The sequence below is a fragment of the Cucumis melo genome, chromosome 2 (genome assembly GCF_025177605.1).
Source record: "Cucumis melo cultivar AY chromosome 2, USDA_Cmelo_AY_1.0, whole genome shotgun sequence".
NCBI classification, from domain to species: Eukaryota; Viridiplantae; Streptophyta; class Magnoliopsida; order Cucurbitales; family Cucurbitaceae; genus Cucumis; species Cucumis melo.
Genome location: NC_066858.1, coordinates 22,308,511 through 22,374,086, shown reverse-complemented (window position 1 = coordinate 22,374,086; position 65,576 = coordinate 22,308,511). Strand labels below are relative to the sequence as shown.

The following is a 65,576-nucleotide window of genomic DNA, read 5'->3' as shown; positions in this document are numbered from 1 at the left end:
TCTGTGTGATAGAACTGTTTTGTAACTTAAAAGTTTCCACACTGGTGGTCTGTGTGACATGTGAGTGTCTCAATTCTCAATGCTTAAGTTGTTTGTCAACCTTTTTCGTGTGTGCACTGTAACTAAAACATTGAAAGTACAAATTAAGGTTAAAATAAAAAATAGTCTTGAAATATATGGACCAAAATAGTATTTTAAAATTCAACCGTTTAATCTTGTCTTCTTTTTTTTAAACATTGCAAAAATAATAAATATTAAAATTATTTTTTATATAAATGAGTGACTATTAGAACACATCATGGTTAAATAATAATATCTAAAACCAAATCCTTTTTTACGTAAAAATGTCATTCAAATTTCTTCAAAGCACTCTAGAAAGTTAATATAAACACTAGTCTTACACTTCAAACAATATATCTAACTTCTTAATAAATAGAGTTTAGTTCGATAATAATTCATAGAATTTTCTTTTCATTTGGTGGTTAGAATCTTTATTCTCTTTTTTAACTTGACATATTTACATGAACTAACTAATTTATTAGTTTTTTTTTAAAACACTTTTTGTATGGTTAATATAATATAAAACGAAATAGAAACTACAAGAAAAGCAAAAGGATAAGAAAAGTTAAAATTATATAAAAGTTAGAAGAATGGTTGGCTTTTCGAGACAACAAAAGGATGAGAAGATTTGAGCAACATGTAGTGCTTCTTCTTATTTCAAACCAACATGGAATGGGAATATATATATATATATATATAATATATAGTGCATGATAATGACACATGATCTTCACCCTTTCTTATCGCAAGCCAACAAAATGGGAAATAAACCCTTTTGAACTCATATGGGTATATTATCTAAGTTTAAATATTGTTTTCGTTCTTATGATAATGGTACTTTCAAAATATCTCCCTATTGAACACTAGCATGCTTCCTACTTTAGTTTGTATATTCTTAAGATTTTTAGTTTAAAGTTTATTTTGATCTTTGTACTTAAATCAATATCTAAATGGTCATTTTAAGAAGTATAAGAATACAATCAACATTTTAGAAGTGGAGAAGTAAAATAAACGGAAATCAAATATGTAAAGATGAAAATGGTAATTTAAGTATTACTGATGTATATACCCACTATTGTAGATGGTTTTTCATTTTAATCTATGTTATTTGAAAGGTTTTGATTTTTTCTTTTATCTTTTAGTATATGTTAGCTATAATCTTTTTCATCGATGAATGTTAAAAAAACATTGTCCGAAGCAAATTTGAATATAGTATAATATGTTTTTTTTAGTATATCAATTAGAGATTGGGAGATACAAACTATATAGTTATTAGTACAATCGTAGGACGTTCATTGAACTAACCTCTTTGTTGAATTTTAAAGAATGAATTTAAATTATCTTTTAATACGTGGATTAATTTCTCATTTAAATGTTTAAATTTTTACAAACTTAATAAGTTTATTATCAATAACCAATTTTAACTTTTAAAAAAGAAAAAAAAGACTAATTCAGATATAGTCAAATGAACCAAATTATTAATAAATAAAAAAATATGTATAAATGTTTATAAGGGATAGATAATGATAGACCATTATCATCTATTAATGATATTTTTAACAATTTTGTCATTTAAAACAATTACCGTAAGTTATCACAGAATATAACATTCAAACATATAAAAAAAAAGGATAAAGTTTGAAACTTTTGTAAGCAATGGAATTGAGAACTAAAAAAATCTATTGTATATATATGTTTTTTGCATGATTGAAATTTGAGACATGTCTCGATATACTTTTTTCTGACACTCAAATGTCAAAAAAATAAAACATTCTTTTTTCCTCCTTCAAGTGTTAGAAAACGTCTATGTAATTGTACCATTTGTTTCTTGATCTAGATGATGTTTTTCAATTTGAAAAGAGATCTTTTTTAGATTTAGTATTCTTGATCTCGCTCCTAATTGGTGAAGAGTTTCATGAGTAGCACGATGCTGTTATTTGTTTGATGTTCTTTGTCTAAAAATATTTGTTGAAGATGTAAGATAATGATAATTATTATTGTAATTAAAACTGCAATGACTAAGTTAACTATATAAATTTCTTTTCAAAAACAAATATTTTGTAATTTTGAAATGTGATTGGGAGAAAAAAGAAAGAACAAAATGGAAAGAAATCATTGGGACTTGGTTTGTTTTGTGGGTATTGTTGACTTTGTAATGAATTATATGGATATTTTGTCTATTATTATCATCTTCTAATTCTATGGTGCCAAGTTTAGTGCTCATACCATTTCCTCATTATTAAACAACAAAATGATGGTATGGTCTTACCTTTTTCTTTCCTTTTTGATATGCCTTCTCAATTGGTTGAAGAGAATGTGGTTTCCTTATTTTCTCATACCTCCAAAGTCAAATGAGATTTTAACACGAGAGATTTGAACCACATCTTATACGTGGGGTGAGTTATAATTGGTTTTCATAAAAATATCAAAAATAATAACAATAACACCACATGAATATAATATAAAAAGAATTATTTTCTATTACACTAAATGCATAAAAAACGTTAATTCTCTTTAATATGGATTGTGGTGATAGAATCTGAACTTAAAACTTTTTTATTTTTAATATATGTAGATGTCAGTTGAGTTAAGCTCTTGTTGGCTGTCAATTGTGGTTCAATCATGGTTTAAACTTTTATGGAAACATTATTTCTTTGTTCCTTATGTCTCAAGTCCATTTCTATTTGGTCTTTAAATTTCAAAATGTTACACATTTAGTTCTTAATTAGTTTTGAATTTGATTTCAATAGTCTCAATGTTTTAAAATATTATACTTCTACCCTCGAGATTTGAGCTTTATTTCAATTTCGTTCTTAGGTTTCAAAATTTATACTTATGGATTAATTTTTCATTTAATGCACAATTTTCATCTTTGATGATAGTGTAAATATTCAACTTGATCATATAGTAATTAATTAAGTTTTACTATTTTCATCACCATTAAAAAGAATTAGTCAAAAATAGAAAAATTGACAAAATATTTAAACTTCATAAAAAATCAAGTGTAATAAATTTTATTTTTTTAAAATAAAAATATTTTTTTTCAATAACCAAAAGTGAATATTTAATGAAAAAGTGTAAATATTGAAACTTATGAAACAAACTTAAAATAAAAATATAAATATTTAAGATTTAAAAATTAAATTAAAACAAACTCAATAACTAAGTAAATTGGATAAATAAACCTAAAATCTACCACCAAAAAAGTTATTTTCTCACTCTTATTATATTTAGTGGCAAGGATTTGTATGGTTTTTATTTTTTGAAATATCTGTTTTATTTAATTATTTCATTATAAACATCTCTCTCTTTCCTCCAAGTGGATCTTTGTAAATTAGGGTTTTTCAATGTAATTATCCACATCATTTCTCATTGGGGATGAATCTTTGTTTCATTAAGAAAACCATTGGATAAACCATTCATAAGTTGTATTTGTGACTGTTTATCCACTAGCCTGTAAATTTATGTACGAGACAGCTTACCAAACTTAGGCCAATGTGACAAGTTTTTGAACAAAATTTAAGAGTATTTTTAAATTGATCACTTGTCTAACTATTGAAAATAAGTATTTTAAGCACTTAAAGAATCGATCTTTGAACATGAGCTAATTCACTTTGTATATGTACATGCTATCATTTGCAACAATATTTAGTCCAAAATGGTATTACAATTAAAATCAAGGGATCTCACTATGTTTATAAACTAGAAAAGTCACTCATTTCATAACCAATTAACTTTAAAATGGAACAACGTGTTATCTAATATGATATCAGTGCTTATTACGCCCAAATGGGCATCCAATCTAAAAAAAATTAAGATTTGATACCAAAATATTCAATTCCTTAAGAGACATTGTCTTGAGAGTATACTGAGAATTTGACATTGAAAAAATTAAGCGATTTCACACAATCTATCAAATAGATAGATTACTCCTCACATTGCTCGATTAAGAAATGGAACTAAAAAAGAAAAAGAAGGATGAAAAAGATGAATCACACTATAAGAAATCTATTATCTTTTTTTCATATGATATTGTGTTCGTCCCCACATCTATAATTAAGAAATAAAGAACAAAATGATCAACCTAAATATGACTCAGGTTATTAAAGTGCCACATCCTTGACCAAATAGCAAAGGTTTGATGTTCCACACACATGTGTGGTTCAACTCGTAAGAAAATAGAAAATGCATATCGTACACTATTTCTTCTGTATTTTGATTTGAATGTTGGGCAGGTGAGAAACCTATATGGCACAATAAAAATTCAAATTTGTGGTCGTGTCGTGCCATAGATTAATATAGAAACCACGCTAATCTTCATCCTATCGTTCTATAAAATGTTACACATATTGACTGGGTTTTGAGGCAGCTGATACATCAGAAAACTAAAAACATGTTACATGTTATATAACCCATTGTTTCAGATTCCATAACATTTTAGTTTTCATCAATACTATCAGTTTATAACAGTGTGATGAACACAAAATTTATATAGTTTATTTTAGTATACAGGAAAAATAAAATAACAAGTTCATAATTAATATGTCAAATAAATCTTTACATTGATGTAGATAGTTATAACTATATATTGAGAAAACAGAAGTTTATGAAAATTTAGTGATTGTGTATTCAAACATCTCCACTATTAGAGCTATCCTTGTAGGATATCTATGATCATCATACAAATATATAAGATATACCACTTCAACCTAAATAATTGCAACATGGCAAAAGACGTGGCATTGTCCATTCAACCATATTTTCATTGTTATTCCGTGATTTTTCATACCTATGATCTATCATTTTGGCTCGAATAGTTGTAAGAGAGAAGAAACACGCCTGCTAGTTCATGTGTCTCTGCTATCGGGTCGGGCTAAAATATCTATGATCTATATCACACTCAAAATATATTATTTTGTCTACATTTATGATGATTGACGAATGAGAAAATAGGAATTAAAAAAAATTATAGAAGCAAAATGAGCACGTAAAGATCTCTCCTCATAACTCATTCTCTCTCTGTGTGTATATATATAGTACATATAATTTAAAAAAGTAAATTATCATTGAAAAAATATATACACACAAGAAGGGTTCTTAAGAGCAGTTTTTAAAGAGGCAGAAAACAAAAGGCAAGAGCATTGGGATTGGTTTTTTTATTATTTTTTCACTTGAGAGGAACCGCAAAAACAGAGTTATTGAAATGAATCAATTAATGAAAACAGTTCTTTAGAATCGAACAACTTATCAGAAAAGATCTTCAAAATTTCAAGAAAGACAAACGACTTTTGTACCAAACAAAGCAACTTCTCTTCCATTTACCGTTGAGGTTAGCTAACAAAATGTTTGGTGAGAGTAAAAAATGAAAGAAAAAGTTACCGGCTTTGTCTATCAATTCCAAAAATGTAGATATTGAAGAATGCTTCATTCACTATAATCATACCCTTCATCATCATCGTCCAGCTCCACTTCAGCATCATCACCTCTCCCCATGAGGGTGAGAAAAAGTAGAACTGCTACAAGTTGTGCGCCCACAAAATACTTGCCTCTCCTTTTAAATGTTTTCTCCTCGTTTGTCTTTTCTCTCTTCGGTTTCGGCTTCGGTTTTGAGCCTGATGAATAATGCACCAAAAATATATTGAGAAAATTTATAAGCTTCTCTTAAAGCCATTGGAAGTAATTTCAGACAGTAGTTTCTACCATCTGAAACATGAAGTATGAATAAACTTTCCAATTTTCCAAAGTAAAAATTAAAAGAAATTTCAAGAGGGTAGTTTTTTTTTTGAAACGGAAACTATACTTTTCATTAAAGTAATGAAAATAGACTAAAGTTCAGAATACAAGGAAACAAGTTGTGCAAGGGTGAATTAACTACTGGAAAACATGCACATTAAAGTCATCTCAAGGTGACAACATGATTAAGAGTAGTATGGTTCCCATTCAATAGGTTCTATAAGAGAAGAGTATAGCACTATAGGCTGATGTAGGTTTAGATTAGTGAATCAGAATAATGTGCTCGGTGAGATGTCATTATAAAAAGAGGGAAAAAGGGTATAGAAAATTCTCGCCACAAAAGACGAACAGAGAAGGGTGATGAACATAAGTACAACACCGAATACGTTTAAGGTTAACTTCGATGCACATGTAATCCATAGCAAAGAAGAACAAGAACTACAAAATTGAATAAGAAATGAGAAGTTAAGGACAATATCAGATCATGGTCCCAGTAAACTAATTTCATCAAGATAAAAGCATTTTATTACAACTATAAAAATATAACTAATAGTCAAGACATCTTACTCCAATTATAAGGACCCCTTCTTGGTGTTGATGATGAAGCTCCTGTACTGGAACGTGAGGAAGAAGGTGGTGGTGATGATGATGTACCAACTTCTACCAGCTCTGTCATATATTTCTCAGCATATCGTACAAGATTACTATGCTCTAAAAGTTTACTTCGGAGCACTGAAGTTTCCTAAAAAGCAACAAGGTCGAAAGTGAACTACATTTCAATTGAAGAAAGAAGGAAAGAAGTCTATCATACAAAGATCAAGGTCCAATAAACGATATATTTTAATAAGATAAAAGCAAAGACTGTTGCAGTAAGAAATTATCGTAGTTTTTTTTTCAATGGATAAGACAATTAATTAGTGAAAGACACGATTGAAGAGGAAAGAAAATTTTTGCTACCATAAATATAAGAAATCACTTCATGATTTATATACATATTATACATTGTATAACTTCATAATATGCTCATTTCTCTTAAACTCTAACAATGTTCATTCCTCTTAGTAGCACATACATGTATACACAAGAATACCAATAACTGTATGATAAAATATGTGATCGACATCCATATACAGATGTGAACAAAAATCAAAATCAAGGTACGGATGTAAATTACATGGAAAAAAGCCATGACTAACGAAAAGTAAATTTTCTAACAACGTATATTTTTCATTAGTTAAAAGAGAAACCATTACTGAACAGTTAACACTTGAAAATAATAAGTTTCAAATTACTACAACCAAAGAATAATTTGAAAATAACTCACAGGTAGTACTTGAAGAGTGAATAGTAGATGTCCTAAAACAAGTGCATCTAAACTAGATGGCCTGCAATGTGAAAAAGTGATGCATCATCAAACTATTAGGATGTTTAAAGAAGTATACAATATACAACAAGACTTCTAGAGCCAAAGAGATTCACCTGTTCTCAAATAAAAAGTTTTGCTCTCCTAACCTATTTGACAAGGCTCCATAAGCAAGATTAGCATTTCTATATATCTGTCAGTATCACCCAATAAATTGATTTAATTGACCAATTATTAGGGAAAAGAAGATTGATTATGAATATCAGAGTTACAAAACCTGCTCTTCTCTTCGCTCAGCATTTTCTTTGTTAATCCCAAGTTGAAGCTTCACAGAGTAAAGTTTCTTTAAGAACAAAACTTTTCCAATTGGCCATGGAAGATCAGAATAATACACCTTTGAAGCAGAAGCACCATCAGTTCCCAACCAAAGCTCGTACATTACTGCATCTGCAAGCCATGAGCTAACCATAGATTTCGCAGATACCCATTCCGGAAGCGAGAGAAACTCGGAATCAAGATCAACAATACCATCCTGTCTTAAACACTCAATAACCCCACCCTTTTCGTTATTGTACGCCACATAGTTACCAGTTTCAACATAAGGAATTATATCTGCCAAAAGAAAAGTTCAAAACAGATGGGTATAGTTGTTAATTCAGTGGAAATGGAAAAATAATATAAACCCCCGTCTCAAACAAGTAAGTAGCATAAAGCAACCAGAATCAAAACCCAATGGAAGCAAGTCGAAGCATAAAATTGGGGAGTGCAAGTAAGTAGAAGAATGCAAGAAGTAAGGAATTAAAGGAAAGACATGGGAGATTACCAGACTCAGGGTAGATGAGATTGAAATCCAAATGGAAATGAAGATTGGCCAATCTTAGATAGATGTAAACCGGCAAGCAATCTGGGCATCCAGTGGGCAAATTGAAACACGGCTTCCTCACAACAAGAGTGAACCCTTCTTCTCCTCTCCCACTCATTTGCTCCACAAATTGAGAATGTTTGCAAATTTTGTAAAGTAAGGTTCAGGGCGAAGGGTTTTAGGAGAGGCGATGAAGACGAAGGGGATTCTGTGTTCTCCAGTGAACAAAAGAATAAAAGGAAAAAAGGTTACTTTCTCTCATATTATTATTTATTTTCATTTTTATTTGTTTAAACTTTTTTTTTCTTTGTATAGTTTTATAGAAGTAACAATTTAAACAACCTCTTTGTATTAATCCAAATGAAAATTAACGTCATTTCAATCTAACCTAGGTTTTATCCATCATTTCTTCTTTTTCGGTTGGATGTACATTTGTTTTTAAATAAGGAGACCGATATCAATAAGATTTTTAAGACTATAGAAAAGGAAGTTGAGAAGAATAGTTGAATGAACTAGAAGTGAGCGGCTATAAGCGAGAAGCAAGTGAATTTTTTATCATAAAAAGACAAATTGAAAATGAGATAAAAAACGAGCGAGAACTAAGAAGTAAAATCATAACTTATTATTTGGTCAAACTAATAATTTCACAAGATGTTGATGAAAGTAAAATGTTAGAACTTATTGATTTTAGAATATTGAGCTAATTTTCATTTGATCCCTTAAAGACAGGTGACCGTATATGAATACTTGGTATCATTGAATAATTTTGAATAAACTTATACCATCCCAAACACACAATATATGCTTTTTAGTTAACATAAACTAAAAAAGGGTAAAAAACTAATAAAACCTTTCAAGATAATCAAATATTAAATACTACTTTATTAATATCAATAATTTTATATAAAAAAAAATAATATGAAATAAAATGGCACATTGTTTTGGATTTCATTGTCGCTGATTCAAAAGAATCGAAACCTTTCTTACTTTTAATGGTATATTTAAGGGTGATCATTGATAGGTCGGAGTCAGATTTTTTTTTTACAAAACCAATCCCCAACTGATTATAGTCGATTTAGTAAAGTGTCAAACCAACATCTACCAGTACAGATTGATCGAGAAACCGACCCCTCTCGCTTTCTGACCAACCAACTTCAGTTTGATTGATTGACTCGATTTTTCGGTCTATTATGTTCACACCTAAATATATATCAACGTAAAAGGTTTGAATTTCTACGTGAAAATTTCATCCTTTTTATTTTGACATCCAAATATAAAATTTATGACCTCAGTAACCTAAATTTTCGTTATCTCTAAGGGGGTGTTTGGGGTTAGGGTTTGGGCTGTGGGGTTGGGTTAGCCCAACCCTAACCCCCGTTTGGGCCCAATGTTAAGGAAACCCTAGTTTTAGGGTTTCCTTAACACGATTTCATTTCTCCTTCGAACGCCGATAACGCGTGTTCGTGAATCCGGTTTCCTCCTTCAACGCAATCCGTCTTCGATTCATTCTCAAACCGATTTCATTTCGTCCTTCAGCGCAATCCGTCTTCGATTTTTCGTTGAAATTGATTTCATCTTCTTCTCAACATCAAATTCCTCGATTCGATTCATCCTCAAACCGATTTCATTTCGTCCTTCAGCGCAATCCGTTTTCGATTTTTCGTTGAAATCGATTTCATCTTCTTCTCAACATCAAATTCCTCGATATTTTTTCCTTTTTCTTTGTTTCTGTCATTTCCCGCATGGAAACCACGAACCGTTTCGTCTTCTACCTCATGTCTTCTAGGGTTTCTGTAGATTTTACTAATGTCCGGTCGATTTTTGTTTTCTTCCTTTCATCCTCTAATACACTCGTTCCGAAAGGGTTTCTCCCTCAAGTTTTGTATGGTTTCTGTTCGTAATATTTTGTCCGGTCGATTAGGGTTTTTTCCGTGGAAATCCTTTAATCCATTCGATGGTTTCGTCTTCTCCCTCGATTAAACCATTATGCCCTTGCGTTTTCGCGATGAAACCGGATTTCGTTACGCCGAATCTCTCTCTAAATCTCTCTCATCCGTCTCTCTCACTCCGAAAGGGCTTCTGTGTTCGTTGAAGCCGACGAATTCGTTGGCTCCGAACACGATTTCCTTTTTGGAATCGTGGCTTTTGGCTCCTTGAAACCTTCTTGCCGCCGTGGTGTTCTGTATGCTCTCGGGTCCTTCGATTGGCAATAGGACAGATTCTTCACGTACCCATTGGAGCTTGGTAGGGAGGTTTGGAGTTCTCAATCCACTTTTTTTTAAAGCCGATGATGAGTAATAATTTCTGCTGAATTTTTCTCTATTGTTTACCAATGTCTTATGTGTTCTGTATTGTTACCTATGTCTTATGTGTTGTTCTGTATTGTTACCTATGTCTTCTGTGTTGTTCTGTATTCTTACCTATGTCTTCTGTGTTGTTCTGTATTGTTACCTATGTCTTCTCTGTTGTTCTGTATTGTTACCTATGTCTTCTGTGTTGTTCTGTATTCTTACCTATGTCTTCTGTGTTGTTCTGTATTGTTACCTATGTCTTCTGTGTTGTTCTGTATTGTTTAGCTCTATTGTTGTAATACTCTTACAATTGTTGAGCTCTATTGTTGTAATACTCTTACAATTGTTGTTACCTATGTCTTCTGTATTGTTTTGTCCGGCCATGATGAGTTCAAATTTCTGTAATACTCTTACAATTGTTGTTTTTTGTTTACAATTGTTTTAGTATTACCTCTCTGTGTACAAATGTTTAATTTCAAATTTGTTACATTAATTTTCAATTCTTCTATTGTTTTGTATATGTATTCTTTCTATTATTTTGCCATGTCTTATTGCTTTATTGTTGTCTCTTCCATGTATTTTTAGTCTATGGATTTGACTTCACATTTCCTTACAAAATTAATTTCACTCTTCTATTCTGTTTAGTTGTTCTGTTACAAAATATATTTTAATCTTCTCTGTATTCTTTCTGCCCAGTGTTGTCTCTTCTTCCTTTCTGTCCAGTGTTGTCTCTTCTTCCTTTCTGTCCACTGTTGTCTCTTCCATGTTTTTGTAGGGTATGCTTCTGTTATAGGTTTCGGTATATAGGCTTTGACTATGCTATGCTTTATGTCAGTTGGTCTTTATATTTTTGTTGACCTCCCTCTAAGTCCTATCAACTTGCCCCATCTTTCCCCTATATATTGGCACCTTTCCTCTTTTCATTCACTGCATTCTTCTTCCTCTTTGTATCATCTCTGTGGTTTTAAGTTACATTCTGTAAGTTCTCTTCTTCTTTACTGTTACCATGTGTCTTTTGTACCCTCTATGTGCTTGTAACTTATCTTTTGTATTCATTACCGTTATCTCTTCCATGTCTTTTTAGTCTATGGTTTTTGCTATATGTTTTCTATACATTTCTGTCCTTTATTTATTTTCCTATAACTATGATGGAATTCCATTCATTTTTTTGGAATGGAATCAAAACTCTGAGGCTACTAAATTAAAATCAATCTTGTTTTTACGGTTTCCCGATTCAATCTTCATTTGGAGTTAAATTTTTCGTCCTAAAAAGGTATGTATATTTAATTTTTTTTCATACGTTTTCTATTGTGTTTTAATTAGAAATAATAATCATATTCTTTTCTTATGTAGGACGTTGCGACAAAGGAGTTCGAAATTATTTGAAGAGGTACTCTTGTAATAGCCGTTTGTAGGCTTTGATAATGTATTTTTTTTTTCGTTTATTTCCGGTTTTGTATAATTTTATAATAAACATTTTGTATATAGAACATTCGGGTTAATTTGTTACATAATGTATCCTTTTAATTTTCTGTTTTTTAACAATTTTTTTTTCTATATAGTAATAAAGTTTGTACAAATGTGTTTGAAGCTTTCAAAATTTAGTACACACGTTCCAACGTTTAATCACATTTTTTTTCGTAATTTATTCCAAACCGTTTTAAACATAAATTATAACTTTTATTTTTCTACCAACAAATAATTAAAAAGTGTAATAAAAACTATTGTATATAGAATTCAGAGTTCGTGGCCAAAACTTGTAAGAACTATAAAATGGACATAGTTTGAGAAAATAGAGATAAAAAATATTTTGTATTTTGTTAATTTATATTTGAAGATCAAATGTTGAGATTAGTAATTATGAGGAATATAGAAGTCATAAAAAAATTCCTATACATTCTAAATAATTAGGTTATGTAGCATCTTGTGAAATAATTAGGTTAAAAAAAAATATACATTGAAAATACGTTTTTTCCTAAAAAGAAAAAATAAAATACGTTATGTAGCATATTGTGACGTTAAAGAAAGAAAAAATGTTGGTGATTTTCAAACTTTTTTCCCATTTTCGATTATAATGTTCTTAAGCCTCATTTTAATAAATACCAATTTTTATATTTAATTTCAAAGTAATGAAACTTCAATTTTTTATAAAGTTATTTTATTCTCACACATTTGTATGAAATTGTATTTTAACCACAAAGTTATTAATATGTTTTGACCACATACTTTTTTATTTTATTTTTACCTTATTTATGTTTCGTTCAATTTTGTTTTCCAACAAATTTCATTTCTATTTTTAAAATACTTATTTTACAACTAAAATAGATTGTAAAAATTGTTGAAATAACCTTCTTTATTGTTTGGATTTCAATTGTTCAAATAATCTAATTTTTTTGTTCTATGTTTATAGTTTTACTAAATAGGGATATTACTAAGTTTACATATCTTTTTACAATATATCGATATTGTACTAATTTTAAATAGTACATGTTTTTAGGGAACTTTACATACATTGTAATGGATGAACAAACACTTATTGGAGTTCTAACTGCATTCACGTTGGCCCAACGTCAGATTTTACTAACGTTGGAGCTATTAATGAACAACAATAAGCGTCTCCCACATACACCGCCCGATACACGCCATAGAATTAGGGAGCTTGCTTACTTTCGCATGATACACGAGTCAGATCTTGTGTGTCGGCAAAGCACGCGGATGGATAGGCGAACATTCGCAATTCTATGCCATTTACTTAGAAATGTCGCTGGTCTTTCTTCAACTGAAATTGTCGATGTTGAGGAAATGGTAGCAATGTTCTTGCACGTCCTCGCTCATGACGTGAAGAACCGCGTCATACAACGAGAATTTGTACGCTCCGGTGAGACAGTATCTCGACATTTCAACATCGTATTGTTGGCTGTTCTTCGACTGTACGAGGAGTTGATAAAAAGACCTGTTCCGGTAACAAGTAACTGCAATGATCAACGTTGGAAGTGTTTCGAGGTGGGCATCCTACAAGTTCACTATAATTGACCTTTAGGTACATCGCAGTTAATTCATTGTGTTCCTTTCAACCTGCAGAACTGCCTTGGCGCGTTAGACGGGACGTACATAAAGGTGAGCGTCCCCGCAGGAGATCGGCCTACTTTCAGAACGCGTAAGGGGGAAATTGCCACAAACGTTCTTGGGGTCTGTGACACGAAAGGGGATTTCGTTTATGTCCTCGCCGGTTGGGAAGGATCTGCAGCAGACTCGCGGATCCTACGTGATGCGATTTCACGAGAAAATGGACTACAAGTGCCAAAGGGTATATCATGTTTATAATAAAACACCGTCGCTTCTTACTTACCTATTTAAAGTTCATAAACAAACCATTTAATAACAGGATATTATTATCTGTGCGATGCTGGATATCCAAACGCGGAGGGGTTTCTCGCCCCGTACAGAGGCCAGCGGTACCATTTGCAAGAGTGGCGTGGTGCTGCAAATGCGCCAACAAATGCAAAGGAGTACTTCAACATGAAGCACTCCTCGGCAAGGAATGTTATTGAGCGCGCGTTCGGTGTTCTAAAGGGTCGTTGGGCCATTCTTCGTGGAAAGTCGTATTATCCCCTGCAAGTCCAGTGTCGCACCATTCTAGCATGTGCGTTGCTTCACAATTTGATCAACAGGGAAATGACATATTGCGACGACGTTGAGGACGAGGACGAGGGGGACTCCACGTACGCAACGACCACCGCTTCAGAAGACATTCAGTACATTGAGACAACAAACGAGTGGTCTCAGTGGCGCGACAACCTAGCCGCATCGATGTTCACCGATTGGCAGTTCCGTAACGCTTAGCTAAGACATATTTAGATAACAAGTTTTTTATGACTTCGTCGCAATTCTATCGTCTCTAACATGTACTGTAAAAACTAATATGGGCTGTTGCATATGTATTGTACGCGTGCCATAATTTGTATCATGCCTATTTTACTTTGGAGTTTAATGGTGAAATTACTTATGTACTGCATGTATTTTTTCTAATTTCTGATTCTCAGTATGTCAACCTCAAATCGTGCACCGAGACATGTTTGGACGAGGGAGGAGGAGGGGACTCTTGTCGAATGTTTAATGGAGCTAGTGTCAATGGGGGGCTGGAAATCAGATAATGGTACATTCCGCCCAGGATACCTTGCGCAGTTGGTACGCATGATGGCAGAGAAACTACCTGGATGTCAGGTACGAGCAACAACTGTAATTGATTGTAGGATCAAGACACTTAAGCGAACGTTCCAGGCCATTGCCGAAATGCGGGGCCCAGCGTGCAGTGGCTTTGGGTGGAACGATGAAGAGAAATGCATCGTTGCGGAGAAGGAATTATTCGATAATTGGGTTAGGGTATGGAATATAATTTAAACGTCACACAACGTTCACAATTTACATTTAGTAAACAATTTTTAAATTAGTACTCATACGTCATATTTTTTTTCTGCCCGCAGTCGCATCCTGCAGCGAAAGGACTCCTGAACAAACCATTCCCGTATTACGACGAGCTTACATATGTATTTGGTCGGGATAGGGCGACCGGTCGGTTCGCTGAGACATTCGCGGACGTAGGGTCTAACGAGCCAGGTGGCGGATATGACAGATTTGATATGGGGGATGGAAACGAGGACTTCCCGCCCGTGTACAGCCAGGGAGTTGACATCTCGCAGGACGATGTACGTGCATCCCGACCTTCTCGCGCTTCAGATGGTAGGACCGGATCAAGTGGATCGAAGAGGAAGAGGGGAAGTCAGCGAGACTTCGAGCTTGAAGCGATACATCTGGCGCTCGACCAAACAAACGAGCAACTCAGGGAGATTGCGCAGTGGCCAGCACGCAACCTTGCAAATGACAACCACGTGCGCACGGAATTTTTCCGCATATTGCGTGAGATGCCAGAACTTACGAGTTTGGATAGGGCGTTATTGCAAAGGCATCTTTTGTCTCGTATGGACGACCTCCGGGGTTTCGTACTCATGCCTGAGGATGAAAGGGAGGGCTTCTGTAGAGTCCTCCTACGAGACATAGAGAGATAGTTTCTGTTTGTAGTGACCTGTGTTGCTTATTATTTCGTTACGTTTTTTTCTGTATCATGTATTCGATGGTTTATGCATTTTGTATTGTCAAGAACTTCTTTTGTTCATTCCTAATGTTTATTTTAAATGAAAGAAACGAGTCAGAATTTTCGAAAAGCGTTATAACGGCTATTTATATGTTCAGAAATTAATTTTAATTTGGCCAACTGTATATATTAATTTAATAACATTACACATACAACAAATAAAATAGGAGAATAATACGGATTCGAGGATTTCGTAAAAAAATATGCAATAATTTTTTTATGATATTTACAATTGAATTTAAAAATATTATACAACATAAAAAATTAATTAACCCACCCCATTTAACAATTTTCCCAAATAAAATTTATCACAAAATCCACATAAACCTACCCACTTAACCCTTCCCCTAAACACATTTTATCATAAAATTCCCATAAAACTACCCACCTAACCCTTCCCCCAAACACATTTTATCATAAAATCCCCATTAAACTACCCACCTAACCCTTCCCCCAAACACATCTTATCATAAAATCCCCATTAATCCTCCCCACCTAACCCTTCCCCCAAACACATTTTATCATAAAATCCCCATTAACTCTTCCCACCTAACCCTTCCCCCAAACAAGGGTTATGATAAAACTAGGTTTAACTTAACACTAGTTTTATCTTAACACTAACCCTTCCCTAAATCAACCCTTCCCCCAAACGCACCCTAACATTCTACGCCTTGTTGTTGGAGAAGCTTACCTTTTAAAATATATTCAATCAAAAATTAAAAATATTTAATAATCTAAACATATATCATAGTTTGAATAATGTACTTGAAATTGAATTACAAAAAGACACATTGTTGGCAAACGACAAAAATCTCTATTATCAATTCTTCACTATTTTACATTTTCAATAACAAAAAAAAACTGCTCATTAGAATATTACTTCTAAACATTAGTTGTTACAAAATATGATTCAGTTAATTGGAATCATAACGTTGTTTGAAGATTGGACCCATTACATTAGTTTCTTCCTCAATGTCGAACATAAAGAAAATCTTGAACACATATACTACATATAAATAACAATCAGATTAAATACCAAAGATCAATATGACGAATAAAAATCACTAACTTAAAGCAAAAAATGGAGGGCCGAAGCATAATCAAAACTGACTCTTCACCGTAAATAGATTCTGAAGTTGAGGAACAAAGCATCTTTACTTTTGCATCGAGATCATCACATGGTTGTTCCTGTCCTTCGGCAAGCTTGACGACAGCTAAAAATGGAGTTTAGCAAAATATGAAAACCTTTTTCTCTGATGTTGTCATCTTTTTTGCTGGCACAGTTCCAACTATTCTCTCCAGCTAACATAAAATAGATAACAAGTTAGTATAGAAGAGCGAGTTGTGAACCTTAGCATTAGCACAATTGGTTAATGCATCGATGAACGGCAATTTGAAGCCATTGTGCAATATCTTATCCAATCTACAATTAGAAACACAAAACACTGACAACTTATGCAAATTCCATTAGAGTACAAACTCGCAAAAAACAAAAACAAAAACAAACCATGCACAAGAGTTGGGAACTCATACGAAGTTGTAAGTTCTCTATGTATGTTTTAACTAGACATGGATTTAGACTTTCTTTTTACTCGTTTATACAAAGGAATACTAGAAGATTACTAAGAGGCATTTTGGCCCCAACCAGCTTTGGGTTTCCCAGTATGATAGTTGAAGTTTCCAATTATTTTAACTCACACATAACTACAGTTAAACCATTTGAAAACTCTCATAGTCTGTAATTTTGTCACCTTCCTCTCTTCTAATTTGTAACTTAGACTAGTCTACACTCCAAACATAAACTATTGTAACCACCAACTATCGGTTTATTCTTATGTGAAATTTGGAACTAATAAAATAAAAGAAACAGGGGTCTCATTGCAATTATCAGCATATTAGCATAATGTATATAGCACATCAAGATGACAAGGCAACTTAAACAGAAACAGAAACATCTTTTATTTGTAAAAGAGTTCTTAACATAAACCTCAAACAAGTTCTAATACAACAGCAGAGCAACACGTACCCGGAGCTGATCAAAAGGAGAAAATAGAACTCTACACGTCATATTCTGGGATTCTTCAAGCATATTTACAATCTGAAGAATTGGTTGGGAATGTCACAATGAACTCAAAGATATGGTGGAACATAATATTAGTAAATAAGTTCAGTAGACTATTATCGTGTTTACCTCAGGGTAAAACTCTTTCCTCTCAGGAGGGGAATACATTATTAAGTTTTGTATGCCACGGATCTACCAAGAGGAAAATAGCATGGTTAATGATAACAATTTGTATTACCAAGGACCACACCACAAGTAATGGAAACTACTAAAATTAATAACTAATGTAACAAATTAAATCAGGTAAAAGATAAAACACAAAATTTTCCATATACTTCGGTGTTTATTGAGCAAAAGTAAACAGAACTAAAACTATGTTCTCTTTCGATACCATTTAACTATGAGATTTTGGGACAATTTTTAATGAATTTAGTTTCTATTGAACCTTCCCAAGAGATTATTTGAACTGCTTAAAGCAACCTCTATGTCGGCTTCCCTTTAAACCTAAAGTTTAATGAGCTTAGAGTTCAGTTATTGTGGGCTAACAGTTGTGATTAGAAAGTTTTAATTCAAATGGAGGGATTTAGAGGATGTATGGAGATAATTTTAAGTAATTCTTAATGTAATTTTTAAAGAATGTTAATTCTATACTAATTATAATTCTATAGGATCACAGCCAACAAGAGGAACCTTGTTCATCCCAGTGGTTTAGAGTGGCTATATATCTCATCTCCTAGTCTTTCTTTTCTTCTCTTTTCTCTTTTTAGACAGTTGGTCTTTCTTATATATTCTTTCATTCTGGTAAATGGAAGTTAGTTCTTATCGAAATACATAAAATGGATACACATGAATAATTCTCAGTGGCAGATAACAAATATACACTAATGCAGTAGAATTTGAGATGTTGAGAAATGTACACAGCCTTAAAAGATAACCTTATATCTGTGATAAAAATGAGCTCTCTCTGTGTATAACATGATCTTCCGCTTCCCCTCAAAAAACCAATTTCGTGCTCGTGAGATATCACTTTGCTTTGTATACCTAAAGAATAAAAAGATCGTTATGCATGACAAAACTAGCAATTATTGATGTAGCAAACAGTAAAATTTAATTTTTAAAAAATTATGCAACAGTTTAGAAGTAAAACGTTGGTTTCTTACTCCCCAAGGAGACAGAATGAAGCGTTCTGTGCCTTCAAAAAGTTTCGAACTCGGACAAACTCAAAGTAAGAACTAATGAATAGCATGACTCCACCCTGAAGTGCCAAATTCCACGGGTAAGATAAAGCAAAAAAAATATATACATATAAGGCTTCGACAATCTCACAAGTAGACTTATCTTCCAACGACTAACATCTAAGATACCATCATTATTAGTAAAACATTGTTACCTGACTAGACTCATTTATCTTTGGAAACACCTGAAGAAGAAACCCTTTAAATAATTAGATTAGTTTTCAATATTAAAGATATTTAATCTCGTTTCTGCTAACTTTCTCCCAAAAATACAAGAAACTAACCTTCTTGGAAAAGTACTCAAGACGAGCATCATCAACATCAGCTAAAGAGTCTGAATCAAATCTCTCGTAAACCTGAAACAAATGCATACACACAAGAAAAGTACTTGAGATGAACTTCATGAACATCAACTTTCATGATCTTTAGGTACATATTAAAATTTTAAACAACTTTTAAGGTACTTTTGTTGGAAGCCACTCGGTATTACTTCTAAAATTCTATTAAAAAATATATTTCACTTGAAAATTAACATCAGAAAAGATAACATCTTAATCAAAACAACTGCTGCTAGAGGGACAATGAAAAGAGAAGTTATAACGAAGTAGACAAACCTGACGGACTCGGAGCACAACTTTTGGAAGAATGCCTTTGTATTCACATAACAACTTCACCTACCAAATGTGACATTGAACATTGAGGATATATGGTAAAAAGAGAGGAATCCATTCAAACTCAAAGAGAATCGGTAAAACAAAAGATTTCTTGGCTCGCCTGAAAAAATTAGTGCCCTCTCCAGCTAGCTAATTTTAATAGAAAGTAATAGGTAAAAGAAAAGGGCCAATTTCATAGTGATTCTCTGAAGCCAAGCAAGTTACAAGACAGAAAAGAAAGTGAGAAAGCATAGATAACTGTGACATGATAGAAAGGCGATTTTCGTATACTGTTTCTATTATTATGTCTTTGTACAATTTTCAAGTCTAATCTAATGCCTAAAGGATGCCTGGTTATTTTTATGATTCATTTTCCAAACTATTTAAGAAAATATTTATATTCAATGTGAAGGAGAAAGTTAAAATAAAATGAAAATGAAAAAATGCGTACAAGAACAACAGGTCAAACAGGAAACTGGCATGCTTAACCAATGTACAGAGATTCATAAAGTAGGAAGGAAAGAAATTCTAAAGAAAAGAAAAAAGAAAATAAAAACTGGGTCCACGAATAACAAGGCAAATGACACCTAGGTAATGGGATAACATGCATTTACTAACATGCACAAGCATCAAATTTTCAGCAAAATTTCAAAATGCAATTCAAATTTGGCATTGAAAAGAGCATTTGACTCCACAATTTTATTTGTATTATTATTGTAACACTCCAAAAACTATCCAGTATCCATGAAATCAAATAAGAATTAAGACAAGAAAATCAATTAGAGAGAGAAACGAAGTTCCTGTGATACAATAATTTAATAAAGAAAAAGGATGCACCTTTCCTTCGAAGTTGTTGCAGTAGCGATTGAAGAATCCATTTATATCTGGCAAAAAAGTGTATGGAAAGAGTTAAATACTTCATCACAATCACAAAGAGTATGAGTATGATAAAAGAATCAATGCTGTATGAATACTCCATTCATCAAATCTGAACATCAGAAAATTTTTAATTTCCCTTAGAATAAACCAATAATTCATAAAAAGGGAAATTTTAAAACACCATGTCGGGATAATTTAACAAATAGATGTGGTACTGTAATGCAATTGTATTTGCAGATACCATTATCAAATACATTAATTTTTGTTTCATAAATTCCTTTTCATTCCTTACTTATTTCTGTTACTATTTTTTTGTTTACCTATCATCTTTTGTCAAATATGTAATTGATAATTCTAATATATTTCCTACACATGTGAATTAATTGATGCACAACAGTTAAAACTAAACAAAATGAGATTTTTTACTACCATATAAATAAATAGGGTAATTTTGTATGCGTTTTTATTATGTGGGCGACCACTTCCCTGCTCACAATTGTCCATGAAGTAAACAAAAAAATTCTTATTACTAATAGGCGAGTAATCACCATGATTCACACAAAATATTGTTGTTGATGACTCTAAAGTTGTCTTTCACAAAAGACATCCTTATGGATGAACATGAGTCACTCTATGTTTGCAATGACATTGCAACAGAAATTACACCTAGTATGGTTTAAAGAGAATTGTTTATAAGTGGTTCAACAATTTACATGGGAGAACCCTCTTGCTCAAGTGATATCTAATCAAAGTGTTAGACCCCGTAGAAGGAAGAAATAGATTTTTTTTAAATAAAAAACACGTGGGATATAAGTAGGTCGGTGGGGGCAAAGTCAGTATAAGTAGTGTTTTTCTTTTGGGCGGGAAAGTCATGAATTTTGTTGTGTAAGAACATGTTTTTCTGAAATCTTCTTGAGAGAGAGAGGATCAGAAATAGATTATACAGAGAATTGAGATTTCCTCAATTCTTACATTCCACAGAAATTGATTCAATAAAGAAGCATATTCATCTTTTGAATTAGAGTTCCAACATTTGGTAGCAGAGCAAAGATCCGTAGGGCAGAAGAAATATGGTTCAAACTCGGATTGAAGAACGGTTGGAATTTATCGACCAAGAAATTGCCGGAATGAAGAAGGAACTGAGTAAAGTGCCGGCGATAGAAGTAAGTTTGAACGAAATTGCAAAGAGCATCGACTTGATGCGACTTCAATCGGAAAAGCAACAACAGTTGCTATTTACGATAATGGAGACGAGTTCGAGAGAGTGGTTGGCGATGAGTGAAGTGACTGAATCCGTCGCGAAAGAGACTGAGAAAGCTAAGGGAAAGGAAAACGAAGCGACTTCAAGTAAAATGGCAGAATTGGACCGAAATTTCGGATTTGACCGAACGAGCAAAAAACGGATTCCGACGATGGTTTTCACGACCGAAACAAGTTCAAAAAGATTGAGATGCCGGTGTTCACTGGGGAGGATCTGGATTCTTGGTTATTTCGAGCCGAAAGGTATTTTCAAATTCATAAACTATCTAAGTCTGAAAAAATGCTAGTGTCCACATTCAGTTTCGATGGTCCGGCGTTAAACTGGTATAGATCTCAGGAGGAGAGAGATAAATTCACCAGTTGGTCTAATATGAAAGCGAGATTATTAGTACGTTTCGTTCTAACAAGGATGAAACAATTTGCGGGCAGTTTTTAAGAATTAAACAAGAAAGTACAGTAGAAGAATATATAAATCTGTTTGATAAAATGGTAGCACCATTATTTGATTTGCCTGAGAGAGTAGTTGAAGATACTTTTATGAATGGCCTCTTACCATGGGTAAGGGCTGAGGTAGTTTTTTGTAGACCGAAAGGGTTAGCGGAGATGATGGAAGTAGCGCAGATGGTAGAAAACAGAGAGATTGTAAGAATTGAAGCCAAATTGAGTGGGTACTCAGGAGGGAAGTTGACTGGGCAGGTTAATGGAAATGGAAAAGCTGTTTCCGGTAATGTAGCAGGGGAGAATAAAGGAAACACTTCATTTCCGATTCGCACTATTACTTTGAGGAGTTCCGGCCCAAATGAAAATCGAAGAGGAGGATCATATAAAAGGTAGCCTGATGCTGAGTTTCAGGCCAGAAAAGAGAAAGGTCTTTGTTTCCGATGCAATGAGAAATATTCTACAGACCACAAATGTAAAATGAAAGAGCAACGTTAATTGAGGATGTTTGTGGTGACAGAAGATAAAGAAGAATATGAAATTGTAGAAGAAGAAGAAAAAGAAGAAAAAAAGGAGTTGAACCGCATAGAAATCAATGAGGATATCACTACTGTTGTTGAATTATCAATCAACTCAGTAGTTGGATTAAATGATCCCAGGACTATGAAAGTGAGGGGTAAATTGTTGGGAGAAGATGTGATCATATTGATCGACTGTGGAGCGACGCACAACTTTGTGTCGGAAAAGTTAGTGAAGAAGCTTATCTTACCCATCAAAGAAACCTCACATTATGGGGTGATTTTAGGATCTGGGGCTGCAATACAAGGCAAGGGAATCTGTGAAAAATTGGAGGTGCAGTTGAACAATTGGAAGATAATAGAGGATTTCCTGCCCCTAGATCTTGGTGGTGTTGATGTAATTTTGGGTATGCAATGGCTCTTTTCTCTAGGAGTGACTACGGTAGACTGGAAGAATTTGTCATTGACTTTCTCTGTTGATGGAAAATCAGTGAATATTAAACTGAGGTTGTCAACAGAGGAGTGGAGACTTACTTACGGTGCTTTTGTAATGAGAAACCTAAGGAGTGGGTAAAGTGGCTGCCATGGGCGGAATATTGGTATAATACCACTTTCCAACAGTCTATCGGCATGACTCCATTTCAGATTGTTTATGGACGATCAGAAATAAAAAACACGTGGGATATAAGTAGGTCGGTGGGGGGAAAGTCAGTATAAGTAGGGTTTTTCTTTTGGGCGGGAAAGTCATGAATTTTGTTGTGTAAGAACATGTTTTTCTGAAATCTTCTTGAGAGAGAGAGGATCAGAAATAGATTGTACAGAGAATTGAGATTTCCTCAATTCTTACATTCTACAGAAATTGATTCAATAAAGAAGCATATTCATCTTTTGAATTAGAGTTCCAACACAAAGATCCCACTTTTGCAATTTTGTTAGGCCATATTGGTCTGCATTGGCCAAAATCAATCCCCTTTTTACAAATATATTAAAGGAATTGAGTTTTGGACCCAACAAGAGAATTCTCTCACTCACAAAGCATTAAATCCGGTTAGAAATTTGCTTAAGACCCCAAAATTATTGAGAGATTCAAGAAACTGAGCTACATGGATTAGATTGTATAGAAACATGTAGACATGTTACCTGGGTTTGAGTGGAAACCCAAAATTACTGACTGCCTATAGAACCTCGCATGTCCATCAAGATACCTACAACATAAAAGAGATTTTTATACATTTAGATGATGGGCTAAAGTTTTAAACCATGTATAACTAATTAAATCAGGTTGAGTATAATAATGTGATGGGTGGACGGAAAACCTGGAACCCTACCCAAGGAATCTTAAAACTACATGGATGGAATTTATTGGTAAATTAACATGCAGTCCTTTTGAGATGGTAAAGTATATTGTTTTGAAATAGTTTCTAGTTTAAGGCTCCCTAGTGAATCCAAAAGCTTGACCTGATGGGTAATAATAAATTTAATTATATCAATACTTTAATGTTCGCACACTTGTGGGTTTGGACATTTGTAGAAGGCTCAACAAGTAAAAATTAATCTTAGAAGGAGAGAAAGTGACACTACAAGTGCTCAAGCACAAGACCTACTTTGGTACCATATTAAATTACAAATGAACTGAAAAGGTTAAGCAGTAAGTTAACTATGCCACTGTCTAACACTAGACACTATAATAGACCAAGCAAAAATGAAAATTACAGTATTTTTTTAAATTTTCAAAGCAACTCTCAAAGTTATAAATGACAATTGGAATGAAATGTAAACTGTGGAAAACAACTTTACAAAAATGGTAAAAAAAATAGAAAAAAAGATAATATCGGAAAATAGAGACGAAGAAAGAACACAAGGTCTACGTAGAAACTCTAGTACAAGTAGATGTTTCTTATTATTTTTTTTATGATAATAAAGGTACAGAGGGAAAATATTTATAGGCAACACAAGTCTAATTAAAATAATAAAAAATTAGGATAAACTAAATCTCAACTACCCTCGGACTTTCAGCATGACCCAAGCCCACTATTTCTAACAAATAAAAATGTCATTGACTGGAGTATAGTTTTCCCTAAGACAAGGGAATATATATCTGAACAAAGATAATCTGGAACATACCACTGCCTTATCCGCATCACATCAGTTCCATGCTGCTTCGACGGTATCTTGTTCATGTGTTCAATAACAGTATTCACATGGGACCAGTTCTAGTATCATTAGAGAGAGCTCCAGGTTACCAAGTAGCATAAAACCTATATACAAAGTCTCTAATTTTGTACAAAAGCAAAATACCTGCATTGCTATAATATCTGCATGATCAATGATTAGAACCTGTTCATATGAACCATAATCTTCGTATAAGGACAAATACAATACAAAAGAAGCTACACAATAACACGGAAATAATACCTCAATGGAAGAAAGATAATCGACATCTTTCTCCTTGTTATTCTCTATTTCCCCAAGTTTCTGACATAAAATGTTTTCATTGCACATTGAGTCAAAACATGCAAATATACCAAACAACAATAAGTATCTATCAGAAATTAAGTCTAGTGCTATGATAAAAATAAAAACAAGAAATGCATATCATATCCATGCAAAAAAAAAAAAAAAAAAGGAATATCTGTACAAACAAACAAAAAGAAAATAGAACCTTGAGAAACAAAAAACAAAACCAATTTCTTGATTACAAACTAATTTTTTAAAAAAATTATTGAATACCGAACAGGTCAATAGCATCATTACAGTGGAAAGTCAAATTTCAGCAGGCACAAAACCACATTAAATCTACAAAACCACCCATGGAACCCAAAACTGTTTCCAGCTAAAATTCGTACAACAGTCATCCAAGTTGCAATGGCAAGATAAAGGATCACTAACCCCTCGACCTATTATCATACAACTTAGACTAGACAGTAATTATGTGCCTATGTAATATGGTCCCCAGAAATTCGAAGAATTAAGGAAAGGAACTTACTAAGCTACAGGAAAATGCCTTGGCAGCTAAAATCAGAATAGTTTTAAAATTGATGCAAGATTAAGAAGAACGTGGTTAATTGACTAATGGGTTAATATTCTCGCTAAATTCCCCTTTTACCCCTACTTGTAATAAAACCCTATAAATAGGTTATTTCCCTCTTGTATGAAACAATAATTAACAATGAAAAGATCCCATTGATTAATAAAACATGCACAAGATTGATTCTTGGAATATTACTCGTTGGGAATACTTAGGTTGCATCAAAAATGAAAAGATCCCATCCCGCCATAAGTAAATTATGCATTTACAACTTTATAGAAGATGCCAAAATATATTCAACCACACCTTAAGTAAATGTATCAACCAATAATACTAAATGGCTCATTGACTTCTACATTATTGACAAGAGCATAATTGGTGTGGTCCATTTTCACTGAAAATATTTGAAACTCAGCAGAATCTTGTATTATGAGCCAGAATATCATTATCGAAAACATTTGAAAAATTCTTAATACTACAAATAATCAAAGTATGAGAATATCGCCTCACAAGTCACATGTAGTGAAAATAGAAAGTCTTCTCAAAGTTGACAAAGATAAGAACTCACTGTTATCAGACCAAGGGGAGAAGCAACAATGATGTCAGATGAATAGAAATCACTGAACAACTTAATGCTCTTCCTACAAAAAAAAATAATAATAATAGTAAAGGTACAAATAAGTTGGAAAAAAAAGTTACTTCGATTGGATGAAAAAAAAGTATCAAAAAACAAATTTACTTAAATTTTAAAAATAATAATAATAACAACAAAAACCAAAGGAGCAATTCAAAAACAAAAAACACAGAACTTACAAATAGTATAAAAAAAAGGAAGAAGAAGAAGAATGATGTTTAAAGCATATCAATGCTGCGGACATTTGCTTTTTGTGGAAAAGCATGTCTCTCCAAAAAATGTATTTGCATTATGTGGAAAAGAAAACTAGGAATTACTTTTTTGGCAAAAAGAAAAAAAACTATACCTCAGCCACAAGCAAAAAAATAAAAATAGATAAACATACAATCAATTGTTTAGAAAAGATCGTAAAAACCAATTGCACTTTCAGAACAGATGTAAAATAAACAATTCATGAAACTACCATATTAGACAATCGTCAGACTTCTCTGCCGGAAAAAAAAAGAATTTAAAAAGAACTATAATGCACCTGGTGAACTTGATACCGATCATAAAGAGATCCTCATTATTCCCACCAAAGAGTGCTTGAAAGTCAGAAGGTTTTGAAGATTTTTGAGAGCTGGAACTCTGGTCATTAAGAGATAATTCACCCGTATCATCATTCTTCCCATCATCTCCATTTCCAAAATCTTTGAATAGACGGTCAAGATACTCCACAGTAACCTAAAAATCAAAGGCAAAATGTCAAAAACTTAAAAATGGTGCTACGTTTCTTAGCTATGGTTGAATTAATTGTTTCCTCAGCTTTGGGTTGTTTTTACATTGCTAGACATGCAGTGCTATGGGTGTTGCTGATTTATTCTGACTAGTAAAATTGTATGAGCTCATAAACCCTGTAAACTAACCAGATTCATTTAAACCTCACCAAAATGTGTTCATACAAGTGTACATGAAAGAGAACAACCCATTTGGGATCAAAGATGAATGGAATGAAGAGATACTGCAAAAGACGTATATTTGAGCTCCCAGCACCCCCGACAATATGACTCAAATGATATAAACAGTTTTCTTCACATTTTTTAATGATTATAGACAACTAATACAGCAATCTTGGCACAGATGATAGATTGAATCTGGACAATGCAAGTAGATACCTTCAAAATCAGTAACATATAGTGATCTAGAAATTAACCTACCACATATGTCCTACAAAATTTACCCTAATGAACCAACTGAGATCATGAGCATGGAATGTAGTAGCAATGTGTTATGCACAGAAAGCTACTTCTTCAATAATCACAAACATAATCCTTCCATTAAATGAATTGTATACCTTGTTTGCCGATGGGGTAAGATGCACAAGCCTTTTAATTACACGAAGCGCAATGCTTGCAAGGGGCAATAAAATCAGAACCTGAAGCAAATCATAGCAACAAAGAATTTAACCCTTTTTTCATTTTGACAAAGCAAACGAACTCTTGAGTTAATTACAAGCCAAAGCACAAGTCACCCCAAAAAATGTTCAGCGAACATGGCCCTTGATATAATTACGATAAATGTAATTTGAAAGTTAACAAATATAAAATATTGAACAATATAAAAATTGGAACGAAAATATATAAAACTGTCTCTGAGTCCTAACAAAAAGAAGTTCGTAAGATAAGGAGGCCAAATGCAATTAGTTGTAGTGACATTCAAAGCCTTTTCAATATAGTGAATAAAAAGAATATGAAAAGGGCTACTGTTACAACCTTTGGACGAGTAAATCCATGATCAAGAAATTTCTCTCCACTAAGAATCTCAGCACAGTCTTGATGCTTGGCTACTTTAGAATCATTCTTCGTTATGAGGTCTCTAGTTTTGAAAACGTGATTCAACTGCAAAACATTTTTTTCCTGTACTTATTCACCAGAACAAATAAATATTCTAAACAAAGTTCCATAGGAAGAGCGATAGAGGCATGCACGCACAGAATGCATAATATATGAATCCATGATACTTGAGTCTTCTTCAAGACCTTTTAAATAAAAAGGTTTCTTGTTGCAGTACAGTATATCCCGGTAGCTGTTGCCTGAAAGAAAACTAGAAGGATAAGTAACAATAATCTCCGTTCTAACCTATGCTTACAAATAGATTCATGGGAAAAAAGGAACTAAAAAATGTTAATGAAATATTCATTTCTTATCCCATAAAAAGAACATTTCGACAGGGGAGGGCCTGAAAGCCTGCGATGGTATGTGGCAATATATCTAAAACCATGTGAAGGCATGACCATATATGTACAACACCCAAAAAAATAAAAATAAAAAGACTCACAAAGGGAAAAGAAAAATCTTTGTCTCGATGAATGGAAGTCAGTGCCACCAGATGACTTGTACGTATCCAACCAGTGCTCATATAACCTTAGCTTAAGATCGTAACTACTAGGTTTCACGTCCAGTTCCTGAAACATAAAGATTAAAAATATTGAACAATCAGATGAACTTGAGAATTTAACTTTACAATACGATGGAAGATGAGATCCCAAAAATAACTCTATAGATATTAAAATACCTTTAGAAAGCACTCTCCGGTACCTGACCACTTGCAGTTTGGCATTCCTACTGCAGGAACCGCCCATGTATACTTCCATTTCATTTTAAGGAAATTCTCAACCTCCCCTTCAGATAACTTGCGCTCCATGTGTTTGTTAAAGGAACTGCATAAATGGCATAAAAAGAATCATATGACTATGATCTCTACGGCTACAGAGTTTCCTTAATTTATTTTACAAAGAAACATTTTTTTAGCAAGAAACAAGACTTTTCACAAGAAAACAATTATAATAATAATAAGGGATTGAAAGTCTACAACCACGCTCTTCCACTCCAAACAACGTCGTTTCAGTTATTGTACCAACCTCTCCTATCAAAAACACTCAAAGAAAATTATCCATGTTCAGTCACCAATTAGTTGAGTTGGGAAAATTTGTCACTCTTATAAAATTGATTTGGGTCAAACATGAACAACTTGGAATTGCTAATTAACAAAATATTGCATTCAACTGATAAAGTTTTGGAGTTTGTATTTCCTATTTCTTTCAGGAAACAGAAAATATATTCACATAGCAAAATCCGGAAGATGAGCTATCCGTCCCCCAAAAAGCCATAGACTACAAAATGAAAATACATCTCCACCTGCTTGACTTTTCCCATCACAAAATTTAATGAACATTTGATTTAGAACTTTCAAATATTAAAATTAAAATAAATAGTTCATGTATTAAATTATATACATCAAAATAGGCAAATAAGCTCACAAAGTGTTAGTGGTTTAATATCTTTCAAGTGCTTTCTAAAATAAACAACCAAACCAACTCCATTCTATAGAGACCCTAATCTAACTAGAGTCATTGAGATCCAAAACACAACCTAGCCCAATCAATGAACACCCTGAATTATTATATAACAAAAACAAGCTACTGTAATCACTGACTTCGTGGTTCCAATTTAAGAAAGAGAATATTGGGTATTTGAAGAGACTTCTATTACATGAGATTAGATTTCAAAATAAGGATATCATTCATGCGAAGCACCAAAAATTATGGACTAACCTAGTTATATCAGATGTAGAAGGGCCACTGTGAGAACGAAATTCAAGTTCATTCTCCTGATCAGTGTCAGAGCTGTCAGCATCATCTTCAGTTTCATCATTTAACACTGGCTCATACATACTGTTTCCCAAAGATGGACTTCTACGGGACTCATCATCAGTCACTACAATATTGAGAATTCGTGAGAATGAAACTAAAAACAACAATTTAATATGGGATGAATCAAAAAGATATAGAAAATAAAGTCAGGTTATGTAAGTTCTATACAGAAAAGATTTGCTCAAATCCTATACAAAAAAAGAACAGTGAGAACAAATTTTAAAAAATAAATATAAATAAAGAAAAGGGGAAAAAAGACTTTTTTCAACATTAAATTTCTTTTATTTTTCATGAAACAATTTTCTAAGAAGAAAAAAATACTACAAAACTAGACTGTACAAAAGCAGAGGAAGAAGCTCCGACTACTGAGAATTTCATGCGTTCTTACACATAAAAGTAGATCTTGTCAGGGTCATATTTTCAATTCTAAATATTCTTAAGCCTCATGCATTCTTCAATGAAATTTCGAATGACATTCAAATAGCAAAAGACTAAAGCATAATACTTAAACTTTTCAAAACAAATTGTATGTAAACCCTAATTCAATATATTGGTTTCACAACTTTTTTTTTATATCCGTAAGTGTCCAAGTCAATAGATATGCAATTCGACTAATCTCACAGGATAACCTGTCTAACCCTACAACATTTGAGTGCCAAGAAAACTCTTAGGAAATAAATTCCTAGGTAGATGGCTATCAAGATTGAACTCATGACCTTTTATCCAGTCATTGAGACTTGTTCCTTTTTCACTACTAGGACAATCCATGATGGTTGCTTCAAAGTGAATTTTAACTTAAGGTCAATTCAACAAGACAAAACCTCAACTTTTCAAAAAGGACCAAAAAAAACTGGTAGAAACATTGAGAAGTGTTTTCCTAGTCGGTAATTTTGGATAATGGCAGCGTTTTGAAAGTTTAACAGACTAAAGGGGCTCCTAGCAAAGAACATAATACAGGTAGGTTGATGAAAAGATAGAGGTCACAACATAGTTTTCCCCGTATTGTTTTTTTTTATTTGGAGGTAGAAAAACAGTGAAAATAATCATATTTTGATATTGCCATTTGGTAGGTCCAAAAGGTACATGAATTGGAACCATCAAGGTTATATAAAACAGCATTACTGCTAAATATAGTCTAACAATCTTAGCCATGAAAGCATATACATGTAACAAAAAGAAAAATTAAAAACCAATAATGAAACATGCCATTAGTGTCTTGAGGAACAAAGGATTATTCTGGTTACAATATCTAAAACCAAGCCAAATTATTAAAAATCAAACATCAAAAAGAATACTGAAACACAAATAGAACCATGAGATGCCAACATAACTCTTACCTTCTTCTTCTTCCTCCTCCTCCTCCACCTCCTCCTCCAATGCACTAGAAGATTCAGAACAGTCATCCTCGTCATCCTCTGTATCACTTTTTCCTTCTCCTTGTCTTTGTCTAGGGAAAAACATGGACAAGGCAATACGTACAAGGGTAAATCCAAAAGGCAACTATAACTTAAGTGAATTAGCTACTTGCAGAAAGAAAAAATAAAAGAATATTTTTTTTAGTTAAGATTTCACAAGATAATAAGTACAGAAGGAAATATTGTGTTGCCCAACTTGTATATTTAGTAAACATGTCACTCATGGTAATTTACAGACATAATATATTCTCCAATACATGCAATTTCCCAGTAAATAAATGAAATAGTGGCTAATTTGTGGAACCCGCACACAGCTTCTTGAAACATATGGCCTAGAAGAAACATGAAGGACAGAGAGACAGAGGAACAGGCTGACTTTCTGGATGCACTTGAGTCAGTTACTCTTAATGGATTCTCTGAAGTGAGGAGTTGGAAACTGGAAAATTCGGGGATTTTTACCTCAAGATCTCTCACAGCTTCTTTTCGAACTACAGGTATTATTGACTGTAAGGTCTTCTACCTATCCGTTTGGAAAGGCTACTACTCAAAAAATGTTAGGTTTTTTATTTGGGAATTGGGCCATTCTTGTTCAAATAGATTTGACAGGCCTTTTTTTAATTAATGATAAGAAACATTTGTTGTTGATGTATTAAATTTATAAAAGAAGGGCAAGAAGCCCAAATCAACGGAGTTACAAAAAACTTCACCAATTGGTCAAAAGCGATGATAAACTATAGGAGCTATAGAAAAATATAAATTCACCAAGTCATAGCAAGAAAGATAACACTGCCAAAAAAACCTATCAAAAGTGCTTCCTTTGTCATTGAAGGATGGTTATTCTGTCCCATCCAAACCCTCCGATAAAAGGGTCTAATAAGGTGCATCCACATAGTTCTCTGGCCACCAGTGAATGGTCGGACTGTTGGCGTTCTCCTTGAATCTCCATTTCTCCCAGTTGCTGCATTCTTCGTACAAGGATGAAAAATCACAAGATCGCCTTTTTATTTCGTGAAAGCAGGCCACTATTTTGTGAGATTTTATTATTGATGCATTTGGTTGGAATCTGGTTTTCTCCGTGGACTTTCAAGCATGCCAAGAAGATTCTTTGGTTGAATTTTGTTTGGTAATTCTTTTGGTCCATTTGGTTGGAACTCGGAATGCAGTTCTCACATTTGCAATGACAAGGAACAAAATCATTACTCCTTTCTCACATCCATTATTTTCTTAGCACTTAATTGATGTAATTTGGTTTCCCCTTTCTGTGATTATAATCTTATTAATCTTATGACCTAATGAAAAAACTTCTGCAATACATTGGATAGGATCTCTCATCTTTTTGAATACTTCATCACAACAATGAAATCTCATGTTTATTTCTTCTCTTGATAGCCTCAATTCTAGTTTTTCTCATGCAAGATTGGTTATTGGTCCAACTCTTACTTGAGGCTCTCTCTAAATGGAAAGCATCGTTACAGAAACATGGACAGTTCAATAATAACGATGCTTATTCATGGCATGTATCCCCAACAAACGGTAACACTGTTGATTTAAATGATAAAGGTATCAAACACACTTTGGACAAAATAAAGCTTGTAAATACTCTCCATGTTTTTGTTTCATATAAGAAACTCCAGAAAGATTCATTAAAAAGGGGAAAAATATCCAAAGGGTCGAGGGTAGAGGGAACCTCTGCCTAGGAAACTACTTGATAACCATCTTCCAATCAGATGATAGGTTATTTACAAATGGATATAGAATGCAAGGAAATCCACCAAGAAGTCACATTTTATACAAAGTGACATAATCAGACTTTAAATATTCTTGAAAATTGAAAAGAAAACCACATTCAACAGCATTCAGACTTTTTTTAATAATAATACATAATCAAAATCCAATTAAAAAATACTACCTTTTCATACATGAAGCAGCAACATCCTTATTACACGATTGTAATTGCATTAACAAATTTTCATAGTTTGATTGCTCTGTGAAAACTTCGAGTTCCTCGGCCTCACAGACTTCTACAGAGAAATAGTCATTTCATAACTGTATTTCTTCATGAACCAGGCCAAGCAATCAAGCCATAGTCCCAAAAAAAAGAAGAAAGAGAGTGAAAAATCAAGAATCCTCACCTCGTTTACGAACTAATTGCTTCACCATTAGAATTTTGTTGAATATTTTCTAATGAAAAATTGAAAAGATGTCCAGCTTCCTATTCAAGTCACGTTCGAATGTTATCTTGAGACACATAAACAGAAATGTGGTCAATATAAGAGAAGATGACTAGTGTGGTCAAGTCGTGGGGTTATATTAAGTTTTCTCCCTCTTATTGTGTTCTCTTTGTTGCTTTCTTTGTGATTTCAATTTTAGACACATAAGTGCTGAATCTGCTGAGTGGGAATTTTTTCTATAGCCCTTCAGCCTTGTGGGGTGGTTATCTCATTTCCCCTTTTCTATCTCTTTCTCTCATTCAATATATTATTTATTTTGTATCAGAGGAAAAAAAAAGAAAAAAAGCAAAGCACATAGCTTCATAAAATAAAGTTTCACGCTCTAAAAGAGAGGATGTGATATATTGCTTAAGAAGAAAAAAGACTGTATCTTGCAAACATCACATCACCGTCAATCTGACGCATCGTGTCTAATTAATCAACTCTTTTTCAATACGAACAAGTAACAAGATATATCATGTTATGATTTAATTGACAGTATAGGCATTATGGATTCTATATGATCACAATCCAAAGTTCAAATACATGATTGAAGCGTCTTAAAGTTTATATAATAAACAGAGCTTCTTTTTTTTTTTTTTTTTTTGTTTTGAAGGATACCAGCTGATTAATAATAGAGACAAATGCTCAAAATACAAGAGAGTTATACAAAGAGCATTAAACAAGGAGAAAACTCAGAATCAGGCGCACCCGAACTTCTGTGTTTAGGGATCATTTTGAGTAAATGCAGAGAAGCCTTTAGGAGGAGGGAATTTCAGCTCTCTCATTGGTGCTGATTTATTGATTACTGTTCTTTCTTCTTTTCCAAGTTTTCCTTTTTTAGCTCTATTTTCATCTTTTCTGATAACTTATTTTTTGTTTTGGCAGTTGGAAACCTTTTGTAAGAGATCAGAAGTCTTTATTTGCTAATTATCAATATATTAGAGCATCCTTTAGCTCTATTTCATTTGGTTCTTGATGGGTTTTCTGGGTCGGGAACCTAGCATACTCATTATTTAACCTTCAGTCTATGATCAACGTTCAACAATTGGTGAAACCTGTTCTACTATCCACAAACCCAATTTCAAACTCTTAACCTAGAGAGGGATACCAAGTAGTTCTAGCAAAAATATTGATTTGAAAAATAAATAAGATGGTTCAATGCCCTATGTCCCCTGGGAACACAGAACCCAAAAAATAGATCGATAATCTATCACCAAAGACTTTCAAACACTCCTCAATAAAAACTCTATAGTACTCGTACAAATACAACAGGGCAACAATAATCCGAACCTACATGCAGCAAAGAGATGGCTGTTACAAACAACTTTTCTCACTGACTTAAATGGGTGCATGAAATACAAAGCATAGAGACAGATCTTATTTCAACCAGAAAAAATATATACTACATACTCATTGTATTGTCTTCTCCCAACCAAAGTGTAAATGTAAATATGATTGAAGTTGTTCACTCAATCAAAATAACTCCTACAAGCTAGGAATTAAAAGAGAACTGAATGACTGGTTCTCTAATAACTAAATAATAAAGGAGAAGCTGGAAAATCCATGGTGTCACAGAAACAAGGCAATTTGAGTCGAGATCAAATAGATAAAGAGATTATCAAAACCCTAATTGATAGACATATACAACAAACACAAGTCCAAATGTAAAATTCAAACACAAACCAAGTCCCAGTTTGCCACAAGGCTGTTTATTTTGATTTTGATTTTTCTTTTTTCTTTTCGCTGTTGCCATTAGACTATTTTATTTAAAATTTCAAAAAAGAAAAAAAACCAAAAACAAACAAGCAACTCCTCCATCGTATCAATAGGAAAGTCGAAGTTTAGGTCTTTCTTGAGCTGAAAGAAGTAACGGAGAAGGGGAGAATACCAGTAACAAGAAGAGGTGGAAAGCAATGCAAGCTCAGTAGGAGGGAGGCTGCGGCCGCACCGGCGGAAGAAATACGACAGCGGTGGAGGCAGCGACGGCAGCAGCGGTACTGAGCTGTGGAGAGGAGGGACGAGCAAGGCGTGAAGAATAAGTGGCGCGTGGGGCACGTGAGAGTTAGAGGAAGATGAAAGATTTTTAGGGTTTTTCGTTCTTTTTCTTTAGACAGGGTTTTTGACATTTTACTCTTTGTTGGTCTTTATTTATTTTATTTTATTAACGTAGGAGTGGATTTGTTAAAAAAATAAAAAATAAAACCAGAGGAATCGATTAAAGAAATCAGAATTTTTTTTAAATAATATAATTTGTAAAAAAATAGAGTGGTTCCAAAAGAATTGTCGAAAATAGAGTATTGAAGTTGTGTACCCGATTACACTACTTCGCTAAATCGTGGATCGGGTACACGACTTCGATACGCAGTCTGTGTACCAACAATAACGTCGAGTGTCAATTTTGTTGCATAGCGATGAAGTCGTGTGCATGCACACTTGTACTTAAGGCTAGAAAGTCGTATAGCAGGTACACGAATTTTCTCTATAAAAATCCTAATTTCTTTTCCTTGTGTCTCAGTCCCACAGCCATCCTTCATTTGATTTTCTCTTCCTCTCCCTTAGCGGAGAGCTACCTTCTCTTCTCTACTTCCCTTTTATTTTCCCAAATCTCTTCTCCATTTTCATTCTTCTTCTACTCCATTTTCTTAAGGAAAAAAAATCTGTCTCCATTCTTCTTCCACTTCTATTGGTATTTACTTAGATATATTTAACTTTATTTAATTATTATTATTTTGTTGTTATTTTTTTATTAAATTTCTCTTAATTTTTGTTGTGGTTTTCCCAAATCTCCCATTTTTACTTCAAGAACTATATTTACTAAATCGTAGATTGGGTTAATTTGTTATTTAGTTTTATTATTTTTTGAAAATTTTATTTAAATTTAGTTATATTGTTTAAATTTAGATATAATAATTATATTTATATTGTATTTAGGTTTGTTTGTTTGTTTAATTAATTAAAAATATTTGAATAATAGTAATATTATTTGAATTTATATATAATATAGGTTGGTTGGTTGATGAAGAAGAAACTGTCATCATAAACATAGAGTAAGTCATGCATAACATCAACATCAACAATCATCATCAACATAACTTAGTCAGAACTAATTGTCATCATAAACATAGACTAGTCATGACTACCAATCATCATAAATCATAAACACATTATGCATATTAGCTACTTTAATGCATAATAGAAAAAGTTACATGTAAGCTCATACTTCAATTCGAAGGTCAAGTAGGAGAATCACTTACCTGGAGATTAGCTTAATCCAAAAATAATCCTGACAGCAAGGTCAAATTTCCTAAGAGAAAGTCCTAAACAGTAAGGGTAAATAACGAGGTTCAATAACTAAAATTAATAGTTGCTTAAGGATCAATTAATTCAACTTACCCAAAGTTGAGGTTGAATCCAATTTACCCTTAGTTGGGAAAAATTCCACTGCTTCCAATTGATCTAACAAGTCCTTTAAGAAAATAAATAATTTAATTAACGAGGTTCAATAACTAAAATTAATTAATTCAACTTAGCCAAAGTTGAGGTTGAATCCAATTTACCCTTAGTTGGGAAAAATTCCACAGCTTAAACTTCCAACAAGTCCTTTAAGAAAATAATTCAATTTAATCTAAAATTAAATTATTTAGGGTACAACTAAATCTTTCTTGGGCATTATCCAAAACCAAAATCAAACTTACCAAAATAGATGAAAAAGGCCAATAATAAGCTTGGCGGCTCAAAATGGCTAGGCGACTCGGCTTGAAAGACATAAATCGACTCGACGCAGCTCGGTTGAGGCTAGAAGAGAAGGGACGACTCGGGTTCGTGGCTGTAGACGGCTCGAGTGAAGGTGCGGCTCAGGTTCGTGGCAATCTTCGATGCGGGCTGGATGGAGCTCGACGATGGTGCACCCGACGACAGACGAAGACGGCTCGACTACATGACGATTGTCGACTGATGATGGCTCGTTGATGACACTACTGCACAATGAACGACGACGCGGCACAAAAACGGTTGGCTGTGATGGAAGAGACGAGGCAGGCGATGGTGTTTCGCAGTGGCTATCGAACGAAGACGACCAGCGAGTCGAGCGGCAAGGAACACGATGAGCGAATGGAAAAGAAGTGGCGGCACCAGCAGATTGAGTGATGGTTAGGGTTTTCTCTTTAGGGTTTGTGAAGAAGATGATGAATAGTGTCACGTTTTCCAAAAAGCCTATTTAATGAAATAATAATAATATAAAAATTATTATCATTTTATCTTCTCTTTCATTATTCCTTTTTAAAATAGAATCTCCCACCTTCTCATTTAAACCCATCAAATCTCCTCTTAAACTCCAATATTCTTTCTCTTTCCAATCACATCACTTTATCTTTCTAAAGTAATAACTCAATCTCTAATAATTATATTATTTTCATAATACAATTATTTTCGCTTTAAATTCAAATAGTTATATATTCCTACATAATTATCCAAAATTCTACGAATACAAATCTTCAAACATAAATCTCTTAAAACAACCAATTCAAACCTAAATTCCAAAATTCAATTAATTAGATATTTTCCCAAAGTATTTAATTAATTCTAATTTTTATAAAGCAAGGATTTCCACGATTAAATCATATAATACCCAAAAATAATTTCAATAATTGCCAAAATTTAACTTAGGATAATTAAACTTAAAATTACTTACTTTGGAACGTTACATTAATTATTAATATATTTGGTTAAATATTCATTTGATTATGCAAAGTCAAGAGGCAACTAAATTCATTAGTTTGTTTAACTTTAAATATTTATTTATTTTTGTTTAATTTTTTAATTTCCATTTTATTCTAATCACATTGTTTTCTTTATTCCTCTATTTTTATTTTAATAATATAAATTATCTTGTATTTCTTTTCAACGACATAAAATAAATTTTCGAATACGTTCAAATATTTCTAATATTTTTTAAATCAACGAAATAGAATAATCTTATAATTATATATAATTTTGTTCAAAATTAGGGCACACATATGAAACGGTTATTATAGACAATTTAAATAAATATAAATATGATTGGAAGAAAATTTACGATGGAGGTTGACGTTTTATAAAATAATAATAATAATAAACCAACAAAATTAATTATCCCCTATGATCTAACGAAACATGATCGATCATCTTAAACAAGAAGGTCCATTTTGAAAGATAAAAGTTTGGTTTCTTTTTCTCCATCCTAAAGTCACCTATGACTCTCATACTTTGACTTCTCTCATTTTAATCGTAATGGTAATAGAAACTGTATTATTCTTTGCCATTGGTTGGTTGCAACCATTATCAAACTTTTTAGAAACTACAAATGTACATTTCGGTTTATGCTTTGAAAACTGCTTTAACAGCAACACCTTCACTCATAATCTTTTTTTATTCAATATGAAAATTAAGTTCAAGAGTAAAGATAACTCGTTTTTAAGATTTGATCACTCTAGTAAGTAGTTTGGTTAATATGCTACTCGATCAATAATTCTAGCTAAAATTTAAACATATATAACACATATATACAAACAACGTTACTTGTAGCTTTTAGGTATTTAAAATACTTCGTTTTTCTTAAAATATCGTAAAAAACCAACCTCCTTTTTCTTAAAAAAAAAAAAAACGTTTTCGCCTTCAAAACATAAGATGAATCCAACAACATGACAATTAAAAGAATAAAATAATTTTGAAAAAACTACTTGTGAAGTACCATAGCTCAAAGAATAATTCACATCTTGGTAAATGTTAGAATGTCTTAAATTCATCACGTGGTTTTACAAACAACCCAGTATGGTCAGAGTTGTGCTATTAGAATATGTGTGCACTTGTAATTATTTACGATTTTGATCATAGGGTTATATATATATATGTAAACCTACTACAAATTTGGGTTTTAACGACACAAATTTTGCGTCATAAAGACTTTCAACGACACAATTTTCGCATCATTGAAGCCACTGTCAAGAAAGGCTATTTAACGATACTTTGGAAAACGAGTCATTAAATATTCTTAGATGACACCAAAATTGTCATTAATACCTTTATCTTAACGCAATAAATATGCACCGCTATCTATAACTCGACATCAATATATTGTCATCAATACCTTTACATTGAAAAAAATCATGTGTCACCGTTATCTATACGTTGACACTAATATATTGTCATTAATACTCTTACATTGATGCTTTAAATATGTTACCGTTATTTATTACTCGACACGAGTATATTATCATTAATAACCTTATATTGACGCTTTAAATGTGTCACCATTATCTATACCTTGACACAAATATATATATTGTCATTAATACCCTTACATTGACACTTTAAATGTGTCACTGTAATCTATCACTCGACAAGAATATATTGTCATTAATACTGTTACATTGATAATTTAAATGTGTCATCGTTATCTCTCACTCGACATGTATATATTGTCATTAATATTCTTATAAGAACGCTTTAAGTGTGTCACCTTTCAATATAACTCGACACTAATATATTGTCATTGTAAATGTTTTGTTAAACTAAATTCTTGTTAAGAAATGTGCTTTGACAACACTTATTCTATTTTGTTTAATAAAGACTTATATGTCGACACATGCTTGGTGTCGTTATTCTTCATTTTCGCAACACATATTTTTCTGCCATATATTTTTTCTTTCAAAAATATTAAATACTAAATTTCAACATTACCTACATATGTTTGGAAAGATATATATTTATATTGATAATAAAAAATATAAATTACATTATCGGTAAAAATTTTACAATAATCCAAAAGATAAATTAACTGTAATATTACATGTATGTGTGACCTAATCTAAGCAAACTGACGCATAAATGTGAACTTGATTGATACCATGGTCTATAGATTCTTCAACCACCTGCAAATTTGAAGAAAATGAACCTTAACCAACATTCATTACGGAAAATGCATAAAAATAAGCATAAACATTAAGTACATGCTAAACAGAAATCACCTTCTTAATAAGCAGACTAGCAGACTAGTAAACTTTTCAAAATAAGCGCCCAAAGTTCATACAACCAAGGTTTCTAATAAACGACCCATAAAGAACGCAAAAGATAAAGAAAAAACAAACTACATAAGCATAAGCACAGTATATAAATGTTGCAAATGTAAGTTTCGATTCAATCTTTACAGACCAAGCAATGTTCTAGTTTGCATCAAGTTGAGACTTAACATAAACTTACCCTTAGCCTTCCCCCCTCCTCTAAAGCCATTACAAAATAACATGATTTCTATAACATGTCTAAGCGGATCGAACAAAATAGCATTTCAATGACTACCATAACTGCAGGATAGTCAATGCAACAAAGTATCAAGTTTCTAAGTACATGTCAACACGACTCCTAAAACATATGTCTAAGCGGATCACACAAAATAGCTTTTCAATGGCTACCATTGCAGGATAGTCAAAGAAAGATTCCTAAGTACATGTTAACATGATTCTTAAAACAAAATAGCTTTATAAAGCACACTTACCTCTTTCTTTTACTAAATTCTTACCCCCATATCTTGATTACCCTCCACAAAGGCTTATCCATTCTTGCAAGTTCGGAAGCCCTAACAATGAAAAGTAAACTATGTAAGTTATACAATTATTGTTCCATATGTAACATATTAACTCATTATTTGATGTCTAATGAAGTTCATGATAAATTAAGTTAACATCATTCTTAAAGTTATTCCAAGAACAAAAGTTGCAACCAATGTTACGAGAAAACAACAAACAATGTAACAAATAATAAACACTTTAAAAATTTATATCAGAAGGTGACTCCAAAAATCCAAATAATATATAAAACGTAGTTGCAAAATAAGTAAGTTTCAAAACTTTCTTACCATGAGGATTGATAAGTGTTGCTATCAAAGATCTCTTATAGTTCCTCTTCTATCAAATTCAACCCAAAAAATTGAGTAGACAATATATTAATCCAAATTATCCTTGTTTTTCCCTGGGAACCATAGCACAAGAAAACATCATCATTGACAGACAACACATAAGCAAATCTTTAATGGCTTAAATTGAGAAATCCTAGTTTTGTAACCTTATCCTCTTATAATTTTTAATTTAGTCTATCACTATTCGTAAATATTAAAATTAAGATGATAATGAAACTTATATAGCATGATACTTCATAGATTAGTAGAAGTTTGAAAAAGCAAAAAAAGTTATCTAAGTGAGAAAATATGAAATTTTTTTACTAATTGGAAAATGTAATATACTAGTTGCACGCCAAGAACCAAGAAAAAGGGTAAAGAACTCACTAATTTAACTTGCAAAAAAAAAAAAAAAGATTTACCCTTACTTTTTGCCATAGCTTGACGACAAGTTAGGATGTCGGACCCAAGGGATGGTTGCTAATAAAAATATTCTTTAAACCCAAGCTTGAAAGGAAAGTGGTTAGTAGAAAAAGGAAAACATAAAAGAATATAAAGAGAATTTGTAACAAGAATCAAAACAAGTTGACTTTTAGATGCAAATTTAATTCACAAACAAAAAGTAGAAAAAAGGGAAGAAACTCTAAAAAAAATTGAATACCCATTGCTCTCTTACCTCTTAGAAGATTACCTTTCCATTGGATTAAAAAAGATTCACTAGTACAAATTTGGGTTTTAACGACACAAGTAATCAAAATATTGTGTCGTTAAAAATAAAAAAAAGGTAGGGTGGAAGTAAAATGTGTCATCAAAAATAACAAATGCGGAATTTTTAACGACACATTTTTTGCGTCATTATTTAATTTTTCTTCACAAAAATTTCGCGTCGCTAATTAACGACATAATTTATGTGTCATTAAAAAGTTATTCAAATAAAAGAATAGTTTTATTATTTCTTGACACAAATTATAGGTGTAAAAAAAATCCCTAATTTTGACCATCTGCGCCGCCTCTCTGCCTTCCGACGTCGTCTCTCTCAATCCAATCGTCACCGTCGTCTCCCTCTGCCATCCACCACTCGCAGACCTTAGCCATCGTCTTCCTCCGCCATCTACCACTCGCAGACCTCAGACCTCATCTGTATACGATTTTTGATTGTCGAATCACTCAAACAATCCAACCTATCATCGCCGTTTTCTCCCTCGTCCATCCACCGCTCTCAGACGTCTGCCGTCGAGTTCTTTATACCAGCTCGTCTGCCTATTAAATTATCGACCGCCGTCGCCTTCCTCCAAAAGATTTATGCCATCGTTCAGTGAGGTAATTCCGTCCCAGTCATATATATTTCCCTTTTATATAATATAGTGCTTCTTTTTAACTGCTTGTAAAGATTGGGTTACTTAGAGCATTTGTTATAAAGATTTTAGATCAGCTGAAAATGGGTAAAGGTCCAGCAACTGTTAAAACAATTGCTGCTACCATGTCTGTCATTCTCTTGTCTAGTCTTATGAATGTTGTTAAGATCCAGAACAAAGGTGCAAAGCTTGGGACAATGTCACCCATTGATCAGGTTCTTTGGAGGACACAGTTGCTTGAGGCTTCACTCATTTGTATGCTCTAGATCATTGGCTGTTTAGATTTGTGAGACAATGACTTGTTTGTTGTTTTTGTGTTGTGTAGTCTTTGCCTTCATTAATAGCTCATTCATAACTGCTCTAATTGCAATTTCACACAGCTTCATTGTCCCATTTGAAAATTGTTATTAACCACTTTCTTCTTCCATATTTGAGAAGGGAAGCAATCACAATCAGACGCTTAAGCTTAAAAGAATGATAACAATGGCCTTTCTCAAACACCCACTTGTGCAATACCAACACATGGCCATTTTTGGAGTGTTAGTGCTTTGTAGAACCATCAAGTTCAAGATATAAACCTTTCCCCTTCACCACTTCAATTCTTCAGTAGTTAGCCTCTTATGCTAACCCTGTACCAATCAAGCTATTTTTTAAATTGAAAACCTTTCTTGTTCATCATAGGATTTTTTATCAACCAATTATACTTTGTGGTTTAGGATTGAAAATGAACTTTTTTATGAAGAACTAAATTTACATTGGGATTGAAAAGAAAAAAAGAAAGAATAAAAGGGAGATCCATAAGGACCATAACCAAGCCCAAAAAGAGAGGAATCAAACTAGAGAAAAGGATATATCAAAAGGCAAAACATGTAGCTTTTTTAAAAAACTAAAAGTTGGTTAGAGGTGATTCTTAAAAACTAATGACAGAGAACTCTAGAACAAGATTTGAAATGTAACAAGCCCACCAGAAGTTGTGACCAACCTTCTTTATTTAGAACAGATTTTTCCAGCTCCCATAGGGAAATGGTTTTGTTTATAGTAGCAATAGCAGCTTGTCCAAATGAAAAAACAAATTCCCCCATTAATTCAATGCCTCAAAAAAATGGGGGAAAATACAAGTAACAACTATCACAACTTCATCAATATTACAAGTTCTTAACAGACCCAAAACCAAGTTAACAAGCATTAGCCTTCTAGAAATACCACCCACCACTAACATTCCCCATTCTGACCAAAGTTAAGTTTTACTGTGTCCACCAAATCTCTAAAATAAAATTTGAAGCATGATGTGTTTTATCCAAGATAGCTCATAAAGGAGTTGGTAATATGACAACAACACAACATTGTAATGCAGTCACACAGACAGTTCAATCGCAATCACCAAGCCAAGCCATTTCTTTCTTTTTTTTTTGTAAACAAACATTTAAAGAAGTCTACACGTTTGGAATTAATGCCTGAATGTATTTCAAAGAAAATCATAATGAATTGATATGAAATCTCTAGGCATCAGATCTAATAACCATGTTGAACAATGTATATTTCATTGTCTTAATGAAAAGACTGTCTCCTTTCCAAATAGTCTAGAGGCCAACCCTCCACTGCACAACATAAAGTATCTGCTACAGACGCTCTTCTTTATTATTGATCCCACCTTTGTAATTATTTAAATTGACTCTCTAACCGGATAGCTTACTTGCTTTGTCGGTTAAACCTACTGTATCATCCACAACATGCGGAGTTTAATGATCATATTATCACTTGCTATTCAAACCCTCTGTATGAAGTGGGAGGTTTTTAGTTGAGTCCCCATATCCTACTGTTATCTCCAAGTTGAGTAATAATTTAGCAGGACATCTTAACTCTAGTTGCACTTTGTGACACAAGCATAAGATATGAGAAAGATAAAAGGTCCTCCCTCCCCCTACCCAATACCAATAGCATAGGTTTAGATTGATAATGAAATTTTATGATTTATACTGACATTCAGGTTTTTAGCTGAATTTGCATGAGATTTTTAATCATAGTTTCTCTTTTTTGGATGATAGCCTCTTAACCTCTTGCTAGCATGGCAAGTAAGTCTCTTGAACCTTCCTTAAACGAAAGGATATGTACCAGAAAGTATTCAAATACATTTCTAAAATGGGGCTGTAGGGTTTAACTCGAATTGTTGGATAGTTAAAATCCCTTCAAAGTTGATTTTATAAAGGAGCCCTATAGTCAGGACACACGAAGCTTCTATAATGTACCTGCTTCTTTCATTTGGTAATAAAAGAAATATCTCGGAAAATAATGTTGTTTTTTCACTTGACTGTAATTCCATGGAAGGTTAAACTAGGGTAAAGGCTCATAAGAGTTTGTGCTACTTTTTTAAAAAATCAAAAATAAAAATATCTCTTGGTCTACAAAAAGGGGTTTGGGTTCAACCTCACCTTCAATTTGGAATTTAGTGGGGTATTGAAAGATTGAGGAAATTCTCTTAGCAAATAGATTTGTTCACTTATGGTGTCTTAAATTGCAGAAATAGAAACATTTTTTAAAACATGTAATATTAAGATCAAGGAGATTGTGAAGCTAAGCATTTCACTATATCAGTGTCTTCACTTGGGCTTTATTTGCTATTTTCTCCCATAATATTCTTCTTTTCTATTTTCATTATTCTTCTTTATTTGATCATTGAGGTTTCTATTTGTACGAGTGGGCTTGAAGTTCTTACCTTGTTTGCTCTTTGTAACCCAGGTCCTCTTTATTTGCTACATTTTGTTTTTTCTATCCATGGATGTTGCTGTATGTATGTGACATATCTGGTCTTTAATTGTTGTTATATGGATGTGGTGGGGTATAATTGAACAAAACATTTACAAGCTGAATGACATTCAAACTGTTGCTTCCATTCGTCTGCCTTCACATCCCAAACAATAACAGTTTTGTCATAGCTTCCAGTGAGAAGATCTTGTTTCTTCAGCCATTTAAATTTTGAAGTCTATTTTAGTGGAGCACGAGAGGAGGCATTTTTTTCTAACATACACTTGATCTTGTTTTTTCAGCCATTTAAATTTTGAAGTCTATTTTAGTGGAGCACGGAGGATGCATTTTTTTCTAACATACACTTGATCTTGTTTTTTCAGCCATTCACCGTTGATTTGTGTTTTAGGAACCGTTGTCGAAACGCCGCACATTTGCAACATCGTCGAAATTAATTTTTGGTTACTTCGGTGAAGCCGTCTTTTACTGTGTATTGGTTCTGCTCGTGTTATCAGTTCATTCCTAGAACGCTCCTTTTTGCTGGTTCGTTTCCATCATTCTCTTTTCTCCCATTGGCATTTTTTATGCTGAAAGTTAAGTTCATATATGTTTACTACACGATGTTTATCATATACGTTTACTTTTAAATATTGAAAACTGACTTTCTTCTTTATCCTAGCACTTGCAAATGATAGAGATAAGAGAGAAGAATGTTGCCACCTTAAGTAGTAATAGTTAGCCTGAGTAATTGATAATTAAGATCTCGTTTTTTTCTCTTTTTCATTTGGGTTTTTCTGCTCTTTGAGAACTATGTCCTACGTAAGTTAAAGGTGTTCAAGTAGGTTTTATTTGGATGCCAATGTTGTTCTCTTTCAATATGCCATTGATGTCCTCTTTCGGCTCATATCTCTAATTATGCATGCTATTGTAATATGAAGATACATATTTTAAAAAGATCTTCAACTCCCAGAATTAGATTTAAGAGAAGTTGGCCCGAATGACTCAAATACTTTTGCTTGATTTATTTAATTTTCTTGTGACTGGAATTAGGTTACACAAACATGAAAGTTGATGAAAGTAGATGTGATTATTGATGATCTAATCTTTTTCTTGGCAGCCCGAACACCTTCTGGATGATGCTAAGTTTCCGACAAACAAACTTGCAGCATAGAGAGCTGAAAAAGAATCCCTTTTATTTAGATCACTTTTAAGATGCAAAGCATCCTTAACATTTGGTTCCGACTACCCGGTAAGCTTCTAACGTTTTTTTTAACTTAAATACTGCACAGGTCTAATCCCGTATATTGCTACCATTCCTTTACAAAACTCTTGTTTGGTTATTGGTACCTAAATATTAGTTTCCTGATCTGTTGTTCTTTTTCTTTTTCAACTATTGCTTTTATGGTTGGTTTTCCTTTACCAATGCATTCATGTTGTAAGTTATGTTGTTAACATTGTATATGTTTGTGAGTTTATATATTTTTTCTTCTTCGTGTTTTGATTCTTGTTTATTTCTTGCTTAATTGAGAGGTCCCTTTGATGTCCTTGAGATTGACTTCGAGTATGTTTAAGTTGTTTCAAGACTTTTGAAATTCTGCACTTGCTATGTTGGAAATTCCATCTTATTGAAGTGTTGAGTGCTTTACTTTTTTCTTCTTTTCATAACTTTATGGCCATTTTTCTGTCACCACGATTAGAAAATTTATATTGGGATATTGGGGCCTTAACTGCAGAACTATTTGGAACAGGTTCTACTTCAAAATCTAAGTCACTATCATAATCCTGTAAATCAAAGTCACAATGAATGACCTATTGGCTATGGCTGAAAACTTTGACAACATAAAAACATTCTCATATAATGGTCTATTTATGTTTGGATATGAAGGCATTTTTTAACTTTAAAACTCCATACTATAATAGAGTTAAATTTATATAATATATGAATGGAATTAAGTACAATTGCTTCAAATTAAAACCTTGTAATTATCATTTCCTTTCGTGATACCTAATCTCAAAATGAATATTATTAATTCAAATTATCCAAATGGCTATAAAAAGTCAAATCCCATAACAATAACAATGATCATATAACACTCTAACTCAGAGAGGAGTCCAAGTTCAAATTAAAGAATTGAGGAAGGAAATTATGAGGATACGACGTCCTCAAACCCGAAATACAAGAAAAATTAAAAAGTGAATGAATCTCCTTGACATCCGGCTTCATTTCCTACTATAATATCATGTGCCCTTTTCTAGTAGTTTAATTAATGTTGCATGACCATACCCCAAAAAATTACAAATTGGACAGCTTTCAAATTATATGGGAATTCTATGTAGTCCTTATATGTATATGATTAAATATTTATTTGACTTTACTGGCTCATCATATTAATATTATTGTTGTTATTTGCATTCACCCTTTTGTTACACAAAAGTTCCATTCATTAATGCCCCATGTATTGGCAACCTATTAGCCCGTTTTGTTTTGATTTTTACTGCTGGAAATGATCTTCTTACCTTAAATACCTAAGAAGTGATGTTCGATGATTGTTTTTTCTTTTCTCTTCGTGGCCAAGAAGAGCGTTGTTTGTCTGTTTCCTTTAAAGAAATGAAGAACGATTGTTGAATTCCCGTTTTGTTGTTGTTTTACACTGTTTCTTGTTGTTTTGGTGGCTAATTAGCCAGTCACGCATCGACTTAGTAGCTATTTGTTCTATGTGAATGGTGAGTAAGCTCACCTAAAGCAACGTTGTTTAACAGCCATACAATTAAGGTAGATCGTGTAGTTTCTCTTCAAGGCTGTGAAAGTACATGTCTCATATCATGTTTAATTGTATCGCTAAATGAAAAAACTGAAGGAGCAAAATCTCAAAGAAACCATTAAAATAATAAATCTAAGTACCTTCCAATGAAGGGCTATATATATACAAATAATAATTGTGCTAAAGGCAAAGTTTCAGCAGAATATTTAATGTGTAAAACACTAATTATAGCAAGAGTAATGGGATATCTAATAAATCTAAGTACCTTCCAATGAAGGGATATATATATACAAATAATAATTGTGCTAAAGGCAATGTTTCAACAGAATATTTAATGTGTAAAACACTAATTATAGCAAGAGTAATGGGATATCTAATGAACAGTCACAGCTGTCATTCAATTTTTTGTTAATTGTATGGTTGTATGCTATATAATGCTATTTTGTATGCTAGAAGAGTATGTATGCTGCTATGAAGAGCTGAGATGACCTATATTCACCATAGGCCTTTTCGTTTGTAAACATATGTATGGTGCTGCCTCTAGCCTAATCATAAATCTAATCAAGACAAGTTTCAGAACTAGGAATTTTCTAAAGTTTTCAATTTAGTAATGTTTTTGAATAGGCTCCAATTTTATTTATATTTATCTTTTCTTGTTGAAGCTAGTAAGTTTTGTCATGTCACTAGAATTCACTTGCTTGTTATATTCCTAGTGGACCTGACAACTAATGCTGCTTCTCTCCGTACAGTTACTTTAGAACTTCAAGTGTTTTTTTTATAGATGTTTTTGACTTCTTGGTAGGTGATGACTTACAAACTTACACTTATGTTTTGTTAGGTCCTTTTGAAAGTTATGCTTATGCACGTTGTGAATACTTTGTAAGTTGGTTTAAGACTAAGTTTGTTGAACTTACACACTTGGTTGCCAATTAGGCCAGGAAGTGCTTTTTTTCAACTTCTTTTAACTTTTTGGGAGGTTATGAGTTACGAACTATCACTTGAGCATTGTTAGGTCATTTGAAAGTTCAAGTGACACTTATACACGTTTTTAGAACTTTTTAGGTTCGTTTGAACTTACAATGAAGGTGAGAGGAACAATCCATGGATCTAAATTTGTTGTGCTCATTGATTGTGGAGCAACACACAATTATGGAGTGATCCTAGGCTACGGTGCTGCTGTCAAGGGAAAGGGTGTGGGAAGAAGTTAAAATCATGCTGAATGACTAGTTTGTTGTGGAAATTTCTCTACACAGGCTTCAGGTTGGTGAGGGAAAGATATCAAAATGGTCTCCCCACAGGAGATCATCTCCTCCTCAACCTCTCTCTCTAGATAGTCTCCCCACTACTCCCCCTCCCCGTCACCTATCTTCTCTTAACGAACTATTTAAACTCTCAATCACTCCCCACTTACTAGGTGCATGGTTTCTCTAAATTAAGACTAGATTTGGAACTTTAGAGTGTCTTTCTAAGTTCTAACATGCTTGTTTTAGACGCAAATTTTTGGTCAGGAATTTGATAGTCATTTGGTTTCTTTTTATTTTCTTTTAGAGGATTTGGCCAGTTTTCTTACTATTTCTTTGCAAACAGGTTTGATTAAGTCCTAACTTCTGAGATATATAAACCGTGTAATATCGTCTAATGGACAAATCATGGATGATGGAGAATAGGATGTCTAGGGAGTATGAATTAGGAGTGGAAGCGTTCATTCAATTTGGTTTTCGTCATGCCAAAGGTTCCAGTACTATCAGGTGTCCATGTTTGAAATGTGGGAACCGTTTGCCGCAAGACGAATCAACAGTCAGATATCATCTATATGCCAATGGGATCGATCAAAGCTATAAGATATGGTTTTGGCATGGCGAATCTTTTACATCAGAGACTTCATGTAATCGACAGGCTTACACGAACGAAGAAACGGTCGACGATGATTTATTTCATGTGATAAATATGGTTCAAAATGTCCACGATCAGTTTTCTGAAGTACCTAATACGTTTGACAATATGTTCGATGATGCAAAGAAGCCTCTATTTCCTGGTTGTAAAAGATTCACAAAGTTATCAGCATTAGTTAGGCTATACAACCTGAAGGTTAGATTTGGATGGAGTAATGCTAGCTTCTCCGAACTACTGGCAACGATTAGCGAGTTATTGCCTGAAAATAATAAAATGCCGATATCCATGTATGGAGCAAAAAAAACGCTTACTGCTTTGGGCCTTAGTTATCAAAAAATAGATGCATGCCCTAACAATTGCTGCTTGTATAGAAAAGATCTGGCAGACATCAGTAGGTGTCCTAAATGTAACATTTCGAGGTGGAAGACAAGTAAGAACGCAAATGAAGAGATTAAGGGAGTTGCAGCTAAACAGCTGTGGCATTTTCCAATTGTTCCGAGGTTCTTAAGGAACTCCGAATATGCAAAGCACTTGTGTTGGCATGCAAATGACAGGAAAGTAGACGGTGTGTTAAGGCATCCAGCTGATACTCCATCTTGGAGGTTGGTAGACCATTTGTGGCCAGATTTTGGGTCCGAACCGAGAAACCTCCGCTTGGGGTTGTCCACAGATGGCATCAATCCATACGGAGATTTATCAACGAAATATAGTTGTTGGCCTGTGATTGCTACAATATACAACCTTCCACCATGGTTATGTATGAGGAGGAAGTATTTGATGTTAACTATGTTAATCTCGGGACCTAAGCAACCAGGATACGACATAAATGTCTACCTAGCACCTTTGATTGATGATCTCAAACTTATGTGGGAAGAAGGTGTTCAGTGTTTTGATGCACATAGAAATGAGAGATTCACCCTGCGAGCTGTCTTACTGTGAACTATCAATGATTTTCCTGCATACGGGAACCTGTGTGGGTGTAGCGTGAAGGGGTATAAGGCTTGTCCAATATGTGGGGAGGAAACTTCTTCTATAAGACTACCACATGGGAAGAAAAATGCATATATGGGACATAGAAAATACTTACCACGTCATCACCCTTATAGGAGACAAAAGAAAGCATTTGATGGTAATCAGAAGCATGAGACACCTCCTCTCCTTTTATCAGGCGAGACAATTTATAATAGACTTAAGGATAAGACCTTTCCATGCGGTAAAAGGTCTACTAGGAGGTTGAATGAAGATATTTCGAACAACTACTGGAAGAGGATTTCTGCATTCTATGAGTTAACGTACTGGAAAAAATTACATGTAAGACACTGTCTTGATGTTATGTATATTGAGAAGAATGTATTGATGAATATAATTGGTACACTGCTTGACATACCAGGGAAGAGTAAGGATGGATTGAGTGCTAGACTTGATTTGGTAGAAATGAACATTCGACCCGAGTTGGCCCCTGTGTCCGATGGAAGTAGAACTTACATACCTGCAGCATGTTATACATTGTCAAGAGAGGAGAAAATCTCTATTTGCAGAACTTTGTCTGATCTTAAGGCTCCAGAAGGTTATTCGTCGAATTTCAGAAGTTTGGTATCTTTAGAGAACCTAACGCTCTCTGGTCTTAAATCACATGATTGCCATGTTCTAATGCAACAACTTCTCCCAATTGCAATACGTGGAGTTTTACCTAACAATGTTAGAGTGGCTATCACTAGATTGTGTTCTTTTTTCAACGCTATTTGCTCCAAGACTTTGCGAATATCAGATTTAGATAAATTGCAGCAAGACGTTATTGAAACATTATGTTTGCTTGAAAAGTACTTTCCACCATCATTTTTCACCATTATGGTACATCTATGCGTCCACCTTGTGTGAGAGGCAAAACTTTGTGGACCCATATACCTTCGGTGGATGTACCCATTCGAAAGATATATGAAAGTGTTGAAAAGTTATGTCCGTAATAGAAATCGTCTGGAAGGATCGATTGCAGAAGCACACATATATGAAGAAGCTGTTGAATTTTGTTTTGAGTTTCTATCTGGGCTTGACCCCATTGGACTAGGTTCATTTAAATCTCGAGAGGAAGGTCGGATCGAAAGACCGTTATCTGATGAATCATCTATTACACCTAGTCAAGTTGTACTAAAACAAGCCCATCTACACATACTAGAAAACATTGAAGAAGTTCATCCATACAGAGAGTACGATTCATTACCGTTGACAAGTTATTTTACTTTTATATACATTCTTTTAAATAAATGATACTCACTACTTCCAACTCGATTGGCCTTACATAGACGACATATGGAAATCTTGAAATCTTCCAACCCTGGAAGGGCAAGAAATGAGAAATGGTTGCGAGATGAGCACAATAGATCATTTCCTAACTGGATACGAGACGAGGTATGTTGTTTAAATGTACTTTCATGTTATTGACACATAATAGAAAGTACGAACAAGCCATCGGAGGGAATGATCCACCAGGAAGGATTCGAGGGGTGGGTCAATACGTCACACCAAGTAAATACTTCTACACTGCAAGAGAAAAATGAAAGAAGGTCGGTAAAGAAGAAGATTATGCTGAAGAGCGAGCGAGAATGGCTGCTCGTATCTTAGAACTGGAAGCAGAATTAATGAAGCATAAGAAGGTTCCTGAAGTGGCCACAAAGGGAGAAACTGGCGAGAGCAAGATCAAGAGTCAAATGGCTTCTAAAAGCATTAACACGTCAGATGATGCAAATGACCATGACGCAAAAGAAGAAAATAGACAAGTTCTAGAAGACTTGACAATAGAGGACTTGACAATAGAAAAACAAGATAAGGTAGAAAGCATCTACTTTTATTTTTTTAACTCAAACGTTATTTTTTTAATGATTAAATATCTGATCAATTAACACTTATGAGCGGTGAAGGTTGGTGAGGAGAACAAATATGTTTGAAGTGAAGGTCAGTATGAATTTGATTCCTATAGTTTCCAATTTCTCAGATGCAATATAGTAATATGATCATATTTTCTTTCACTGTATATTGTAGGATGGCACTTCTTGTCGACTTGCAATTGGGACTAAGGACAATGTTGTCGGTGCTGAAACTATTTTCGACTACTACATGGACGGTGACAACGTGAAGGTATCAGTGGACATGGTTACCGATGGTAATTGCTTCGTTCCTGTTCCAACAAGGGAAGGTAGGACTATGCTTTCCCAAGAAGTTGGTTCACAGTTGTTATGGCCTCGTCATTTAGTCATTCCCCTAGACGAAAAGGTAATGTGTTTTTCACAATGGATTTGGTTTAAATATATTTCATATGGATGAGATTTTATGTTTGTGGCAGATGAAAAGCGTGTACCAAGCTGATCCGCGATTACCGTCGTTGACACTGAATACAAAGAGAGCATCAGTTACACTACGATTATTGCTATGGGAACTTGATTATATTGGGTCAAAAATTCAAATTCACGTACCTGCTAAAGTTTTTGGGTATGAACGAAAATGTTGCATATTCCTTGAGGCACTCCAAGAATTTTGTCAAATGCAGCCTATATCAACCCAATGCATTGATGCATTCATGTTGTAAGTTACCTCTTTTGTACATCAATTACATAGTATAATAACGTGTACCACGCAGTAAAGTCGAGTATGCTGTTCATATTTGTAGTCACCTCTACAAAGTGATGGAAGAGAATGGAACGTTGGGATTCTACATGTTTGCAGACGCTGGCTCTGTTTCAGTTAGTATAAGTAAAGAAGATCGAGCACAGATCCTGAATTCTAGATTGCTTGGGACCGACCATCGTCAGATTTTGATGTTTCCATACAATTCAGGGTATGTGCAAAACTTTTTTCAGCTAATGCACCTAATGAACTATATGACCTTCATTCTAAGTTTAGCTCACATTTACCTGTCAATATAGAAACCATTGGTGTCTAATAGCCATCGATTTTTCAAGAGGCACTGCATATTGGATGGATCCTTTGAGAAATCGAATTAACAATGATGCCTCTGATGTCGTCCGGATGTATGTTGGAACTTTTATCTATGATAAAACAATAATGAGTTAATATGTTGCATATGAGACAATGATTGTATAACTTACGTTGTTTGATATGCATTCTTAGGGCTTTCGACATTTCGAACAAGAAGAAGCCTGTTTGGAGGATAATCAAGGTATGAGGAGTGGGGATTTAGTAGAAGAAATAGGTAAACATACTTTATGTTTTGCAACTGTAACATGGGTATTTTGTTCTTTTTCTCTGATGGATAGTGTTCGAAGCAAGGTGGCATTATGGAGTGCGGGTATTAGTATAGATGGATCATGGTATCGATCAAGTTCATTCCTACATTAGTTTGATTAGATTAGGTCGTACATATATTACAGTTAATTTATCTTTTGGATTATTGGAAAACCTTTACCGACAATGTAATTTACATTTTTTATTATCAATATAAATATCTTTCCAAACAAATGTGCATAATGTTAAAATGTAGTAATTAATTTTTTTGAAAGAAGAAATATATGACAGGAAATACATGCTGCGAAAAAGAATAATAACGACACCAAACATGTGTCGACATATAAGCCTTTAGTAAACAGCAACAGTGTCGTCAAAGCACATTTCTTGGCAAGAACTATGTGTAACGAGACATTTACAATGACAATATATTAGTGTCGTTATAAAGGTATTAATGATAATATATTCGGGTCAAGGTATAGATAACGGTGACACATTTGAAGTGTCAATATAAGGGTATTAATGACAATATATTCGTGTCGAGGTATAGATAACGATGACACATTTAAAGCGTCAATAAAAGGGTATTAATGACAATATATTCGTGTTGAGGTATAGATAACGATGACACAATTAAAGCGTCAATGTAAGAGTATTAATGATAGTATATTAGTGTCGAGATATAGATAACGGTGACACTTGATTTACGTCAATGTAAGTGTATTAATGACAATATATTTGTGTCAATGTATAGATAGCGGTGACACAATTACAGCGTCAATGTAAGAGTATTAATGACAGTATATTAGTGTCGAGGTATAGATAACGGCGACACCTGATTTGCGTCAATGTAAGTGTATTAATGACAATATATTTCTGTCAAGGTATAGATAACGGTGACACATAATTTGCGTCAATGTAAGAGTATTAATGACACTATATTGGTGTCGTTTTATAGATGACAGCGACATATTTATTGCGTCAAGGTGAAGGTATTAATGACACAATTTTAGTGTCATCGAATCATATTTAACGACACATTTTCCAAAGTGTCGTTAAAGAGCTTTTCTTGACAGTGGCTTCAATGACGCGAAAAGTGTGTCGTTGAAACTCTTTATGACACATATTTTGCGTCGTTGAAACCCAAATTTGTAGTAGTGATTGGTAGAGTTTTGTTGGGAGAAAAATGGTAGAATGGAGAGGGAAGAGTAAAGAAGATTGTTAGAGTTTTTTTTTTAGAAAAGTGGCAAAATGGAGAGGGAAGAGTTCCTCGCAAAGTGAAATTTAGAGAGAATTTTTGTGAAAATTGGAGTTGGATTGATGAATTTTGAAATGAGAGTGGTTAGTAGAAAAAGGAAAATATAAAAGAATATGTAGGGAAATCAAGAGAATATGCAACAAGAATAAAAACAAGTTGTTTTTTTACATACAAATTTAATTCACGAACAAAAAGTAGAAATAAATGAAAGAAACTCTCAAACAAATTGAATACCCATTGCCCTTTTACCTCTGTTGCAACGTGATCGCAACTTGGAGCGACTAACATCCTCAATTATTTAATCTTAATAAATAGTAGATTCAGAGTCGCCACCAACCATATTAAGGTGTGATTGGTCACAAAAAAAACATTGGTCTACGTAAATTCATACATAATTTTTGTTTTCTCTGAAGAAAAAATGAGGAGAATAGAAGAAGAAGACGAGGAGAAGACAATAAAAAAAAAGAAGAAGAAAGGTGATGAAGAGGGAGAAGTCTTTATTAAGAATGAAATTGAAGAGAGAAGAGAAGGACGATGAAGAAGAACGGAGAAGAAGAGACAGAAGAAGACGAGGAAAAGAGAAGTAGGTGAAGAAGAGAAACTGTGAAGAAGAACGGTGGAAAAGAGGAGAAACTTGCTAACCTAATGACGTTGTATTATTTTTTGAAGATATTCTCTATAATAATCTTTATTTTCTCTTCATGTGCTCGTGGATGTAGCTAACATAACACACTGTTAGTGAATCATATATATGTGTATATTGTCAATCTTTCATAACGTTTTGAAAAATCATACAAATAAAACTTTGAGTGAGTAAATTAGTTTGAAGTATAGTTACATTAATTGATACTTTGATTAGAATTAATTAATTTGTGTTAGCTTCAACTTTAATACAACTAAAGTTTTTAACTTAAATTCGTCGTAAATGAAGCTTGAGTGCATATGCAATGCTTTGTATTAGAAATCTTCTTCACATAAAACGAAATAAACTCTATTGGAAAGCGTGTTATGGATAATATTCATATGATTTATACTTTAAAAATTATAAAGCTTACAATTGTCCTTTCTTTAGGCTTATGCTTCATTCCCAAATGTCTTCTATAGATCATACCAAAGTGCATTGGAGCATCAAAGATGAGGTCATGTATGTGTGTGCATATATATATATATATATATATATATATATATATATATCTGTGTGTGTGTGTGTTAAGAAAAATGATAAGGGGTAGGGACATTTTTAAATATAGCAAAATAAATTAAAATATGTGTACAAGCTATAGCAAAATTTCGAATTATATTAATGATGAAAACTAATATACTTCTATCACCGTCTATCAATACCACAGATAGAAGTATATGAGTGTCTATCAATATTTATTGTTGAGATAATCTGAAATTTTGCTATATGTTATAAATATTTGGTCAAATTTGCTATTTTTTACAATGTTCTTAAGGGACATGTAGATTTGAAGTGCAGAGAGGAATGATATTTGCTTGTATTTTCGGTCAAATTTAAATCATATATTAATGCCCTAAATATTTAGGGGGTTTGAGCTATGTTTATATGATTATATTTTGTGTGGGTGTTTAAAATCTATAATTGACTCATGCAGTCTCTATCAAACCACCTTCAATTTTTTTTTTAATTTTTTTTTCAACATTAGACTATTTCGAAATAAGTAATTTTATTGTTTGGTAAAATAAATCAACCACATCATGGACAAGACACCGAGACTTCATTTAAATAGGAGTTCATAAAAGGAATATTTCCATCCATTTGTTCGTGAAATCATAAAATATTGACTTTGACCTTTGAGTTTTCACCTTTGTTACACATTCTAATTAGCTATATATGTTTTCATTTTTTATTCTCCTTTGAGACATCATTTTTAGCCAACACAATCGTTTTATTGGCTATCATGATCCTTTCTTCCTCTACTCACATGTGAAGGAACAAAAACTTGGATTCAGAGAACAAACAAACATGCACCACTTGTTACAAATATATATAGAGAAAGAAAACCTACTTTTCGCTCAATGATCTAAATTTAACAACTAAATTGCTATAAAATGGTGTTCCTGTTTCCTCACACCATAAACCCATAACAGAACAAAATAGACTTACTGAAAGCTAAAACTAGAAAATGGCAAAAAGTATTATTGTTGTTTTCTTTATGTGCATTGTTGTGGTGGGATCACTACAATTCTCTAAGGCAGACACGACCGCTAACGTAAGCCCTGAGATTGAGGCCAGAGTGAAAAATATTTATAACCAATTGTCCAACTTAATGCCTCAAATCAAATCATGTATTTATGCGAGAAAGCATACATGGCAAAAGGCGATGCCAACACTTCGTGTCAAAATACATGCAAAGACGATTGCGTGACAAAGTTTGTTGGTATTTTCTTGAATCTTTAGAGAAATGTTTGTTTTTTTTTTTATCATGACAATAATTAATTTTTTATGTGTGATCAATTTTAGTTGTGAGGCAAAATTTAACCTTTATTATTGAAATTAATGGGTTTTGTAAGATTCGCGTTCCTAATTACTTTAATAGTTTTGATGCTAGAATGTAACGACCCAACTTTCTGAAATAAGTCGAGGTCACTACTTACTCCTAAGACTCGACAGTAAAACACACACATTCATAAAAGACATGTTACAATTCATTAGAAACATTCAAAATATCACAAAAATAGTTTCGGGCCCTATTTTAAATCACCTTTCCAGAATTTTCAAAACATAGTTCGCAAAGTCATCAAAATAAAACGGTAAAACAGATGTTCTAACCATGACTCCATCTGATAATCAAAAGAAATAGGAAGTAACAAATACATCAGATGTGTCCATATGACCTTCACGCATCCTTCTTGCCGCTCGCTGGTCTGCCGCTCGCCATACCCTTACCTGAAAAGTTAAAGAGAAAAAGGGCGAGTAGAAAAATATACCCAGTAAGGGACCCACTACTGGTCCCGTTAGGGTGATGACAGTTAGCTTCCTATTAAGGGGTACCCTACATAAACAGTCTAGTGGTTTCGTAGAATGCACACATCAATCAGTCTAGTGATCTCGTCGGATGCACATATCAGTCTAGTGATCCCGAAGGATACAAATATCAGTCTAGTGATCCCGAAGGATACACATATCAGTCTAGTGATCTCGAATGAAACATATAACAGTCTAGTGATTCTGAAGAATACAGATATCAGTCTAGTGATCCCGAAGGATACACATATCAGTCGAGGAATCCCGAAGGACACCGTGTCTGCAAGGTACACTACCCCATAGATAAAGCTAACTGTTACCCCTCAGTCCACACTAAACCATCTACAACAGTCACATCACAATAGCATTCAAGCTAACGATTCAGTTTATAAGCTTAGTCAGTCAAACCGTTTAGGTTTAATCAACAGTCTCCTCAGTCGCTATGCGTACATCCAATTCACACATCATCATGACATTACCTAAACCCAGTCAACTAGTTAAATCATCACTTTGTACAAATCACCTGACGATAACTTTGTCTCAGTTCAAACCCTAGCACAACTACAGGTAATCTATGTTATGCATAATGTCCATATTATACATAATGGTCGTATTCAGTCTACAACACAGTCCAACAGTGAGGTTCTTAAATTCTTAGTCCATCAACGACATAACTCGGTAATAAGTAACCCAACAATGTACCTCAATTATACATAATATTAAGATAATTTCCATAATCCCTCGACATCACTATTTCAGTTAACAGCACGGTCCATCAACATAACTAATTTACACAGAACGTATGGGCGTCTGTACTCCATCAGCAGAACAATCCAAGCACATATATATGCATATAAGCTACAACTAACAATCATGTCACCAATTATGCATACTAGTGATGTTTTCTAGGCATACGTGCATCAGTCAATTAATTATAGTTGTTATTGTATAACCTTCATGTGGGTTACTACGTTTCTAGTCTCGGTCTGGGGTCCAGTAGTAAGAAATTCCTTACCTGAAATGTAGCTAAAACCTTGTTCAATTAACCTTGTTCAATTCAATGTCCAAACGAATCCACCTAAACACAAACATAAGGGTTTAAACGATTACACCACCAAAATCCACATTTTAAAACGCTCCAAAGCAACATCTACCGACTTACCCAAGTAAAGGAGAGTTGGCTCCAACTACACTTGTCGTAAAATCTCAGAACTCGAGCGTCACCTCTCTAACACCTTCAAGGAATTAAAAGTTAACCCAACCAATAAGTCCAACATTCTAATCTGATATTTAAACTCGCATTGGCTAAAGAAAACGTTAGGAATTCCTTACATTGTCCTCACCAAAACTCACCGGGACTCGACACGGATGGACACGGCTTAAGTGGCTCAGTGAACAAGGAGATTGGCTAAAAAAATTGGCTTGGCTCGGCTTGGCTCGACTCAGTTCTTGGCTCGGCTCGACTTGGTTCAGCTCGCGACTCTGCTCGGTCATTTGTAGCCGGCGCATACGTGAATGGCTAGTTTTCGACCTCACACAACAACGACCGAAGGGGGACGCATGGTGAAAATGGAGGGATGGCTCGCAACGAACACGATCGGAGGCAGAGGAGTCGATGACTCGTTCGACTAAGGGCAGAAACGACCGGTAGTCACCCGAGTACACGAGATTGAGAGAGAGAGAATGTCAGAGATGGGGGTTATTGCGAACGGTCGGATGACTGGTTTGGAGGGCTCGTCGGTGGCTGACCGTTCGCGGGCGACAGACGGGGAGCGCAGGGACGGTGGCTGCTATCCTTGCGTTTCGCTCGATGTCAACGATGGAGAGGGGATGCAGCTGAGGACGGCGCTGACGACGTTCGGTTGAGGACGGGGAAGAAGGCTGGGATGCGAGGTGTGGCTGGATGAAAGAGAAGAAGAAGAAGATCGGAGGAGGCGGCATGGTCGGCTGTCAGGTGAAGGAGATGAAGAAGAAGAAATCGGGAGATTCTTTTTAGGGTTTTTTTAAAAATATATATATATATATATTAAATAATAATAACAATATAATATAATATAATATAATATGATTTATATTATATATTATTATTGAAATTTATACCCTTCATTTTTTTCTTCTAAACCAAACAAAATCTAACACCAAAAAAATTTAAATAAAAAAAACATAAAAATATTAAAAATTACCTCGGGGCGTTACATAGAATTTGAAGGATGATCAAGATGAAATTTTAGAATGAAAACTCATGCAAAAAATTTAAGGAAAATTTAATTGTACATGTTTATTCTTCCAACTTATTATTTGTTTTTTTTTGTATTAATTAATTTGATTTTTTATGTGTTTGTTTTGCAGCGCAAGTAAAGGAATAACTAAAAACATTGATAATTGACCATGAAATTATTAAAGCAGAGATCAGGAAAATGATCGGATCAATCATAAATTATTTGAATAATTAACATTTCAACATGGCAAATCCAAATTCCTTGACCCTCTTTCATTTTGTCGCTTCTTCGTGCAAATTAAAGGTTTTACCCTTATGTATCGTTGTGTGCTTCTTTGATAATTATTTTCGACAACGAGATCAATAAAATTCATTTTATTTTAGTTTTCATTCACATAATTATTTATGTCGTTTTACATTTATTTTATAATCCTAACGTGTAGAAGAAATTTTGCGAATATATCATATTATTATTGAAGTTGTGAGTTCCTTCGTTACATATATTTGTTCCATCTTAATTTGTTGTTTTTGATAAATTATTAAAGAAATTAGGTTTATGGTTATTGATATGTTTTATTGCCATTTTTTTTTCTTATCTACAATTTTGAGATATGTTTATAATTTTCTATTGGTATTGATATTGTTAAGAGAAAAAAAGAAAGTTCGTTGAGATGATAGAAAAATATTTGTCTTTGGACGGAAAAAACAAAGAGAAAATTCAAGATGGGGAGATGAGAAAATTAGGAAACTGGTGAGAAATATATGAAGGGAGAAATTGATAAAAAGAAAAGAGAATGTTATTAGGTAAAAATCCATTTAATTCGATCCTTAATTAGATAAAGATTTATTTGATTATGAAAATTGAAACACGTAGGCTTAAGAATTCATTAGTTTATTTAATTTTGTTATTTCAACCCCCAATCTTTTTTTTTCTTGTTTGGCAAATCTTTTATTTTATACATTATCTTATTAATCTTTTTTCTTAAATTTTGAGCCCATTGAAGTTAATAGTTTTTTTTTAAATAGTCATTAATTGTAACGATCCAACTCTTTATACTAAGCTGAGATCATTACTACTCAAAGGAAAGTAGAATTTCTTAAATTAAAATAAGAAATATCAAATTTTCATAATTAAAATCTCAAATATTCATTAAAATCATAAATAACGGAAGTAAATAAAAATAAATCTAAAAGTAAGTTCCTAGCTCAGACCTTATCTACTTTTAAAAGAGTAAAATAAATACAAGTCCGTGAATACTAAAATCAAAATCTAATAACATAAGGTAGAAGCAAATGTGTTCTCCTATGGCACGCCATAGTTACTTCTTGTCATTCGCCTGAAAAATTAAACATAAAAGAGTGAGTATAAAAATATACTCAGTAAGGGACCTACTACTAGTCCCGTTAGGTGATTGTTAACTTCCTATTATAGCCTTGTAAAGTGGTACCCCTAACTGGCACATTCTCGAGCAGGCGCAATCTGTGATCCCGTAGGAACATCTCTGGTCTTCGGTGAACTCAAAGAGACACTTAGGACAAAACTGGTATTTGGTGAACACAAGGAACACCTAGGACAAAAAATAGAAGATATGTTGCGAGCTTGTGCATTGGAGTTTCAAGATAGCAGGGATTCTCACTTGCATTTGATGGAGTTTTCTTATAATAACTGTTTTCAGGCTACCATTGGCATGACACCGTTTGAGGCTTTGTATGACAAATGTTGCAGATCCCCTATTTGTTGGGATGAGGTTGGTGAGCAGAGATTAATGGGTCTTGAGTTAGTTCAGTCTACTAATGAAGCAGTACAAAAAATTATAGCACGTATGCAAGTAGCACAGAGTAGGGAGAAAAGTTATGCTGATGTGAGACGGAAAAATCTTGAGTTACCAGCATGAGCTTACTTCAATTGGCACCTATATGTACCTGTGGACAAGAGGTCCCGGATTCAAATCCCTACCCTTGCATTTATTACAATACCTTTAAAAAAATCAAGAAAGATCTTGAGTTTGAGGTGAAAGATAAAGTGTTCCTTGAAAGTGGCACCTATGAAAGGTATTTTACGATTTGGAAAGAAAGGAAAGTCGAGTCCTCGTTTTATTGGACCATTAAAGATTCTGGAGCAAATTGGCCCTGTGGCGTATGGTTTAGCATTGCCACCATCCCTCTCTGCAGTTCATGACGTGTTCCATGTTTCGATGTTAAGAAAGTACGTGACAAATCCATCTCATGCAGTGGATTACGAGTCATTAGAGATTGATGAAAATTTGAGTTATGCAGAACAACCAGTTGAGATTTTGGCTAGAGAGGTAAAGATGCTGAGAAACAGAGGGATTCCTTTAGTTAAAGTCTTATGGCAGAATCACAAAGTTGAAGAGACTTAGTAGGAAAGAGAAGACGACATGAGAGTTTGTTACCCAGAGTTGTTTGAGGATTAGAACTTTTGAGGATGAAAGTTCCTTAAGGAGGGAAGAATATAACGTCCCAAAAATTTTGTGGTATGTTTTAAACATAATTGCTTTTGTTATTGGGAATTTAATTTATTGAGTGATAAGTTATTCAAATTTGGAAAGGAAAAGAAAGAGAATGATATAAATTTTATACTAAAATAATATAATATAATATAAATTATGTTATATTATTATTATTATTATTTTTTTAAAAAACCTAAATTCCACATCTTCTTCCATCAGTCGACACCCTCCATTCCCTTCTTCTTCTTCTTTTTTGCCAGTCGTCGTCCCAACCTACATATTCTCACCTTCCTTTGTCCGTTGTCGCCACGAGCCCAACCCTTCGTTCGCTGCATTGAAGCCAAGCCGTACGTCGCTGCCTCCCTATTCAATTGTTCGTAGCGTTGGAATCGAGTCACATGCCGTTGCAGGTTACGTTTACTTCGACCATTGTTCACGAAGCACCAGCCATCGTCGGGTCCTCGCAAAGCAGCCGTTAACCATCGTGGTTTCCCTGTCTTCGCCACCCTCCTTCTCCGTGTGTCGTCTGCGAAGCCCAACCACTGTCGTGCGTCTTTTTGTTGGAAAAGCAGCCGCATCCTTCGTCCGTGCATTCATTTCGCTGCTACCGTCGAACTTCAGGACTCACTCCCTTATACTCGACATTTGTTTCAGTTTGGGCATCGAGTTTTTTACTCATTGTAAGTCTTGTGGTAAGGTCAAATCGTGGGTTAATTGATTGTATTGCTTGGTAACTATCTCGAGTTTCAAGTGTCGAATTAATTGGTTGGTTGGCTTGTTGATTCTTGAAGGCGTCGTTGGGTTATAGCGCACAGGTACCTTAAGTTCCAGCCAGTTTGGTTGAAGCCCAATTCTCCCGTGCTTTGATATGTTTGTGGCATTTGCATTTAGGTGAATTGAACGAAGAACTTTATTGGTGAAAGTGTTTAATTTTCTTACCGTCATGTTTAGGTTGATTCGTTGGGTTTTAGCTTGAGTAAGGAATGTATCTAAACTTTAGGTAAGAGTTCTTACTACTGGACTCAAATTTGAGATTTAAACGTAATACATTATGCGAAAGTATATTTTAGAGGTTGCATTAAATTGATGTTTGTGTGCTCACATAAAAGTAGTATTGATATATTCTTGACTGGTTTTGAACGACACAATTGCTAAGTGCAGTTTGATTTACATTGATGGGTTGTGCTGTTTGCTTATTATTGATGATGAGGAATTGACTGTTATTCGTAACTTGGGTTATCGTTGGTTTGTGCTGTCATTGGTTGGTGTTATCCGGATGTTCTGTGTAATCTATGCATACCGTTGAGCTATATTGTTCATGGACTATGGATTTCAGAATTGCCATGTGTAGGTTGTATATTTACTGATGAGCTGTGCTGCAAACTAAATTAGATGTTATGTTTAGTATAGGTTACTTGTAGTTTGTGTTAGTGTTTGGGCTGAGGCAATGTGATTGTCAGTGTCACTACACGATGATGAGTTGACTTACTGTTTGAACTTAGACTGCCTGACTGATTATACTTAGAGACTGGACTGTTAATTGAGATTCTTATGTTTTGATTGTTATAGACTGTTTAGACTGGATTAGGGAATAACTATTAGCTTTATCTATGAGGTAGTGTACCTTGCAGGCACGGTGTCCTACGAGATCACTACATGTTGTGCATCTTTTGGGATCACACAACTGATATGTGTATTCAACGGAATCACTAGACTGATATGCATGTCCTTCAGGATTACTAGACTGATTAATACGTGTGTCTTGCGGGACCACGAGACTGTTCTGTGCAGGGTACCCCTTAATAGGAAGCTAATGGTTATTGCCCTATCGGGACTAATAGTGGGTCTCTTACTGAGTATATTTCATACTCACCCTTTTATGTTTAACTTTTTCAGGTAAAGGTAATGTACGAGACAGACTGGCGAGGGGCAAGAAGGATGTGTGAAGGCCATATTAAGATCTTCATTATCAAACTCCTTACCATGATCACTTCAGATCCTGATTATTTTTTTTCCCTTTTTCACGTTGCAAGTTCAAGCATAGACTGATACAAGTTTTAACAGTATCTGATTTTCCTTTCAAGAAACGAACCCAAGTAAATCTTGAATAATCATCCACAGCAACTAAGACATACTTCTTTCCACCCAGATTTTTCGTTTGCATAGGACCCATAAGATCGAGATGTAGAAATTCAAGCACTCTATTTGTGTAACATTCCTTTAGACTTTTGTAAGAAG

The 65,576-nt window shown here is 33.7% G+C and overlaps 4 protein-coding genes across 5 annotated transcripts; 2 read left to right on the top strand and 2 right to left on the bottom strand.

The window, feature by feature from the left end:
- Window positions 1–5,346: 5,346 nt before the first annotated feature.
- LOC103494246 (mitochondrial outer membrane import complex protein METAXIN) lies at window positions 5,347–8,305 on the bottom strand. 2 transcript variants are annotated; one of them, XM_008455361.3, is made up of 6 exons: window positions 7,980–8,305; window positions 7,434–7,768; window positions 7,273–7,349; window positions 7,118–7,178; window positions 6,361–6,535; window positions 5,347–5,672 (listed from the first exon to the last, which is right to left on the bottom strand). In XM_008455361.3, the coding sequence occupies exons 1-6, from the start codon at window positions 8,134–8,136 to the stop codon at window positions 5,485–5,487; spliced, it is 993 nt and encodes a 330-aa protein (XP_008453583.2). In that variant the 5' UTR covers window positions 8,137–8,305; the 3' UTR covers window positions 5,347–5,484. The 2 variants fall into 2 exon arrangements, with proteins under 2 accessions (XP_008453583.2, XP_008453584.1); XM_008455362.3 differs by lacking the exons at window positions 7,118–7,178; window positions 7,273–7,349 and having other exon boundaries at window positions 7,980–8,263.
- Window positions 8,306–16,309: 8,004 nt separating this feature from the next.
- Window positions 16,310–35,565, bottom strand: LOC103494245 (protein NUCLEOLAR FACTOR 1). Its single transcript, XM_051081790.1, has 25 exons — window positions 35,376–35,565; window positions 33,407–33,512; window positions 33,184–33,295; window positions 31,172–31,306; window positions 29,761–29,988; window positions 28,722–28,866; window positions 28,485–28,611; window positions 28,139–28,239; window positions 27,920–28,045; window positions 27,502–27,582; window positions 26,698–26,891; window positions 26,103–26,175; window positions 24,922–24,981; window positions 24,805–24,843; window positions 24,631–24,719; window positions 23,647–23,711; window positions 20,249–20,295; window positions 19,373–19,432; window positions 19,043–19,114; window positions 18,914–18,943; window positions 18,684–18,778; window positions 18,459–18,564; window positions 17,653–17,715; window positions 17,488–17,559; window positions 16,310–16,763 (listed from the first exon to the last, which is right to left on the bottom strand). The coding sequence occupies exons 2-25, from the start codon at window positions 33,432–33,434 to the stop codon at window positions 16,689–16,691; spliced, it is 2,223 nt and encodes a 740-aa protein (XP_050937747.1). The 5' UTR covers window positions 33,435–33,512; window positions 35,376–35,565; the 3' UTR covers window positions 16,310–16,688.
- A 14,346-nt stretch (window positions 35,566–49,911) lies between these two features.
- Window positions 49,912–51,105, top strand: LOC127148307 (uncharacterized). The gene has a single exon (XM_051081789.1). The coding sequence runs from the start codon at window positions 49,912–49,914 to the stop codon at window positions 51,103–51,105; it is 1,194 nt and encodes a 397-aa protein (XP_050937746.1).
- Window positions 51,106–62,912: 11,807 nt separating this feature from the next.
- LOC127148306 (uncharacterized) lies at window positions 62,913–63,248 on the top strand. The gene has a single exon (XM_051081788.1). It carries the CDS (start codon window positions 62,913–62,915, stop codon window positions 63,246–63,248), a length of 336 nt encoding a protein of 111 aa, XP_050937745.1.
- Window positions 63,249–65,576: the final 2,328 nt, after the last annotated feature.

Bases quoted from the DNA above. Each gene is read 5' to 3' on its own strand.
- LOC103494246 (XM_008455361.3), bottom strand. From the start codon at position 8,136: ATGAGTGGGAGAGGAGAAGAAGGGTTCACTCTTGTTGTGAGGAAGCCG. The intron at 7,350-7,433 runs GTTTTGTAACTC...TGATACTGACAG, and splicing joins CTGAGCGAAGAGAAGAGCAG to ATATATAGAAATGCTAATCT. The intron at 6,536-7,117 runs GTGAGTTATTTT...GTTGCTTTTTAG, and splicing joins TCACTCTTCAAGTACTACCT to GAAACTTCAGTGCTCCGAAG.
- LOC127148307 (XM_051081789.1), top strand. From the start codon at position 49,912: ATGGACAAATCATGGATGATGGAGAATAGGATGTCTAGGGAGTATGAA.
- LOC127148306 (XM_051081788.1), top strand. From the start codon at position 62,913: ATGAAAGGTATTTTACGATTTGGAAAGAAAGGAAAGTCGAGTCCTCGT.
- LOC103494245 (XM_051081790.1), bottom strand. From the start codon at position 33,434: ATGGTGAAGCAATTAGTTCGTAAACGAG. The intron at 28,240-28,484 runs GTGAGTCTTTTT...GTTTTCTTTCAG, and splicing joins AAGATTTTTCTTTTCCCTTT to GCAACAGCTACCGGGATATA. The intron at 27,583-27,919 runs GTTGTAACAGTA...GATTTGCTTCAG, and splicing joins ATGGATTTACTCGTCCAAAG to GTTCTGATTTTATTGCCCCT.